The sequence below is a fragment of the Euleptes europaea genome, chromosome 19 (assembly GCF_029931775.1).
Source record: "Euleptes europaea isolate rEulEur1 chromosome 19, rEulEur1.hap1, whole genome shotgun sequence".
In the NCBI taxonomy this organism is placed as follows: domain Eukaryota; kingdom Metazoa; phylum Chordata; class Lepidosauria; order Squamata; family Sphaerodactylidae; genus Euleptes; species Euleptes europaea.
This window is the reverse complement of record NC_079330.1, coordinates 4,196,340-4,267,532: the sequence shown is the minus strand read 5'-3', so window position 1 is coordinate 4,267,532 and position 71,193 is coordinate 4,196,340. Positions and strand designations below refer to the sequence as shown.

At 47.5% G+C, this 71,193-nt stretch overlaps 2 protein-coding genes across 2 annotated transcripts; both read right to left on the bottom strand.

The window, feature by feature from the left end:
- Positions 1-15,445: 15,445 nt before the first annotated feature.
- Positions 15,446-28,114, bottom strand: LOC130491716 (solute carrier family 2, facilitated glucose transporter member 5-like). Its single transcript, XM_056865504.1, has 11 exons — positions 28,022-28,114; positions 27,729-27,889; positions 24,087-24,211; positions 22,852-23,004; positions 22,643-22,768; positions 20,532-20,719; positions 19,363-19,473; positions 18,273-18,374; positions 16,700-16,775; positions 16,465-16,592; positions 15,446-15,619 (listed from the first exon to the last, which is right to left on the bottom strand). The coding sequence occupies exons 2-11, from the start codon at positions 27,884-27,886 to the stop codon at positions 15,446-15,448; spliced, it is 1,341 nt and encodes a 446-aa protein (XP_056721482.1). The 5' UTR covers positions 27,887-27,889; positions 28,022-28,114.
- Positions 28,115-33,875: 5,761 nt separating this feature from the next.
- Positions 33,876-43,805, bottom strand: GPR157 (G protein-coupled receptor 157). The gene is made up of 4 exons (XM_056865503.1): positions 43,426-43,805; positions 36,257-36,470; positions 35,087-35,281; positions 33,876-34,144 (listed from the first exon to the last, which is right to left on the bottom strand). The coding sequence occupies exons 1-4, from the start codon at positions 43,803-43,805 to the stop codon at positions 33,920-33,922; spliced, it is 1,014 nt and encodes a 337-aa protein (XP_056721481.1). The 3' UTR covers positions 33,876-33,919.
- Positions 43,806-71,193: the final 27,388 nt, after the last annotated feature.

Genomic DNA, 71,193 nt, shown 5'->3' with positions numbered 1-71,193 from the left:
CACATGGACAGAAATTAATTGGGGAGGGGCCGTGGCTCAGTGGTAGAGCATCTGCTTGGCATGCAGAAGGTCCCAGGTTCAATCCCTGGCACCTCCAGTTAAAGGGACCAGGCAAGTAAGGTGATGTGAAAGACCTCTCTGCCTGAGACCCTGGAGAGTCGCTGCCGGTCTGAGTAGACAATACTGACTTTGATGGACCAAGGGTCTGATTCAGTATAAAGCAGCTTCATGTGTTCATGTGTCATTGGCCGTGGTCTGGATTTACCACAATAAAAAAAAAAAAGTCTCAGGAATTTTAAAGAATTTTAATAAGGGACCTGAATGTTCTTATTATAAAACAAGCCGCATTTTATAGCAACATTTACTGCTGGGTTAGGAATTTATTAAAGGTAATGTTAAGAAAGCAGTCAGTGTTCACGTGCATTCATTTACATGTCTATGTGTGTCTGTCTCACATTTAAAGACGTAACTTTCCAGAGAGAGAAGAAATGTGGAGAACACTTGCTCTGGTAAAAGGCATCCCCCAAAAGGCAAAAGAGAAAAAAGCAGGAACCTTGAATTACTGGGTATGGATACCAGAAATGACAGACTACCCTCGAAAAACAGGTAATGGGTATTCGGCAGGCAGGCAGTAAGCTGATTAATTTTGATACACAGATCCATTTCATACCTTGTTCCAACTGAACCTGATCATTGTAGGAGGGACCTGGTTAGTAGGAGTTAAAGCACTTAAAGTACGGAGTTAAAGCACTTAAAGTACGGTGTCCTCAGATGACACCCCTCTGCCTTAACATAAATGCTTAAAGCTCATTTCTGCCTTCTGTATGCAGGGTTGCCCACTTCTGCAGCAAGACTTGATGTTGTGCCTTTAACTGGGGCATGACTGCAGTGCAGAGAGACATCTTACTCTCTGCTTCTTGCCACTGTTCATGCCACCACTAAGAGGCACAGCTACAAAAGATAGATGGACAGTTGGCAACCCTATCTTGATCTCAGCTAGCATGGCTTTTCTTAGTAACCTCTCTAAGCTTCCAACATTCCCTGGAACTCAGTTTGAAAACTGTTAGCCGAGAGGAAGTTCTGCTGACTGCCGCCCCCACCAGGAAATGGCTCCCCCCTCTCTTGCCCGTTTTTACTGTGGGGCTTCATGGGACATTACACAACAGATTCCCCCACCCCTTTCCCACTCCTCCATCTTTTTCTCTTGCCCCAGGTCATTCATAGCAAAGAAGTTGCTAGGTTACAATCCTGGAGAAGCGTGGGAAGCCAGCTAGCCTCAGATTAGTCCCCCAGGTGTTTATATGCTGGGAGTGCGTGCATTTAAATGCGTTTGCTATGAGGCCACTTCATGGTTTAAGCCTAAGCAAACACAGAAGAGTTTCAGAAAACAGCTGCCATGTGTATTTTTAACACACATATCTTCCCCTGAGGAGTCCACCACAACTCTCTAGGACAAAGCGACACAATTGCTGAATAGAACCTCCATGTTCCGAGGCAGTATACCACGGAGTGCCAGTTGCGGGGTGGCAACAACTAGTGGAGGCTTTGGTCTCTGTGTTCCTGTGGGATGCAGGAATAGATTGACAGTTTGCCTGTCCATGCATGATTAGTCTCGTAGCTCCCCCCCCACCATTTTATTCTCACAACAACCCTGTGAGGTAGGTTTAGTGAGAGCAACTAGCCCACGGTCAAGCATTGTGCTTCACAGTAGACCAAACCCCTACTAAAAAGCACTTCTATGGCACCCTGATTCAAAAGCTGGCAACCCTGAAACAGAAAAAGCAAGGGATATCTGAGGAAAGCAATCTCCAAAACTGAGATTTTTCAGACTGATTCACTGAGCGTTTAAGCACTAGAATTGGGTGCCATGAAGAACAACAACAAAATATGTAGAAGACATTGCCTGCCGGCAGAGGCGGATCTACTGTGAAACTAATGAAGCTTAAGCTTCAGGGCCCCTAGTCCCGGAGGGGCCCCCAGAAGCAACTTTTTTTTTAATGAGTGAATTTCTCAACAAAATCGATGGAGTTTTTTTTTTAGTGATAGAATCATAAGCCAGTGGGTTGAAGTCCTTAATATTGACCTTAGAATATGCTCTAATGCCCATTTCATGTGGCCTCAAAATGTCCCTGTAATTAGTCAAATTTCAAAATATTCTTGGGGGCTTGCAGCGCCTGAACCCCCAGCTGTAAGGGGCTCTCTGAGCTCACCAGAATCTATTCATAGCCTACATTTTGGCAGCTGGATCCTCAAATGCTTTGCTGGTGTAGGGCTTAATAGTTCTATAGTTTTATTCCATCGCTGTATGGCCCATTTTCAAGGACTCCACCCCACCACCCTGTTCTCTGCCATTTGGGCCTCAAGGTCCTTGCAAGGGCAGCAAGGCCCTTTGGACCTTGTTGGATGTTGCTGGTTGTGAAGGGGCCCCCATAACAGTTCAAGCTTCAGGGCCCCAAAAATGTAGGTCCGCCACTGCCTGCCAGCTACTTGTCAAAGGCTTTTTGGCCTAGCACAGGGGTTAGCGCACTTGTATTCCCACTGATGTATTAAGAGTTTGAAAACGTTATAAAAAATACTGTTTGCACTTTGTTTGGCCCCTTTAGCTGTGAAGACGTCTTCCAACCAGTTATAAGCCGTGGTATCCAAAAACCCTTAAGGCGATGTTTTTTACAACATTTTCAAACTCTTAATACATCGCTGGGAATACAAAATGCGGTAACCTCCTAATCAGGAAGACAAAACTACCCTAGTGACATGCAAATTACAAAGAGGCCAATAAATTCCTTTCTTTTTTCAGCTTCTCCTTCCTTCTAGACTTAATTACTTTCCATAATGGTTCACAGCTTTCTAAGGCAGAATCCTTAAGCTGCCCAAACTCATGGGCATTGTCTTCATGGTAATGAAGCTGTTTCTACCTCCTGCAGATAATGCCATTTAGAGATCCAAGGTCTACCACTGTCCCGTTCAGTGTCTCCCCCCCCCCTCAAATACACGCCCTTGCCCTCATGTATATATACACTGTCCATTTATCAGAATTGTCTAGGCAGACAAAAGTCCAAATGCAGCTGGGTATTTCAGCATAGTGTTACGGTGAAGCCTGCATCAGTTGGCTTTAGGGTTGCCAGGTCCCGCTTCGCTATCGGCGGGAGATTTTGGGGGGCGGAACTTGAGGAGGGTGAGGTTTGGGAGGGGAGGGACTTAAATGCCATAAAGTCCAATTGCCAAAGTGGCCTTTTTCTCCAGGTGGCAACCCTAGCTACTGGGGAGAAAGGAAAACAGCTGCAGTTGCCGAGCAACCATTGTAATGCCCAGATATAAGGGCTGGTTTAGAACACTATGTATTCATAAGCACACACACGGAAGCTTTGGGGAAGTTGGCATCCGGGAGCCATGAACCAACAAATCATGCTCTCTGTGCCTGGTACGGCCTCTCACCAGTAGAGAGCTCTGAATTACGTTCATCTTCAGGAATGTGGTTTCTGGTTACCGAGCTCACAAGATCAGGCACTCACTAAGTGACGCCTTCGGCCAATATCTATGGCTATGCTACTTAGAGTGAAGTAGACACTTAATGTGCATTGGTGCTTTTGTGTATCAATCTCTAAGCTAAATAAAGAATTGTTGCTCTTTTTAACCTCCTCCTAGTTGTCTTCATTGGACTCTATAAGACAACCAGGGCCCTTCACCATCACCAGGCCCATGGTTCTGTGTGGCCTCTAGGCCCCTTCCTTTACCCTTTATTCGGAAGAAACTGCCAGACTTACCTTCCCCTGTCCCCATGTGACCATCCAAAGGAGTCAGATGCTTGGCATGCTGATGAATGAAGATTGCCACCTCTCTGCCTCTCTCACCTGAGCGGGTTTTTCCTTTCTTTTTTTGCTTAGCACAGCTGTTTGGCAGTAGTCACTAGCAGTTCCCGGTTTAATGAGGGCAATACATCACTCCCCGATAGATTAGATGGAAATCCAATCCATGCCTGCAGCCATGTTCTGAGAGCCCCGGCTTATGACTAGGGCACGTGCCCATAACCTTCGCTCCCTCGTGTAATGCCATGTGGATGCCCGGCCCAATCAGCTGGGCAATTGCCTAAAATGGCAAAATCCAAAAGGTGCTTTGCCTGAGCCTAGGGTTGCCAACCTCCAGGTGGGACCAGGACAGAGTTGCCAGCTCAAGGTTGGGAAATACCTGGAGATTTTAGGGTTGGAGTCTGAGGAGGGCGGGGTTTAGGAAGGGGTGGACTTCAGTGGGGTATAATGCCATAGAGTCCACCTTTCAAAGCAGCCATTATATCCAGGTGAACTAGTTGTAATCCCATATCTCCAGACACCACCTGGAGGCTGGCAACCCTAGACCTGGAGATCTTCCAAAATTACAACTGATATCCAGACCACAAATATCAGTTCCCCTGGAGAAAATAGTTTCAGAGAGCAGCACATTATTTAAACAAGGCTACCTTTCTTTTGCACGTTTCCTTTTTTTAAATGTTCAGTATTGCTGAAGTGGATTAGTTTCATTTTCAGCTCTTAATACAGAGTTACCTGGCCTACTGTTGACTGAACGTCCCTTTCCCGCCAATTCAAGCCAAGTTCTTATGTAACACGGTCATGTGACAGTACATGGAAACAGGGCATTATAAATATTCTCTCCTACGCACACAAAAGAAAGCTAAGTAAATACGTAAAAGCAACAAGCAAGGTAGAGCTGTGCGTATTTTGCAGTAGCATACCACAGAGGTGGGCACTGCATGCAGAATTCAGCACCTTGTGACTCCTATTTCATTCAAAATTAGAAAGAAGTTTCTAGTCCTATGGAGACACTTTAAAGCATACCACAGTGTCCCTGGGGCAAGACTTCAGTGCCCTACATAACCTTTTACCCATTCCCTTGACTTAAAAACAAATTACACAGAACAAAGCTAACTTGCATAATTAACACAGGGTGCAAAAATACAGCCTCTTTCAACAGAAATCCGCAGAATCAGCACAAAATTGCACTCAGAAGGGAATAATTGCATATATCTAAGAGAGACAGGGCCCTGACCTGGATGGCCCCGGCTAGTCTGATCTCAGAAGCTAAACGGAGTCAGCCCTGGTTAGCACTTGGGAGACCTCCAAAGAACACCAGAAGCTAGACGCATAGGTAAGCAATGGCAAACTCTGAACGTCTCCTGCCTTGAAAACCCTACATGGTTGCCTTAGTTGTAGGGCTGCCAGCTGTGGGTTGGGAAATACCTGATTTTGGGAGGTGGAGCCTGAGGAGGGCGGGGTTTGGAGAGGGGAGGGACTTTGATGCCATAGAGTCCAATTGCCGAAGCAGCCATTTTCTCCAGGGGAATTGATCTCCATCACCTGGAGATCAGTTGTAATAGCGGGAGATCTCCAGCTACCACCTGGAGGCTGGCAACACTACTAAGTCGGCTGTGACTTGCTAGCACTTTACACACACACAAGAGGGGAAGGAGTTAAACGCTGCCTACTTTTGCCTGCCCCTACAATGTTTGTCGCCCCACAATAAGGCATAAGTTTAGGGAGGGCCTTATTACCTCCTTATTTACTGTCAATATCTGTTCATGTACATATGCATGTGTAGCGCATAGAAAATACATGTGATGTGGTAGCGTAAGTAGAGGGCAGATGGGTAGTTAAGGCAATGGAACAGCTCTGACTCACCAAATGAGCAAAGGATCCTTTGTGAGCTTTTGTGTCCTTTTCCTGATCTGAATAATGAAGACACTTGTGTAACCCAGCAGACCCCCGGCTACATATATCCCTCTTCTAAAAGTCCGCTGTTCTTAACCACTACACCATACTGGCTCAATATCTCTGTACTTTTCTAATTTGTCTGTTTATCTCATTTCATCCTGCAGTTGGCTTTACATTTTTCTTATCCAACAACCATTGGCAGTGCCTCGCGCTCATGGGGAGTGAACTGTTTGCCCTTTGGAGCGGGTCTTGATTTGAACAGCCCTCTCTTTGTAACTCTATGGCACTATACCCCATTGAGGTCTCTCCCCTCCCCAAACCCCACCCTCCTCAGGATCTACCCCCAAAACCTCCAGCTATCTTCCCGTCCAGAGCTGGCAACCCTAAAGGAAGTCCAGGGTTGCCACAAAGAAGAATGCAATGGCAAACCACCTCTGAACATCTCTTGCCTTGAAACCCCTAAGGGGTCGCCAGAAGTCAGTTGCGACTTGATAGCAAAAAAACAAAAACTGCTTGCAACATCAGAGTGGTTGCCAGGTCCCTCTTCACCACCAGTGGGAGGTTGCCAGGGGAGGGGAGGGACTTCAATGCCATAGAGTCCAATTACCAAAGTGGCCATTTTCGCCAGGTGAACTGATCTCTGTCGGCTGGAAATCAGTTGTAATAGCAGGAGATCTCCAGCTAGTACCTGGAGGTTGGCAACCCTAGCGACACCCCTCCAGTTCCCCATTTTTTGAAACCCTCTATTAATTATGTTTCTACTTAAACTGAGAGAGCCATCCTGATTTCTTTGGACTCTAACTTGTGATTACTTTAAAAATATAAATACAACGAGAGCTGTTGATATGGGAGATTAGAAGCGTGCACAATCACGAGTTCTTGCAAAGCAAACAAGCTATTGGCCGAGAACAAGAAAAAAGAACTTTGAAAGGCTGCCCATTACAACACTGCTCCGTTTATCCTTGGGGAGTGTAGCAAATAATCAGAGGGGGACTTTAAACTGATACTAGGAAGGAAGGAAAGGATGCTGTTTTATGGCAGACCCTTGTGGACTGCCTGTCAAAGGTCAGGCAGGGCCTTTCTTACACTGCCACAAACCACAGCGCGGCTGCCCAACGCCCAAGAACCGTCCTGTTGCATAACACTGGTTGCTTAGATGGAACAGGTGTGCCTGAGATTTGTATAGGGGTTTCCTAATGCAGCGCTTTTCCGTTTGCTTCGTTCCAGGAACCCATGCTGAATGGTCTGCTTGAGGTAGGCCTACTTTTTGCAGTAGGTTCTGCAACATATTTGTCTACCTTCTAAGCAGCCAATTATAGGAACTGATCTTGGCCATCTGGGGATCAATTGTAATAGGAGATCTCCAGGTGCCACCTGGAGATTGGCAACCTTGCTGCCCAAACCCAAGCAAGTCCTCAGAGTGGTGTATGTGAGTTCTCCTTATTTTATGCTCACAAGAGCCCTTTGAGGTAGGTTAAGACAGTAAGAGTAACTGATTTAAGGTCACTCGGTGTTTTACAAGGACGAGTAGGGGTTTGAACCGGAGCCTCCCAGATCCTCGTCCGACAGGCTAACTACTACACCACACTGCCACGCTTTACTTTATCTCCGCCTGGTAGGCCATAACTAATGAGGTGACAGGCAGGAATATGGCCATGCCTGGGGTGAAGCACATCATAAACAGGGTTGCCAGCTCCAGGTTGGGAAATGCCTGGAGATTTTTGAGGCGGAGTCTGAGGAGGGCGGAGTCTGGGGAGGGGCGTGACTTCAATGATATAGAGTCCAATTGCCAAAGTGGCCATTTTCTCCAGGTGAACTGATCTCCATCAGCTGGAGATCAGTTATAATAGCAGAATATCTCCAGCTAGTACCTGGAGGTTGAGGAAACCAGCACAGGAGAAAAGTGTATACAAAGTGCACAAATTTATAAAGCTACTAAACTTAACATACAATGTATCTAAGCACACTATATACACGCATCCGCCCGATATTAGTACAGTGGTGCCTATTTCTCCCCCAGTACCTGGAGGTTGGCAACCCTATTCATAAAATGCCTCTTATGCGAAGGAAACCAGAGGGTCTTGTTCCCCCGTTGTGTTGCTGAACGCGTGATTTAATTGGGTGTTGGGTGACGTAACATGTTCGCTTCCTACCTGATGCTGCTGGAGCAAAATTACTACCGATTACTCCGACTCCAGGCCTAGAACCTGCCTTCTTCGCCCTGTATGCAGCACCTCACGTTGCGAAGCAATTAAAAATGAATTGCCGGCTGTAAATTAGAGTTAATGGAAGCACGGGGTGGTTTCGGAGGAAAAACTCACCAGGTTAACAGAATCCTTAATTAACCCAATATCTCGAGGCCAAAGGGTGCTTATTCCATTGTCACCACGGGTCCAAAGAATACCACATGCTGTGCCGGACGACAGCCATTTTGTCCCTCAGCGGTTGGTTCCCCTCAAGAGGCGGCAAACAGAGCAAATTAAGTCCTTGAAGATATTTTTACTCTACAACATTCGATGCCCAATTCTGCCACCAAAAACTTTCCTGCTGTCTTAGATGGCTCCATCCAAGGCTGCCCTATAACAAATGGGGGTTAGGGTAGGGTTGCCAGCTCCGGTTTGGGAAATACCTGGAGTTTTTTTGGGGCGGAGCCTGAAGAGGACGGGGTTTGGGGAGGGGTGGGACTTCAATGCCATAGAGTCCAATGGCCAAAGCGGCCATTTTCTCCAGGTGACAGACAGACAACCTTTATTTGGTATATAACCAGCAAAGTTACAAAAAGTCCCTGATCCTAATACACTGGTAAATCTAATCCGCCATCCAAATACAATGGATTCTCCAGGTGAACTGATCTCTGTTGGCTGAAGATCAGTTGTAATAGTGGGAGATCTCCAGCCAGTACCTGGAGGTTAGCAAACAGTTTATAGCTGTTTCTTCTTAGAATATTTTGTATAGATATTTGTATAAATGATTTTAAGCATAAGGATACACAACTATTCAATATAAGAAAAAATGTAGATGTTAAGGTTTTGATTTTTTACAGAAGCAACTGCATATGAAATTCAAGACGAATGACTGAAGAAGCTGCTATCGTGGCAGCGAAAACGCGAGGGTCATCCGGGCCGCATTCGCGTCTTGCGCTCACTCTCGAGATAATTTATGTATTTGTTCAAGTCAATTTTGACTGATTACAACACTTCTGTGATAATTTTTGTAGAACATTGAGCAGCCTTTTGGAGCTGTATTGTATCTGTATGTGTTGTTGTTCCGTTTGTAAGAGTTTGCACTTTCACTTATTGCACAGTTTTGTATAATAGATGTTTGTTTGCATTGCAAGAGCCTAGTACTATTTATGTCCTAATTTCCTCAGTACCTGGAGGTTGGCAACCCTACTAGGAGAAGGTGCCTCTGGCACCATAATTTAATGCTTATTAAGAGGCAAGGAGGGGAGAGAGGGGCTGAGGAAAAGTGAGCCCAGAAAGGGAAGCAGACAAAGACGGGGTGGGGGAAGCAGACATGCCGGTTTTGCAAAAAGTTCATGGTCTGCAAAGAATGAAGAATTATGGACTCAGATGGACCTACCTCACCGGGTGCTTATCAAGTGCGTTTTTATACTGCTAAGAAGGGCCACATGAAGACTAAAAATGGTGTTTGGGAGGTGTGCCCTGTCTTTGTTTGGAGCTTGATGGCATCTGCTGGAGAGCCGGTCTTGAGGGGGGGGGCAGTTTTGAGTGGGAGGCAAATCACCTCCCCGCCCTCTTCGCTGAAGGAAGGCGGCAACAGATGTGCAGCAAAGGACGAAAATAGGGACTGAAACGCGGCCAGTGACCGCTTGTTAATAATCTAAGCGAGAAGATGTCTCGCTGGCCAGAAGGAGCTCAAAAAATGCAGTCAAAGTTGAGAGGCTGAGGGAAGCGCTGGAACCAGAAACCAACACAACTTGAAGTGAGATTTTTATATGGCTTGTTTCCTGGTGCTGCTGTCACAGTGATGTCTGTCAGGAAAGGAGTAAAGGCAACGAAGCCAGAGTTTATTGAGCTTACCAAAGATTTGCATCATCAGTCTGTGAGCTGAATTCTGGTTAAACTAACCCAAGAAACAATAGTTTTGTGTGCTATCTGAGCCAAGCCAAGAATGCTCGTATTCACACACACACCAGTTCCCAGCATACCATCACACTGCGACGTGACCAAGGAACAGATCCAAAGAGGGGGAATGCAAATGAAATGGTGTGGCTATGAAGATAGGAGCAGGCCCAATTCACAAGGGTTGGTCTCTCCCAGGAGCAGGTTTAGCTCATGTTCAAACGGCGAAGCAAATGCTCCTGTTTCCTTTTTCCCATGAAGGGTGAATAGGAGGCCAATCACTCTAAGGCCATTTTTGCATGGTCAATTTTGATGCTCGCTCAAAGCTCTTTTTAAAATGCGACTTTAAAAATGCCTTTTCACGGTCCCGACGCAAAGGGAGAAGTTCCACTCCCCCCACTCGCCTGCTCCTTTGTTCCTGTTTGCATAGCTATTAGCATATGCATAGCTAATGCGCCTCTGTTGTTTTGCATTGTTGCTTGAGGGGGGATTCTTCAAGGCAAACACCAAAGGTCACTTTAAATGGGCTCTTTAGTAATGCGAAGCAGATCTGCGCCAGCTTCGCAGTCACTTCCAGAATGGCGGTTCAGCGTGCAAAATTCAAAAAAATATGCGGGGCAACTCAGCCTGGAACGTGGTGCTCATTACCATGCAAAAATGGCCTATGAGAAAAAGGAAACGGCCGAGCTGCAGATGGGGATGCCTGTTGCAGAAAGCATATCACTGGCTCTTCACAGTAAGGGCTGGCCGGTCCGGGCTTCACTATGCTCCCTCAGCAGGAGGGTGTGCGATACATTGCACATCCCGCACCAAGTCACATTGCAACATGGAAATTCTGTTGCCACACATGCTGCCTGTCATCACGAGGACATCATCTTAGGACATCATAGTCACTAAGGTCGCTTATGTATGGGAGTTTCACCTGAGGTTCGTTGCTCGCTGGACCCACATCTTCCTGTTGGGAATGTATGCACCAGCAGTCTCCAAGCTCAAATCAAGCCCTGTCCCTTTAAACTCTGCTTTGGAATTGGCTTACTTTGTAGTGCTTACTGTGAGAGACCCCCCCCCAAAAAAAACCAATTGCTGCATAAAAAAGCATTTTAAGAACAGTCTTAACAGGATGGCTAACTGAACCACTACTCATAAAAGGAACAATTCTACTGAAGTTGGACAGAGAACAGAGCCAAATGCAGTAACAAGAAAATCTCAGGAATGGAACTCAGCTAGACTGAAACAACACTGGCAGGTTGATATCTCAGCCTCAGTTGTTAAACTCCATAATGGGCATAACCGATGACCGCATGCTCAGACAAACCCTCTAAAAATAATTATTTCGAGGACACGTTGCATCACAATAGACTTATATAAATTGCAATGCAATCCTGCTCATTCTTGATGCAAGCCCAAGTTCCTTTCTGGGGCCAGATGTTGCCACTGGGTCTTGTACAGATGTGCACTGTGAGCCAAGCTCCCCCCCCCCCCGGTTAGCATTGTGACAATCATTGCAAAGTAACTTTGGCATCCTTTGCTCACAAATCCCCCCGGGTGCTTGAAATATACTACGGGGCTCCTCTTGCCACACCACATCTCCAAGTGGAACACTTATTTTTAAACCACCCAATAAGAGGGGAAAGAAGAAGCCCCTGCCTCCACCACTCACCCCTTCCTTGGCCACAGAGGTCAGCGTATTCTCAGAGCCCTTCTCCATGGTCACGTGGAAGGATGGAGAGCCGTGGTCAAGTTTTCGTGCTGCGAGAAAGACAACTTTACAATGAAAGAGAGGGCAGAGGGGGCCTTGGTGCAGGATCCCGGTTGCTCGGAAAGAAGATTCTGCCCTCTTGGACTCTGGCAGAGTCTTCTCAGGATCACCCTCAGGAGACAGGGATGTACTTTTGTTCTGAGCTAAATATTCCACGCCTGCGTCTCAGCTGACTTGGAAAGCATGGGTGGGTGCCTGGCTTGGCAGCCGGAGCGCGGTTGGCTGATTTCCGTAGCTCCCTCTCAGGCTCCTGATGGGAGATCAGATGTTCTCCAAGGTTGTGGGCAGGCAAGAAAGAGGCTGTGACCTGAACACACCCCGCTTGGCAAGGGTTTTCTTGGCCACCTCAACAGTGACTCGGAACCACCAAGGAAACCTGGCTCCTCCTCTGGCTCAAAGCCTGCTTGGCTAGTTCCTTTTGACTACAACCAGCAAGAGGGAGACTGCAAAAAACCACTCGGATGGGTAGGAGCCAGAGGGCACTGCAAACAATGCTCATAAGCTCCTGGAATTGGGAAAACAGGAGGTGGGCACACTCCGCCACCCACACAGATGTTTACCTGAACTGCTCTAGAATCACAGAGGCACAAAACTCTCCTTTATTGTGTTCAGTATATTTTAATCCCACACTTCCTCCATAGGAGCTCGAAGCAGTGTTCATGGCTCTCCTGTTCTCCTTTTAGTCTCACAATATCCCTGCGAGAGGGGCTGTGGCTCAGTGGTAGAGCATCTGCTTGGCATGCAGAGGGTCCCAGGTTCAATCCCCGGCATCTCCAGTTAAAGGGTCTAGGCGAGTAGGTGATGGGAAAGACCTCTGCCCGAGACCCTGGAGAGCCGCTGCCGGTCTGAGTAGACAATACTGACTTTGATGGACCGAGGGTCTGATTCAGTATAAGGCAGCTTCATGTGTTCTGTGGCAGGAAGAGTTCACATGGTTTCATGGCAAGGTGAGGATTTGAACCCGGGCCCCTCTGATTCTATCCTGACATTCTAACCACTCCACCAACCCAGCTTTCAGAGTTAGAATCACTTGGCTAAAGAAAGCCTCCTGCAGATCTAACAATATGAAATGTTTTTAAGAGAGTTCAGAAGTAGGTACAGTTACCCATTTTCCTGTTGCACATAAACGCTACAGATTTTGTATCTCACACCCAACACTGCAGTTGAGCTGATATTTGGGGAGATCCCCCCCCCCCCGGATGCAGAAATTCCAGCCCAGTCTGAAGGTGATTCTGTTTTGCTACTTTCCTGAGAGACCCTCAACCCCGTAATTCAATCTTAGAAGCAATGCTTAAAAAGAATTGCATATACTGAATGTTGGCCCAAGGATGGGAGGCAGGGAAACTGCAGGAAACTAGCCAAAATATTAATAAGCAACAGTGGTAATGCTAGAGTTTAATCCCAGACTCTGTTCTTAAAGCCCAGGTCTTGGGACATAACCGATCGCAGAGGCAAAGACTTGATGGTCTGGTTTGACTCTTCTTCTCTGCCACCAACTCTCTCGGTGACCTTAGGCAAAAATATTCCCCCCTCCATCTGGAACGAGAAGATAATACCAACCTACTTTACAGGCTGAGGTAAGAACTGCTACAAGATAATGTATTTGTGGAAACTATATAAATGCCTAGTACTATCATGATATGAAGTCAGACTAGTGAGCCCCTGAGACTTTGCTGCATAGTTGGGTTATTCATCCAAACATGTTTAAGATTAGCACACGGGTCTTGTGCTGTGGAAAACCGGCTGCCATTCTGGTGCTACACACAACAGTTGAGAATGCAGCCACGGAATTAATTTCATAGAGATGATGCGGGCCTCTCTTCACCCTTTGCGAGACATTTTAGCCAAGTAGTAGAGAGGTTTTTTCACAGTCTCTGGCTCCCTCTGCCGGCACTCTGTGTCAGTAACAGCTGCAGGATTTTTCAACTAGATGTAGATCGATCATTGAGGCCGACCAAGTGTAGAATCTTTAAACAGACTCAGCTCAAAAAGATTCTCCTTTTACGGAGCGATACGATTGCATCAGATTTTGGATGCAGGAGACTCTGTTTTAAGCCCTTGTTTTATCACAGCACTCCGTGGGAGGCCTAAGCCAATCTCTCTCTCTCTCTGCTAACTTGCAAGGCTGTTGGGAGGTTGAAAGAGCCAGAGTGGTGTAGTGGTTTAGAGCAGTGGACTCTAATCTGGAGAACCAGGTTTGATACCCCACTCCTCCACATGAGCGGCGGACTAATCTGGTGAACCGGGTTGGTTTCCCCACTCTTACACATGAAGCCTGCTGGGTGACCTTGGGCCAGTCACAGTTCTCTCTGAACTCTCTCAGCCCCACCTACCTCACAAGGTGTCTGTTGTGGGGAGAGGAAGGGGAGCCAATTGTAAACTGGTTTGAGACTCCTTAAAGGTAGAGAAAATCGGGGTATAAAAACCAACTCTTCTTCAATAAGATACTAAAGCATTTCACAGCTTTAAGAAAAGCCAGGATAGGATATAGCAACACTAGTTCTGAATCAGATCCAAATCCCCTGATATCTGCGGTCTGACCCACCTCTTCAGATCTTTCCATGCTGAGCTGTGGGGGGGGGGTCATGGGTTGCTACATCTAAATCCACGTCTGGGGTCTTCCCTTGCAGTGCTAGGAATAAGTAACATTTTAACCCGAAATTTGAAGATAATGCCAGCCAAGAGACAATGGGGATCCGGGTAATAATAAACAGGTCCCGTGGTTAACTGTGAACCCACAAAGAGGTCAAGAATAAGAAATCCCAGCCAGAGCATGTTTTGCATATGAAAAGTTGCAGGTTCAGCTATTTCCATGTAAATCATCACAGGGCCAAACTAAATGTTCCGTTTTCCTCATGCCCTCTCCGGGTCCTACTGATCAGCCTTCTGTAATTTATCTTGCCCCTAACCAAGAGTTTAATTCTCAAAATACAGTTTGGCATAATACATTTGTTGTTCTGTATACTTCCCCCACCCCACTTCCTTTGTTTACAGCCTAATTATTACCTGTGGCCATGAAATTCCTGCATCCAATGGCATTCACCCATTTTTATGCCTGGGAAGGCACTGGTAGGGGTTAAGTTAAGCTTTTCACTTTGCAGTCAAATTGATTGCTCATTATTTCTCCTTTTTTGTACTGCAGTTTTGCAACATCCAAATTGTCAAAAATAAAACTGAAAAGAAATAAGAAGTGGATTTAGCTGCAAAGTGAGCAGCAATACAGAATCCCTTCCCCAACACCCCCCCAAACTCCCAAGAACTGATAATTAACTGCTTATTCAGGAATACTCTGGCCAGTAGAAGATTACAAGTAGCAACTGATTAACCTGGAAGCTAAAAGGGGAAAAAAAGAGGAAAATGTAAAGGATAGTATCTCTGATAAACCTTAATAGTACATTAACTGTTCACACTGGCACTTCAGTTGCATTTGATGTTTTAAAAAGCAGCCACAAATCAGAAAAAGAGAGAGGAGGAAGAGGCAGAAAAAAGCTGGAATACAACAGGCTGCCCCCATGACATCAGTATCCTTTGTTAAAGGATAGCCATTCCAGACTAAACAGCCAAGGTGAAAGCAGACATGATCAGTCTAGACGTATCCAATGTAAGGCAGCTTGATATGGTCAAGAACCTTTATACAAGCAAAACAGTGATCACCAATATTCACAAAGTGTGCTCCCAGAAGCTGAAGGCTAACAAGATGTGAATCTCTGGATTTCTTGACAGCCCCCTCTTTCCTAGCAGGTCAGCACAAACAAATGAAAAGACAACCAGGAGCAGAAGAGCAACTACTATCACCAATGCATGTCGAAACAGTTGGGAGTATCCCATTCCAGTTTCTCTTGCCCTCTTCTTTATCCTGTTCCTGTCTCTGAAGGAGGCCGAGAATTCCTCCTGAGTTGCTATTCCTCTGCCGGCTTCTTCTCCTGGCTGCTCTGAGCCTCAGGATTGTCCAGAAGCTTCCTGATCTCCACAAAGCTCATTTTCTTGGTCTCTGGGACCATCTTGAAGATATAAGCGTAGGTGGATGTGCAGATGAAGAAGAAGATGATGAAGGTGTAAGGCTGGAGACCAACCTACACATATAGAAGAGAGAGAAAGATAAAAGACACACAAGGACACTGTGGACATTCATTGATCAGGTGTTATTATCTGATACGTCCTCCAAGGAGTTCAGCTTAACTGAACAAGACCTATTGCGTCAATATCTGGCATTTATCATGTACAGGGCTGCCAGCTCTGGGTTGGGAATACCTGGAGATTTTGGGGGTGGAGCCTGAGGAGGGTGGAGTTTGGAGAGTGGAGGCATAGAGTCCCATTGCCAAAGCGGCCATTTTCTCCAGGGGAACTGATCCCTATGAGTTGGAGATCAGTTGAAACAGCAGGCGATCTCCAGCCACAATTACCAGGCAGGGTCTCTGTCTTCATAACTGTGTTAACCAATCAGAAGAAGAGGAAGAGGAGGAGGAGGAAGAGGAAGAGTTGTTTTTTATATGCCGACTTTCTCTACCACTTAAGGAAGAATCAAACTGGCTTACAATCACCTTCCCCTCCCCACAACAGACACCCTGTGAGGTAGGTGAGGCTGAGAGAGCTGTGACTAGCCCAAGGTTACCCAGCTGGCTTCATGTGTAGGAGTGGGGAAACCAACCCGGTTCACCAGATTAGCCTCCGCCGCTCATGTGGAGGAGCGGGGAACCAAACCCGGTTCTCCAGATCAGAGTCCACCGCTCCAAACCACCGCTCTTAACCATTACACCACGCAAATCAAGCTCCTAGAATTTATACCAGGCCTGGCCAACCCAGAGGCTTCACGCTGCCTGCCAGTTGGAAGATCCAGTGCTGCAAACTGCAGTTCGCTTCTGAGCAGGAGGAAGGGTAACGGAGGCACACCCAAAGCCACCTGCCAAAAGCCACCAACCTTAATGTGAAGAAACAGCATGTCCAAAAAGAAGTGGGCGACCCAGTGGACGGTTTCCCCAACCATGAAAGCAGAAGCTCGGGACGACTGGAGGAACATCTCCGCGATCATCACTCTGGGAACGGGACCTGGGGGGAGACCAAGGATTCAAGGGATCTTCACGGCACGCGCCACAGCTGGTCTACCGGCCCTGTGCTTCTTCTGCACGCTCCCTAGAGCACTTAGGATGACTTACTGGGCCCGAGGGAGTGTCCGATCACGTAGATAATGACGAAGGCAGTGCTGAAGCAGGACATCCAAGCCACAGTGTTCTGTTGGGAGAAAGTGGGTCATGATTCCATCACAGGTGAAGAAGAGGGTTTTTACAGGCCAACTTTCTCTACCTTTTAAGGAGAATGGTGCCGAGTTGTTTTCTGTTGCCCCAGAAGGTCGGACCAGAACCAACAGGTCGAAATTAAATCAAAAGAGTTTCCGTCTAGACATTAGGAAGCACTTTCTTAGAGCGGTTCCTCAGCGGAACAGGCTTCCTCGGGAGATGGTAAGCTCTCCTTTCCTGGAGGTTTTTAAGCTAGATGGCCATCTGTCAGCAATGCTGATTCTATGACCTTGGGAAAGACCTTTCTCTGCCTGGGGTCCTGCTGCTGGTCAGAGTAGACAGTAATGGGCTAGTGGGACTAGTGGTCTGACTTGGCATAAGGCATCTATTCCTATGTTTCCCCTTTGCTATTGGGATTTCCACATTCCCTGCTGTCACGGGCGCGAGAGAGGCCACAGGTCGTCAGGAAGCCAAAACCACAACACCCACAGTGAAATTTGCAAGGAGGGTGCCCCCATCACTCCTCTTTGTGCAAAATCCCAAGTGAATGTAAAATTCCAAAGTGACTTCCTCTCTTTGATATTCTTTGGAAGGTGAATGATCAAAAGGGATACTCCTCTCTTTGATATTCTTCTGAAGAGATACTCCACCATTTTAAACATGACTATTCCAAAACATCTTTTCAGAAGGTAGCCGTGTTCGTCCGCAGTAGAACAGCTAGACTCAGGTTCAGTAGCACCGTGGAGAACAAGAAGATTTTAGGGCTATAAGCTTTTCAGAGTCAAAGCTCCCTTCTTCATTTGACAAAGGGAGATTTGACTCTCAAAATCTTATACCTTGAAAATCTTGTTGGTCTCTAAAGTGCTCCTGGGAGAAGCCGTGGCTCAGTGGTAGAGCCTCTTTTGCATGCAGAAGGTCCCAGGTTCAATCCTTGGCATTTCCAGTTAAAGGGACCAGGCAAGGAGGTGATGCGAAAGACCTCTCTGCCTGAGACCCTGGAGAGCAGCTGCTGGTCTGAGTGGACAATACTGACTTTGATGGACCGAGGGTCTGGTTCAGTATAAGGCAGCTTCATGAGTGTTCAAATCTAGATATTCCAAAACATCTCTCTCTCGCTTTAAAAAAAATGTGATCTAACTTTCCAGCTGCCCCGACCTGGATGGCCCAGGCTAGCCTCATCTCGTCAGATCTCAGAAGCTAAGCAGGGTCAGTCCTGGTTAGCATTTGGATGGGAGACTACCAAGGAATACCAGGGCTGCTATGCAGAGGAAGGCACTGGCAAACCACCTCTGTTAGTCTCTTGCCATGAAAACCCCATACGGGGACCCCATAAGGGGTCGGCTGCGACTTGACGGCACTTTACACACACACACACACACACACACAACTTTCCAGTCGCCTCCAGGAGTCCTGTTAGGCTTGAAACGGGGCAGAGGCAGAAGAAAGCCTCACCTCGAGGCTAGAACCAAGCTTGATATCCTGAATTACAGACCTGAAGTTCCAGGGTCATGGCTAACAGAAGGCAGCTGACGCTGCAGATCCCAAAGCCGGTGAGAAGAAGCATCCTTCGCCCCGAGGAATCGACAACAAAGATCTAGAACACACAAAGGCAGGGAGGTGCTGGAAAGAGGCCATCATGAGACAGCGAACTGCAGAACTTAGGCTGGGGAGTCCCGAGTTCGATTCCTTGCTTGTCCAGAAAGCTGGTTGGCTGGCTTTGGACCAATGACCTTCTCTCACCCTAATCTACCCTCATGGGATTCTTACATGAATAAAATGGTGTGTGGCAAGGCAGATGTACCGTAGCTCCTTGGAGGCAGAGCAGGGTAAAGGCTGATTGGTTGGAACTAACGGCACATGGAAAATTATTTTAAAAGTGTATGTATGCTAATAAGGAGTCCTTAAATTCTATTTACATAAACAATACATACTGCATTTGTGTGACCTGTACCGATGTCAAGAGCTCAACGCTCTTAAACACTTGAAGCGTGAAGCTGAGACTAAGGACATGTTAAGAGTACCAACCTCCAGGTAGTGGTGGGAATTCTTCTGCTCTCTGGTGCAGACCTCCTGATGCTTTATTCCAGGCAGCGGGAAGAAACCACGTGTTGCAGGAGACCTGACGTCATGTCCGGTTATAAACTCAGAAGTGATGTTGCAGTCACCCTGTGGCACTCTAGGGATTCCACAAATCTCTATGGTCTTTACCATAGAGTTCCAAGGAATTCCTAGAATGCTGGAGGTGACTGATGTCACTTCTGGGTTTTTGCCAGAAGTGACCTCATGATGCATGCTACACTAGGTTTTCAAGGGTTCCGCCCTTCGAAAGCTCCTACTTTGGAGGGGCCAAGCTGGCACCTCTAGGGCATATCTATACCATAGACAAACTGATAGTCATTCCCTTTCCCCCAGGGAACTCTGGGAATTATGGTTCTGCTGGAGGGGGGGTTGGGAAGTCTCTAACAAAGGATTCCCAGCATCAAATAATAATTCCTAGGATATTTTAAGGGAAGCCCGGGTAGCCACATGGGCCTTGAGAGAGATTTAAAATGGGAGAGGAAAGAGAGATGGAAGAGGTCTACCGTTATTGTGGTGATGAAGATGACGGTTGCGCTTATCATCACAGTGATGTGCCTTACGTAGTCCTCTTGTATCCCCGTAGACAAGTAGATTACCTCTGCATAATACTGCACCTGAAATCAGACCATGGGAAGGGAAATTCTTAGCGGCATGTGACCAAGGGCTGCTGGGAAAGGGGAGCAAAAAACATTTTGTCAAAAGCCCCTCATCTTTACTGCCTGGAAGATGAAGCTGTTCATCCCAGCTTCATTCTGCAATAATCCAATCCTGAATTTAGAATTTGAGCTTCGGAGCTGCCATTTTACTCCCCCACCCCCTCCATGCAAGGCCTCGCTTTGGCAATTCACAGAAATAGAGAATCTGGGGGCTCAAAGGCCACCTGCTCCTGTAGTTTTTTCTTCTAGCAAAAATCTTCCTCGCGGAAGCAACCAGCAGTCCTCAGAGAACAATCTTGAATTCACATGCACGTCATGTATGTTGACAAATTGGAGTGAATCCAAAACAGAAACAAATTATAAGTGGTGTCCACTTGGGGAAGGGCCGTGGCTCAGTGGTACAGCATCTGCTTGGCATGCAGAAGGTCCCAGGTTCAATCCCCAGCATCTCCAGTTAAAGGGACCAGGCAAGTAGGTGATGTGAAAGACCTCTGCCTGAGACCCTGGAGAGCCGCTGCCGGTCTGAGTAGACAATACTGACTTTGATGGACCCAGAGTCTGATTCAGTATAAGGCAGCTTCACGTGTTCATGTGTTCAGTTAACAGACAGTAGTTAGGGGAGGTGCCGTGGCTCAGTGGTAGAGCATCTGCTTGGCTTGCAGAAGGTCCCAGGTTCAATCCCCAGCATCTCCAGTTGAAAGGGACCAGGCAAGGAGGTGATGTGAAAAACCTTTGCCTGAGACCCTGGAGAGCCATAGGGAGGGGCCGTGGCTCAGTGGTAGAGCATCTGCTTGGCTTGCAGAAGGTCCTAGGTTCAATCCCTGGCATCGCCACTTGAAAGGGACTAGGCAAGTAGGTGATGTGAAAAACCTTTGCCTGAGACCCTGGAGAGCTGCTGCCGGTCCGAGTAGACAATACTGACTTTGATGGACTGAGGATCTGATTCAGTATAAGGCAGCTTCATGTATTCATGTGTGTTCACTGCTACCAACCTCTTGGGACATCACTTTACTTACTGTGTAGAGACCACAAAGATGCTGGCCAAGCGTCAGGATGACGATGGAAATGAGTTGCCGCTGCTGGGTTGTGCAAAGCACAAGCTTACACATGGACATCTGTTTCTCTGGCTTCTCAAAGTCGTCCTCCATTCTAATCTCTTTGATCTCATCCTCCACATCATCCTGCTCTCTCAGCTTCTGCAAGGCTGGGTAGGAGGAGAGAATAAACAGATTTGAGAGGGAGAAGGAGGGATCGGGATAAGGGAGGAGATATGAGGACACTGCACACAAACAGAAAGGTGGACCACTATCAGCTCCACGGTTTTCAGGATACCCAGAGACAGAACCCTCATTGGTCTTCATCCCCCTGGACTGAGAACCCTCCTTTTATTTAAAAATGAATGTAATTCTGCCTTCCTGCTTGAAACAGGACCCTGAGTGGGCCATGATGTATAAACAAAACAGTGGGAGAGGAAAACAAATCCGAAGGGGAGCTGCCTGGTCGGCCACTGTGTGAACAGACTGCTGGACTTGATGAGCATTGGTCTGATCCAGCATGGCCATTCTTATGTTCTTATATCCTTAACCACAACACCACACTAGCTATCACTTGTTTCTCCCAAGAGCTCAGCTCTTGGATGAGAGCTTGGACAAGGTGGTCTCTCATAGCTGAGAGGATGGCAAGTTTGTGTGGAAAGAGTAGGTTGGAGCTTTGGGAAGATATAGATAGACAGAGACCCAGGATAATGCTGATCGCCACTTTGAGGCCGGGAAGCAATTTTCCTCCAGGCCAGATTGGATCCTGGAGGTTTTTTGCCATCTTCTGGGCATGGAGTAGGGTCACTGGAGGCATGGGTGTGTGTGGAGGTAGTTGTGAATTTCCTGCATTGTGCAGTGGGTTGGACTAGATGACCCTAGTGGTCCCGTCCAACTCTATGATTCTGCGATTCATTGACCAAGTAAATAAGTTGTAGTGGTTAGTGTCAGACTGGGATCTGGGAGACCCAGGTTCAAATCTCTACTCTACCAAGAATCTCCTTGGGTCAGGCATGTACCTTCAGCCTAACCTACCTCACTGGGTTGGTTGGGAGGATAACATGGGGCCCCAGCAGTTGCCCCTTTACACCTACTCCTGATGTCAGCCCCTCTACTGCTTTGGGACAGGTACCTACCTTTATTTATTTATTCATTGTTTCCACTTACTACCCCGCTCTCCCCAGCCAAAGACTGGGCTCAGAGCGGCTTACAAGAATATAAATCAATAAATCAGCAAAAACATTAAAACAACATTTAAAATAACCCTATAAAATCGTATAAACATTACCCTAAGATTACCGAAGGCGCCTCTAGAGCGTAAAACAACAAAACACAGAACTTCAACTAGGTGAGTAGGTGGAAAATCCCAGACTGAATAAGGGAAATTGAACCACAGTGGGGGGTTAGGAAGGCCAGCATTTATATATACCGTATAGGGAACCGTTGCTGAACTCAACTATAAGCCCGGTGAAATAGCTCTGTCTTACAGGCCCTGTGAAACACTCTGTGAGGTCCCAAAGGGCCCTGGTCTCACTACAGAGGCTATTCCACCAGGCAGGGGCCAGGCCAGAAAAAGCCCCCTTAAGCGCCATGTGGATTCCTCAGAACTATATCAAACTGCAATATGACAACCCTCTTGCCATGTCGACGGAGGAGGAGGAGAACAAGAACAAGAACAAGAAGAGTTGGTTTTTATATGCCGACTTTCTCTGCCACTTAAGGAAGAATCAAACAGCCTTACAATCCCTTCCCTTCCCCTTCCCACAACAGACTCCCTGTGAGGTAGGTGGGGCTGAGAGAGAGTGACTAGCCCAAGGTCACCCAGTTGGCTTCATGTGGACGAGTGGGGAAACCAACCCGGTTCACCAGATTAGCCTCCGCCGCTCATGTGGAGGAGCGGGGAACCAAACCTGGTTCTCCAGATCAGAGTCCACTGCTCCAAACCACCGCTCTTAACCACTACACCAAGCTGGCTCTCTTCAGCACAATATGGAGAGTTATCTGCTGCAGCTCTCTTCAGCGTGAATGGCTTGTGTGAATACTTGTTGTACCCACACCCAAAGGCCTCTGGGCCGGTCCAGGTCTATTTGTACCTTGCCTTGCTTCCGCTTCATTCCTCTTCTGTATCAGTAGATACCTGGGACTCTCAGGGAAACGGGGCAAGAGGAAGAACTGAAGTAATGCTGGGATGCCAGTGATGGACAACAGGACTGGCCAACCTATGGAAGAAGAGACAAGGTATAAACGGTGGGAACGCGCGTGATCCATAATGGGCAAAACACACCCCTGAAATCCCGTATACCTTTCCTGGTTCCGAGGACGACGTGGAGACTGAGCACCCGAGCCACCAAGACGCCAAAGGCGATGAACAAATGCGCCACCACGATGACGGCTCCTCTCAGGTTGTGAGGGGATATCTCTGCAAGGTACATGGGGACCACGCTGCAAGCTATGCCTGGTTAATCAAAGGATAATTCACAATACGTTTACGGGATAAGGTATGCTCAGAAATATCTCGGAGTATCTTCGGAGGAGGTTCTTCCCAATGTTTAGGTGGAATCGCTTTTCTATTAGTTTAAATCCATTACTCCGTGTCCTAGTCTCTGGAGCAACAGAGAACAAGCTAGTTCCCTCATCAACAGGACATCCCTTCAAATATTTAAACATGGCTATCATGTGTCCCCTCAACCTTCTCTTCTCCAAACTAAACAAACCCAACTCCCTAAGTCTCTCCTCACAGGGCATGGATTCCAGACCTCTGACCATTCTGGTCGCCCTCCTCTGGACTAAATCCTAAATAGGCACCATACAGGTGGCAACCCTTCACTCTATATTATTCCCATTCAAGGGAGGGAAGGGGGGGAGACATATATGTGTGTGTGTGTAACTTTTTGTTTTCCTTTGCCTTAACTCTTGCTGGAGAGCAATGGCTTAGAGGAAGGGAGAAATGCTTGGTGAGTTCACTCCACCAAAGAGCTGCCCGTTTTGAAAACAGCTCGCCTCTTTGGTTGCGGGGAAGGCAGTGGCGAAAACTTCGGAATAATGTGCTCGCAATACAGTCCTCCATTGGATGTGTGTATTGCTTCTTTGGGTTACGAGCCCTGTTTCAGTGCCCCTGCTCAGGGCTGGAAGAAGAGAGAATTATTGATTTTTTATACCCTGCCTTTCCTGCCTATAAGGAGTCTCAAAGCTGCTTACAACTGCCTTCCCTCCCCCTCCCCACAACAGACACCCTGTGAGGTAGGTGGGGCTGCAGAGCTGTGGCTAGCCCAAGGACACCCAGCAGGCTTCACGTGGAGGAGCGGGGAAACCAACCTGGTTCACCAGATTAGAGTCCGCCGCTCATGTGGAGGAGTGGGGGAATGAAACCCGGTTCTCCAGATCAGAGTCCACCGCTCTCAACCACCACACCACGCTGGGGCTCTCCACTGGAAGATGTGAGCAAGAAAAAAAAAGAGTGCACCTGAGTACGTGTAGATCTCTCCACCGTCCACCCGTCTTGGATTATGAGACCAGGCTCCCAGGGCCCCAACTCACCTGCACATATTCCAATGACCAGGCGTGAGAAGATAATGATTTCGTAGCAATGCACTGCTCTGGAGCAACAGCAGAGGATGGCTGCGACCACGGAAAAGAAGTTATTTACCACCAAGATGTCTCTCCTGAAACGACAGCAAAAAGTAAGCAACAGGAATGTAAAGGTAGCAAGCACCGGGTCATTCCTGACCCATGGGGTGACGTCACATCCTGATGTTTCTAGGCAGACTATGTTTACAGGGTGGTTTGCCAGTGCCTTCCCCAGTCATCTTCCCTTTACCCCCAGCAAGCTGTGTGTGTGTGTGTGTGTGTGTGTGTGTGTGTGTGTGTTAAGTGCCATCAAGTCGCTTCCAACTCATGGCAACCCTATGAATGAAAGTCCTCCAAAATGTCCTATCTTTGACAGCCTTGCTCAGATCTTGCAAATTGAGGGCTGTGGCTTCCTTTATTGAGTCCATCCATCTCTTGTTGGGTCTTCCTCTTTTCCTGCTGCCCTCAACTTTTCCTACCATTACTGTCTTTTCCAGTGACTCTTGTCGTCTCATGATGTGACCAAAATACGATAGCCTCAGTTTAGTCATTTTAGCTTCTAGGGTCAATTCAGGCTTGATTTGATCTATAACCCACTGATATGTTTTTTTGGAAGTCCACGGTATCCGTAACACTCTCCTCCAACACCACATTTCAAAGGAATCTACTTTCTCCCTATCAGCTTGCTTCAATGTCCAGCTTTCATACCCATACAAAGTAATAGGAAATACAATGGCACGAATTAACTTAATCTTGGTGGCCAGTGACACATCCTTACACTTCAAAATATTTTCTAGCTCCTTCATGGCTGCCCTTCCCAATCTCCTTCTGATTTCTTGGCTGCATTCTCCCTTTTGGTTGATGGTGGAGCCAAGGAATAGAAAGTCTTGAACAATTTCAATTTCCTCATTGTCAACCTTAAAGTTGTGCAAATGACCTGGGTGCTCATTTCACCGACCTCAGAAAGCTGGAAGGCTGAGTCAACCGTGAGCCGCCTACCTGAAAACGACTTCCGTCGGGATCGAACTCAGGTCGTGAGCAGAGCTTTGACTGCAGTACCGCAGCTGACCACTCTGTGCCATGTACAGCAGGAATGTACGGCAGCACAAAACGAGCAGGTGCGGGACAGCGTGGGAGGAGAAATGATGGAGCAGCTCAGGGAAGGACTTCTAGCCTCCGCTGCCAGCCAAGGGTCACTGGGAGATTGTACCCATTCCCCTCCAGGAAGATCAGCCTGATCCCACTGATTATTTGTTCCAACTACAAGTCACACAAGCCTTCTTCTTCTTTGAACAAAAGGGGGCGGGGAGAAGAGGAAAGGCATCAGACAGTCCTGGTTTGCAACCTGTAGCCACTGACAAATGGTCAGTTGGGAAGCTGTTTGCAAAGTAAAGTGGTTCATGCACATCCAGCGCAAAGGATCACAAACTTGCACCTCCAAGGAATACTGGAACGAAAGAGGCAACGGCCGCTGCCCCTTGGAAAAACTAAAGGCCAGCAGTTATTCAAACCCGCCTCTCCCCTGCTAATCAGAACCTCTGTAATCTTTCTTCCTTCAAAAATCCAATGGACCCACCGGTCTTGGACAGAACCAGTCTCACAAATACCACCCTCAGTTTCCATCCCCACTTAGAAGCCACTTGCCACAGCCAAAGTAATACCATGGAGGGGCTGTGGCTCAGTGGTAGAGCATCCGCTTGGCATGCAGAAGGTCCCAGGTTCAATCCCCTGACAATACTGACATTGATGGACCAAGGGTCTGGTTCAGTACAAGGCAGCTTCAAGTGTTCATGGCAACCTTAATATCACTCATAACCTCTTAGAGCGAGATCAGAAGGGAGGAGGAAGGGAAGCAACAACCCTCTCTTAAGGGTAGAGGCTGTGGTTCAGAGGTAGTGTCTGCTTGGCATGCAGAAGGTCCCAGGTTCAGTCCCCGGCATCTCCAGTTAAAGGGACTAGGCAGGTAGGTGATGTGAAAGACCTCTGCCTGAGACCCTGGAGGGCCATAGGGAGGGGCCGTGGCTCAGTGGTAGAGCCTCTGCTTGGCATGCCAAAGGTCCCAGGTTCAATCCCCGGCATCTCCAGTTAAAGTGACTAGGCAAGTAGGTGATGTGAAAGACCTCTGCTTGAGACCCTGGAGAGCCACTGACGGTCTGAGTAGACAATACTCTTTGATGGACCGAGGGTCTGATTCAGTACAAGGCAGATTCGTGTGTTCATGTGACCAGGATCCGCTATAATGGCAACAAGGGAAACCTTGGAAACTTTCATCGGCTGTCTCCACAGGTTTCTCAAAGGGGGTAATCAGAACTCAGGAGGCCCTGCAGAAGGAAAATTTTAAAAACCTGGTCTATTAGAAAAGATGAAGCTCAAGGATGGAGCTGATTTAAATGCAACATGAAGAACTCGACTGTGTGATACTGCACACACCCCATTGCCTTATTTAAATGGGCTCCTGAGCAGTGAGGTGTGTGCGACAGAGATCTACACAGCTCAAGAGTGCCTTCATGTTCACAATGCACATGCTGAGGTTGAGGTCCCAGTTTAAGTAAGACAACATAAGAACATAAGAAAGGCCCTGCTGGATCAGACCAAGGCCCATATAGTCCAGCAGTCTGTTCACACCGAGGCCAACCAGGTGCTTCTAGGAAGCCCACAAACAAGACGACTGCAGCAGCAGCATTATCCTGCCTGTGTTAAGAACATAAGAAAGGCCCTGCTGGATCAGACCAAGGTCCATCCAGTTCAGCAGTCTGTTCACACACTGGCCAACCAGGGGCCTTTAGGAAACCCACAAAGAATACGACTGCAGCAGCATTGTCCTGCCTGTGCTCCACAGCACCTAATATAACAGGCCTGCTCCTCCGATCCTGGAGAGAATAGGTAGGCATCATGACTAGTCTCCATTTTGACTAGTAGCCATGAATAGCCCTCTCCTCCATGAACATGTCCACTCCCCTCTTCAAGCCTTTCAAGTTGGCAGCCATCACCACATCCTGAAGCAGGGAGTTCCACAGTTTAACAATGGGAGCATACATTGCATCGGGAAGTTCTTCTTGCCTGCCAGTCATAGTTAAATAAGATCTTAGACAACACACTAAGTAGACAATCTGTACAAGCCCAATTGGGCCATAATGGGGGAAAGGACATCTCTCCCTCCCTTGACAAAGCCCCATCATTCCATTGGTAGACAATTATCTTCCTTTAGTCAAGCGTGAGGCCTGGAATTACAAGAAGAGTTGGTTTTTAGATGCCAACTTTCTCTACCACTTAAGGGAGACTCAAACCGGCTGACAATCACCTTCCCTTCCCCTCCCCACAACAGACATCCTGTGAGGTAGGTGGGGCTGAGAGAGATCTAAGAGAGATGTGACTAGCCCAAGGTCACCCAGCTGGGTTCACGTGGAGGAGTGGGGAATCAAACCCAGTTCTCCAGATCAGAGTCCGCCGCTCCAAACCACCACCCTTAACCACTACACCATGCTGGTTTGTTTGCTAGATGTTACCATAGAGACACGAGTTAGCCACAGCCATTGCCCTCCTCCCAATAGTGTCTAACGCGGCTCTTGGGGTTGGAGTCGGCACCCATCGCCACAAGGATTATCCCAGTACCTGCCACAATGATCCGCCAAGGGCCGAGCCAAAAGGGTCCCAACCAGGCCTCCGATTGGGAAGAACGTAATCGTGAGTCCCCACAGGAACATGAGCAAGCCCCTGTCTATGCTGATATTGTTCCTCTTGTGATAGGTCTGGTTGTAAAAATCTTGCATCAACTAGGAGAGAAAAAACATCACTTTGGGGAGTCGGGGCCTTTCCACGCACTCGAGGTGACAAACCCCAGGGTCGAACCCAACATACGCAGGACAGCAGGAAATCCTGGCCCCTGCTCCTCAGGGCCAGCTTACCTGAGCTGGGTAGTTGAGCACAACGAGGTTGTAGCCATACTGGAAGGAAGATCCAAAGGCTGAGATCAGCGTGACCTGGGCGAGCACCTTTGTCAGCTCCTATGGGAAGGAGCAGCAGGCAGAGAGCTGAGTGTCTGGGGTGAGACCTTCACAAATATTTACAAGATACAGGCACGGTCCGAGCCACATTTGCTCTCTTCCCCAAATTTGCAGCTCCTTCACTGTTCTTTAGGAGTTGGTGTATCATACTGGCTGAGAGAACAAGCTGCTATCTGGAAGGCTAGCAGTTCAAATCTCGCCTCTGCCAGTTGGCGGCCATAGGCAGGCCGTTCCTGGCTTCTGGTTTACAGTAAGGCTAGCCTATCTTAAAGGGCCCAAGCTGAATGGTCCAGGCTAACGTAAGGTCTATTAAATCCAGCAGTCTGTTCACACAGTGGCCAACCAGGTGCCTCTAGGAAGCCCACAAACAAGACGACTGCAGCAGCATTATCCTGCCTGTGTCCTGCCTTCATGTGGAGGAGTGGGGAAACCAACCTGGTTCACCAGATTAGCGTCCTCCGCTTGCGTGGAGTGGGGAATCAAACCCGGTTCTCCAGATTAAAGTCCAGCGTCATGTGTGCATGTCAATTTAAGATTGCCAACACCTCACAGGCATGGCGGAATAAATGGCCAAGCCCCCCAAACTCACCGGCTCCTTGGGGATGTCTTCTGCCATGTACCTGTTTCCAGGGGTGGCTCAGCAGTCAAAAACCAGGACACAACGGTGGGGCAGCAAGAAAAGGGCCTGGTCCGAAGGCAGCTGACTCTGCTTCCTTAAGAACAGAGGGACTGATCACCGGATCAGAACAAGGTCCATTTATTCCAGACGCCGACAACGAGCTGCCCCTGGGAACATTCACAAGCAGAACGTGAAGGTGGCGACCTGCCCCTGGCACCTAGTATTTGGAGGCATACTGCCTCTGAATATGGAAGTTCCATTTAGCTACCATGGTTAATGGCCATCAGTAGATGGACAGACTCCGTATATTGGTGTAATCCTTTCTAAAAAGCCGTTCTGATAGCTGTAGGTAACATTCAAGGGAGGGGACCGCTTTAAATTTCCAATTTGCCCTCTTGAACTTTTAAAAAAAACAAGAGGCTGGGGAAAGAACAGGGCTAAAAGGACATAGAAACAGGGTCAGAAGCCGGTGGCCAGGGAGTCTCCCTGTCGTCACCTACCCTACTTGTGTTTTAGAAGACGGCTTCTGAGACGAACAGGCAGAACGCACCCAAACTGTACTGATGAGTAAACAATCCAAACCACATTCTTTTTTCCCTTTGAAGAAAATCCCTTAGAAGATTCTTGGCATTCCGTCAGCCAATCAGATGAAGGAGGTCAGAAGATTCCGGGGGAAGCTGTTGACCGTTAAGGGGCCACGCCGCCCCTTGATTTTCTCATCCCTGCCGAGACTTGGAAATTACCTGGTTTTGGTCAATCGAGGGGAGGAGCTTGCTACATTGTGGTACAGGATCGGTAGAAGTTCGTTTTTTTAAAACACCCTGGCTCAACTAATTTGTTAAACAAAATGTGTGTGTGTGTTAAGTGCCGTTAAGTCGCTTCCGACTCATGGCGACCCTGTGAATCAAAGTCCTCCAGAATGTCCTATCTTTGACAGCCTTGCTCAGATCTTGCAAACTGAAGGCCGTGGCTTCCTTTATTGAGTCCATCCATCTCTTGTTGGGTCTTCCTCTTTTCCTGCTGCCCTCAACTTTTCCCAGCATGACGGTCTTTTCCAGTGACTCTTGTCGTCTCATGATGCGACCAAAATACGACAGCCTCGGTTTAGTCATTTTAGCTTCTAGGGTCAGTTCAGGCTTGATTTGATCTAGAACCCACTGATTTGTTTTTTTTGGCAGTACACGGTATCTGTAACCCTCTCCTCCAACACCACGTTTCAAAGGAATCTACTTTCTTCCTATCAGCTTGCTTCAATGTCCAGCTTTTACACCCATGCATAGTCATAGGGAATACGATGACTATACCCAATGTTAATCATGAGACGCATACAAAAACAAGATCAGTAACTGGATGTACACATTAGTATCGTTAGCAACCCTTTACATTGTTCAGTAGTATTTGCATTTCCCTGACCATCTGGGATGGGCTGCCTTCTTCAGTATAGAGCTTGTCCGCTTGACCAAAGACATCATCCAAAGGTCCTGCTCCGAACGTCCCTGACTTTGGTGATCAGGTGGTTAGTTACTAAGGACAGGACCTTCTTAGTGATGGCACCCGGACCACACAATAGCCTCTGAACAGACACCTGCTTGGTACCCGCTCGTTGGTTTTTGTGACATCAATGCCCTTCTCTTTCAAGGAGTGCAAAGAAACACAGGCACACGTTTGATCACCAAAATGATAGCAGTTTTATTATTTCTGTAAAAAACAAATAAACCCCGAGAAACAGCAACAATACAAACTTGTAAGGGTGAGTCAAAATTAGCCTCATCTTCCTGATTTTGAAATATATAATATATATATATATATATCACATGCACACAAATAGTTTGGAGAGTTCTAACATTTTCACAGCATTCCTTCCTCATTTCTGCGGAACGATACATTGGTAAACCTCAGAACGGAATCCCAGGCCGCCTTTCCAATTTACCACGTCTCTCATCCGAATAACTGAGGTGGTACAGGCATCCAATATGAGGGCTGTACCACCTCATTAACTCGCACTGTATTCAGGCCTGTGGGCGACATCATCTGCCCTTTTTCAAGAGAGCTTCATTAGAGGATCTTCTGAATAAACCAACGGCAGTAGACAAAAAAATTACTACGTGTTAAAAAAAACACTCAAAACAATGCCGTTTCAGAGCTGCTGAATCCCTTATAGACCTTCAACTAAAATGCATACTCGCCTTCCCATCTGATCCTAAAATGCCCTTCCCAAAAGTATAACTCCTTTATCCCAAGTTTCTTTTAAAAAACAAAAAAGCAACAACCCAAACCTTTTAAATTAAAATTGGAAGCCAGAACCTGTACGGTAATCCTCTTCCAAGAAGCCTGAGAAATCGAAAGCAAGCTGACTGACTGGATTTCCCAGAAGGAAGTTTTCATCACAATACCACCATTATTGCCCGTGAAGGGTCTGAAGGCGTGCTGCTTTTTCGGAGGTAGCTAGCTTCCAATGTGGGCATGCCCGCGGCGCTTCTGGTACCTGCCTAAAACAAAAGACAAACACTGAGCCAGTGAAAAGAACACTTTTCCTGTGCAAAATGCTGGAAATTCAAGATCTTTTACACAGAACTTTTCTTCAGGCAGAGGTGTTCCAAAGCAGAGCCTCAAGGCTCTTAGGAAATTTGCACATTTGGTGTACCTAGGGTGTACAAGAAGCCTGATGACGAGTACATATAAAAGTGTGATATTTGACACCTTTCCCTCAAAAGCTCTCCAGTGCAGCTGAACAGACTGTGGTGTTTGAGAGTTCCAACACAGAAGAAGAAGAGTTGGTTTTTATATGCTGACTTTCTCTACCTTTTAAGGAGAATCTCCCCACAACAGGCACCTTGTGAGGTAGTTGAGGCTAAGAGAGTCCGAGAGAACTGTGACTAGCCCAAGGTCACCCAGATGGCTTCATGTGTAGGAGTGGGGAAGCCAACCCAGTTTTTCAGATTAGAGTCCACCGCTCATGTGGAGGAGTGGGGAATCAAACCTTGTTCTCCAGGTCAGAGTCCACTGCTCTTTACCACTATACCACGCTTGCTCTCTACTACACTATCGGAATGGAGGAATTTATATTGGCGGCCAGGAGCATGAACACTGAAATATAGAGTTGGAAGGGACCCAAAGGGTCATCTAGTCCAACTCCCTGCACAATGCAGGAAATTCACTGCTATGCCCCACCCCCACTGATCCCTGCTCTATGCCCAGAGGAAGTCAAGAAATCTCCAGGATTCTTGGCCAATCTGGCCTGGAGGAAAATTCCTTCCTGACCCCAAAGTGGCGACAGGTATTACCCTGGGCGAAAAACTGTAGTACGCTAGCACACCTGCCCAAAAAAATTAATTCAAGTTATTAGTGACCTATCACCAATGTGGTGATGGCAGCCAACTGATGGCTTTAAGAGGGGCGTGGACATGTTCATGGAGGAGAGGGGTATTCATGGCTACTAGTAAAAATGGATACTAGTCATGACGCATACCTATTCTCTCCAGGATCGGATGGGCATGCCTATTATATTAGGTGCTTTGGATCACAGGCAGGACAATGCTGCTGCAGTCGTCTTGTTTGTGGGCTTCCTGGAGGCAACTGGTTGGCCACTGTGTCAACAGACTGCTGGACTTGCTGGGCCTTGGTCTGATCCAGCATGGCCTTTCTTATGTTCTTATAAGCCCTGACCTGGATGGCCCAGGCTAGCCTGATCTCATCAGATCTCAGAAGCTAAGCAGGGTCAGCCCCAGTCAGTAATCGAATGGGAGACCACCAAGGAATGCCAGGGCTGTTGTGCAGAGGAAAGTAATGGTAAACCACCTCTGTCAGTCTTTGCTTTGAAAACCCTACAGGGTTGCTGTGTCAGCTGCGACGTGACAGCACTTTATACACACATCAACAGTGTGAAAGAAAACATAACCAGCTCTTCCCACTGACATAATCATCTATGTTGGGTCACCCAGACACCGATCTTGTTCGCCGTAGGTAAGTTAGCTACTGACAAGCTGGTGTATTTGATGCCTTTTATGGAGATCCATCAAGCTTCAGCCACCGAAGGAAACAGAATAGTTTCACGAGGCCTAGAACTTCAAAGAAAAGGGAACTGAAAGCGAACAGAACTTTATGTACGAAAGAAAGAAAAGTCGCTTTGCAAGAAGCATGAAGTTATTTCTGCTCTTCTGGGGAAAGCTGCAATGTATTGAATTTTCATTTCACTTCTGTTTTTCTTCTCGAATGCCCCTACGCTTTCCCTGAAAGGGAGAATTCAAAATGAATCACTGTCAGGAAGAAGAGTTGTTTTTTATGTCGACTTTCTCTACCACTTAAGGAAGAATCAAACCGGCTTACAACACCTTCTCCTTCCTACAACAGACACCCTGTGAGGCAGGTGGGGCTGAGAGAGCTCTAAGAGAGCTGTGACTAGCCCAAGGTCACCCAGCAGGCTTCATGTGTCGGAGTGGGGAAACCAACCTGGTTCACCAGATAAGCGTCCGCCGCTCATGTGGAGGAGTGTCTAGTTTGTGTTCTGCCATTATCTGATTCACTGCAATGTATCAAACATAGCTGTCCCCTCCAATCAATAAAATTCAACAGATATATTACCGTTAAAACTGATGCCTGTTTTTTTTTTTTGGGGGGGGGTCAACTGCATAAAAGGGCACATCATATAAAAACGGCACAAAAGAAGACAAATGAAAATAGGTAGGAAGACAAGAATTACCACGCCCTGGCAGGAAACCTAAAATGGAAGGAAGACCTATTTGTACAAACCTAGCTTGATTCCACACACTGATTACCAAATAACAGTTTTTCTAACAAGTTAGAGCGGTTCCTCAGTGGAATAGGCTTCCCCAGGAGGTGGTAAGCGCTCCTTCCCTGGAGGTTTTTAAGCAGAGGCTAGATGGCCATCTGTCAGCAATGCTGGTTCTGTGACCTTGGGCAGACCATGAGAGGGAGGGCATCTTGGCCATCTTCTGAGCAAGGAGTAGGGGTGTGTGTGTCGGAGGTAGTTGTGAAATTCCTGCATTGTGCAGGGGGTTGGACTAGATGGCCCTGGAGGTCCCTTCCAACTGTATGATTCTATAACCAAGCCTTTGTCTGAAGTTCCCTTGCTTTTAAAGACAAGAAAACTGAAGCACTCACAGTTAAATTCCCGACTGGGTAAGGCCACGTCCTTCTTCAAGATGAGGATGTTCTGAAGCTCAGGTACTTGACAGTTCTGCTCTGTCCCACTCGCTGTCTGGTGATTCCCAGTCCTTGGGGAACGCCACATGGTTCTGGCGGCAGTCCTCCGGGCTAGGAAGAGAAGGATCCAGGCCGCTGTCTCGCCGGCAGCACAGGCAAGAAAAGAGCTTGTTCCGGACCACCCGGGTGCAAAATACGAACATAATGCAGTTGGCGCCTCCTTGGAACGTGTTCCCGATGCCCTGGAAGAGAGGCAGACGGTTCTTGGAAGGCTCGCCTCTGCCCTCAGAAACAACCAGAAGCTGATCCATGCAGGCAGGGCCGTCTTAAACACATGGGCACCCTGGGCAGTCCATTTTATGTCTTTTCATGTGTGACAATATATCTTTTCATGTATGGGAATGTAATGACTTTCTCAAAACAATATTATACTGATTCTTATGGTAAACAATCTCTAGGTAAAGGTGTATATATATGTATATATGTTTATATATATATATATATATATATATATATATATATATATATATATACACACACACACACACACACACACACACACACACACACACACACACATCCAACATTGTAAGAAGTTGGAGATCCTTCTCAGGCATGCTTGGCTTGTATGCTGTCTGGATAAGACTCCCCAACATGACTCTCTAATGGTATGTATCTTTGAATTTTTATTGTGTACCTGTATCCAGATCTATAGTAATTTGCTAGAATCTGTTAGATTTTTTCATGTAATCTCTCATATATTATTGTGGTTTTTTATTTACATTTTACATTATTTTACTTTTTCATTTTTAATACTGAAGAATTTACAATAAAAAGGCTTTTTTAAATTCAAAGTTTGTATCATTGCTTGGAGTGGCTGGTCATGTAAGATAACGTACTTTCCAGTGAAATACAAGATCTAGAAATTTAGCCACTTATCACAGCAACTGACCACTTCAGTTGGAGGTGAGGCACAGGGAACAGGATGAACGTGCGAATAAATGCAGTTATGTGTATCCCGAGTTTTGTTTCAGTTGGGGGACGGGAAGAAGGCCAGATCAACTCACTGTCCTTATCAGAAGTCTTTTAGAGGCTTATCAAATGGGGTATTCAAGACCCAGATCCTTTCCCACACCCTCTCTCCCCACCCCAAATAACTGTAGCTTCATGACTTCGGGACTCACATGAAGGACCACTAGAACTGGGTTCTGAACTGAAGGGGAACCGCAGAGGGTCAGCACGAATCGGACGGTGCTCCAGATGCGGAGAAAGATGAAGATCACCGGGATCAGGATCAATTTCTTGTCTGCTATTGAGGTTCTTGGCTGGAAAGCCGGGGTCCTCGACAAAATGGGGCGGTATTCGGAGAGCGCTGCGTGCTTCGGAATGGGGAAAGAAATGCCATTAGGAAAATGGGGAGGAGGGTGTTAATAAGAACTCTTAACACTTACATTGTGCTTTCCACACACAGCAGCCTCCGAAACAGTTTTAAAACTGGCTCAGAGACATCTGCAGTGGACACGTTTTTAAACCAACTCCAAAAAGCAAGAAGGAATGAAATGTCTGGCATGGAATGTAATGGGTGGGGGAGAGGAGAGATCTGGTTCCTGGCCTGCCCCATGCCGACAGCTGCTCACACGCAGAAATCCTGTCTCATTTATAGACCAGCAACACGGCAGCTGACAGACCCCAAACCTCCCTAGGGATGAGGTGCTTTACAAAAGAGCCTATCTGCTTCCTTGCCTGGAGGAAATGCAGGTATACTGCTAGGCCACCGAGAATCCCGTCCCTATCTGGCAAAGGAAGAGGTGTGGCTCAGTGGTAGAGCATCTGCTTGGCATGCAGAAGGTCCCAGGTTCAGTCTCTGGGTTGAAATTAAATCAAGAGTTTCCATCTAGACATTAGGAAGAATTTTCTAACAGTTAGAGCAGTTCCTCAGTGGAACAGGCTTCCTCGGGAGGTGGTCAGCTCTCCTTCCCTGGAGGTTTTTAAGCAGAGGCTAGGTGGCCATCTGTCAGCAATCCTGATTTTGTGACCTTGGGCAGAGCATGAGAGGGAGGGCATCTTGGCCATCTTCTGGGCGTGGAGTTGGGGTCGCTGGGTGTGTGTGTGGGAGGTAGTTGTGAATTTCCTGCATTGTGCAGGGGGTTGGACTAGATGACCCTGGAGGTCCCTTCCAACTCTATGATTCTATCTCCAGTTAAAGGGACTAGGCAAGTAGGTGGTGTGAAAGACCTCTGCCTGAGACCCTGGAGAGCCGCTGCCAGTCTGAGTAGACAATGCTGACTTCGATGGATCAAGGGTCTGATTCAGTATAAGGCAGCTTCATGCCTTCATGTGTTCAAAATACCAACCGCTCGGCTGATGTGCTTTCTTATAAGGATGTAGAAGATGGGCAAGGTAAAGTAGGCCAGGATCTCCCACAGCTTTCCTGCCAACAGCATCCAAAGGACCCGATCCTCCGCCTCGATGTCGATCCAGCACCAGCCAACAGAGACATCGGAGGCATCATACCCAATCTTCTTCAGGGCAACGGCCGCCACCGTGATACCAAGAGGAACTCCCCAACTGAGAACAGAGAAATGGATGAGAAATGGTTAAGAAAGGAGAAGGGACCACCAAACACCCCCCATCCGACCACAGACTATTTTGGCACTTCACACAATGCATAGTTAAATTGTGGAACTCCCTGCCCCAGGATGTGGTGATGGCTGCCAGCTTGGAAGGCTTACAGAGGGGAGTGGACATGTTCATGGAGGAGATGGCTATCCATGGCTACTAGTCAAAGTCACCCTATAAAGGACTTGGGAAAGCGCTCAAAACTTCTCACCTCTCCTTTACAGGCCTGAGTATTTTCAGAGTTAGACGAGAGGTTATCAGAGGACAGCCCTGCGCAGACAGTCCCCTAAGGGCAACAAGACAGCCGCAGCGAGACGCAAACACCCGTACCAGCTTCTTATCGCTCAGCTGGCTGGAGATTCCCGAGCCTGAGGTGGAGGCATTAAATTTTGGCCCCAAGACATGAAAAACAGGCTTGGCTAAGGTGTCTGTTGACACTAACGCTACCGGCTGAGACCAGCTTCACACTGCTTTGAGCTGTCTCTGAGCTTCCTTCAAAGAATCCTTGGGAGCTATAAGGCTGCCGAGGCTGCTGAGAACGGTTTTTGTTAGTGGTCACCTCCGTAACCTACCACTCCCAAAGTTCCCCCAGTTGAACTCAACGCCACCTAAAAGGTTGGGAAATGAGTTACGTCTCAAGGGTAGGCAGGCGAATCAACCCAAAGGCAGACCGACCAGTTTCCAGCCGCTGGTGAACGACCCCCCTACCATGCTGTCTTCTGGGTAACCTCTCCCTTGGAATGGTTAAAGATTCTGAAGTGCAGCTAGTTTTGCTCAACTAGAGCCAGTGTGGTGTAGTGGTTAAGAGTGGTGGTTTGGAGCAGTGGACTGTGATCTGGAGAACCGGGTTTGATTTCCCACTCCTCCACATGAGCGGCAGAGGCTAATCTGGAGAACTGGATTTGTTTCCCCGCTCCTACACACGAAGCCAGCTGGGTGACCTTGGGCAAGTTACAGCTCAGAGCTCTCTCAGCCCCACCTACATCACTGGGTGTCTGTAGCGGGGAGGGGAAGGCGACTGTAAGCCAGTTTGAGTCTCCCTTAAGTGGTAGAGAAAGTCAGCATATAAAAACCAACTCTTCTTCTTCTTCAACTTCCCCATGGAGCTATGAATAGAACCCGGTCACAAGAAAGGAGGCTGACCGCTTTCTAACGCCACACTGCAGGTGACCGGTAGTATCATCTTTCGCTCCACGTCTGTCTGCCAGCCTCAGGAGTTTCACGGCCGCATCTCTGTTTGAGGAGGCAGCCCCAGTCAATGGCCGAGCTCCCTCCTTTAGGCACTCAAAAACTCTCCGGATCTGCAGAAGCATCCGAAGCAGTCAGAAGAAAGTGGAGCAAGGCAGCTGAAGCCGTTTGTTTTCTGTTATTGAGCTAGACGTCTTCCTCTAACAACTGGCGGTGAATCAGCGCTCTATATATTCTGTGATTGCACCATACAAACACGTCACTACTGGATGCAAACATTTTTTTCCCACGCTTTCATTTCAGTTTTTTTTTAAATTAAGTCTTTATTTTCCAAACTACAGACATGAAAGTGTGTGGGCAATTATCAGATCCCCACTCAGCACAGAAACTCACTGGGTGACCCTGGGCCAATCACCTTCCGTAAACCTAACCTACCTCGCAGGGTTGTTAGGAAGATACGACGGTGAAGTGGAAAACCATAAGCTGAGCTCTTCAAACGAAGGGCAAAATAAAAGTGTTACAAAGAGATGGTGTGGGGGAGAGCAATAAAGATGTTTCAGGACACACTGGTATAACATTTCCAACTTCCAGGACACTGCTTACCTAAATGTCACACTTTTTTCAAACAAAAGGAGCTTTAAAAGGAGATTCCAGTGCAAAACTGCTGAATTCACTGAGAAATCAGATTGCATTTCCTGAGGCCTGAACAACGACCAGGCGTTTCTCCCGAGCTGGAAAGACCTGGACCCTGTGTTTATCGTGAACACATCTGAATGCCAATGTCACACTCCGTACTTCTCAAGTTTCATGACTTTGCAACCCTGCTATTTACAACCCCCAACCCTCAACTTGGTGTAAATATATCTGCCAATGAGATCATAACATCGTGCAACCGATGAAACAGACTCTAGTTCACAAAAAGTTCTGCCACAGTTAGCTCCGAGGCGCCACATGACTCCTGCTTGGTTTCTGTAGTGACTGTTTGGCCCTGTGGCACCGGGCAACTGGGCACGCCAGAGGCAGAATGTGGGACCTTCTGCATGCAGAGCAGGAACTCTTAACACTAAGATAAATGGAGCACCCCCCCCAAAAAAAAACAGCCAGAGTCTGCATTCGGCCATCCACCTCTGTTCTGTGACTAGTTGAGAGGTGATATGATAAGTACTTGTCATATAGAGGAGCGTGCCAAGTTGTTTTCTTTTGCCCCAGAAGGTCGGACCAGAACCAACCGGTTGAAACTAAATCAAATGAGTTTCTGTCTAGACATTAGGAAGAATTTTCTAACAGTTAGAGCGGTTCCTCGGTGGAACAGGCTTCCTCGGGAGGTGGTGAGCTCTCCTTCCCTGGAGGTTTTTAAGCAGAGGCTAGATGGCCACCTGTCAGCAAGGCTGATTCTATGACCGTAGGCAGATCATGAGAGGGAAGGCATCTTGGCCATCTTCTGGGCATGGAGTAGGGGGTCACTGATTGTAAGCCGGTTTGATTCTTCCTTGTGGTAGAGAAAGTCGTCGTATAAAAGCCAACTCTTCTTCTTGTGCTCGTTCCCCCGTTCTGGTCTTGCCTCAGTAGTTTTTGGAAACGCACCGTAATTCCACTCTGCCACATGGGCCGAGCTACGTTGCAGCTTCCAGTGGTACAAAACAATGCTGTGGATCAGCGACGGCAAACATGCTCTTGGCAAAATCCTGCCTGCTTGTAAGTTCAAACCTGGGTCTCCCAGATCCTAGCCCGACGCTTTAACCACTACGCCATGCGGGCCCTATGGACATGTCAGCACCATCCAGCTATCAGAGCTACGCTGCCATTACTCACTGAGGCTCTGCTTGGTCCATTGCGGTGAACCCTCCAACGACAGACCTAGGAATAACACCATACGACCCCTTGGCGGAAAACAATAATACATTTCCTCCCTTCCTACAGAAGCCCCCGCAAGTTTCACTAATCCTCTTTTTAAAATCTTCTTAATCTACTCGCCATTACCCTCACGCTGTGCTAATGAAATCCACACGTTAATTACTAAGCTACTTCAGCATTGCAAATAAATTATTAGCTCATTCTCTCGCTTCCCCCCCCCCTTTTTTTTTTTTACAAACATGCCTGCCTACATATAGCTGTTATTCAATTATGGGTTCACCTACTACAAGAATCAACTTCTCTAAAGCTTCTTATCAGGACACCTGCAAACGGTTCTTAAACGCCACAGGCAACTAAGAAAACGGCTTTTTGCAACTCTGTACTGCTCCATTCTGATGATGCAAATCTGGACGCTTTTCTTCCAGATTCCGTACTTGGTGGCCATCACTTTGGGCGAAAACGCACGGGAGGTTTTGCCTTGGATTTGCCGCTCTCTAGATGCACATTTCCCCCATCTGAATTCTCAAAACTCTGCATGGGGGCTCATTTTTGAGTTCTGAGAATTTGGCTGGGGAAAACATGCATTTAGAGAGCGGCAAACCCAAGGCAAAAACCTCCCGTGCGTTTTCGCCCTTAGTTCCCAGCTGTGAAACGGGAAGAAGGGCAATCTAAATGTTCCCCAAAGCACAAGCAAAAATAACTTCATAAACAGAGAGAAAGAAAATGAGAAGTGGTGTTATGAAAATCCCCTCCGCAGTTTGGCTTAACTGGATTGTTTTTCTAACCTAATTTGTTATCCTTGCCTGGCAGCCCAAAGCACCCCTCTGTGGGGGGGCCGGCATGTGATGGTACCATCTCACACGACATAATGAAAGCTTTTCTTTCCCTTGAGCTACAAAATCGGCTCCCTTGCCAGAAAAGCCACCAGCAAGCCAACTGTACTGTGGATGCCTGCCTGGCTCCCAAATCTTGTCAGTTGGGTACGGAATCACTCTCCCACCCCACCCTGCCCCAAGGAGCTTCCAATCTAATCTCAGATCTCTGAAGAGTCAACAAGAGGAGGAGAAGGATGGAAGGAGAGGATAGCTGTGCAAATGCAGTTAGGGCCACTTGATTGAAATGTCAGTCTATCGACTGTACGAGTTTAGTCAATATAATATTATAAATGTGGCACAGGACCTCTGAAGGGGAGAAAAAGATGCAACCTCTCTTGATTTTTCCATGCTGCATGCACATTGCAGTGGAGGTAGGGTCTTAGAAGCAGCGTTCCTTCCTATGTGCGAGAGACGATGGAATGCTTCCTCGGGAGGTGGTAAGCTCTCCTTCCCTGGAGGCTTTTAAGCAGAGGCTAGATGGCCATCTGTCAGCAATGCTGATTCTATGACCTTAGTCAGATCATGAGAGGGAGGGCATCTTGGCCATCTTCTGGGCATGGAGTAGGGGTCACTGGGGGTGGGGTGGGGAGGCCATTGTGAAATTCCTGCATTGTGCAGGGGGTTGGACTAGATGCCCCTGGTGGTCTCTTCCAACTCTATGCTTCTATGAAAACAACACTTACAACTCTTAGAAGTATTTGTATTTTTAAAAAAACAAGAGTTAATTTCTTTTTTAGAAAGAGAAACCTGTTGCCCATTACCGGCACCTTCTGCGTCTATCAAGAGGTTTTAGAACTAGTAAGTCCAACCGATTACAACCACGGCAAATGCCCTGATACTGGTGTTTTGTTTTGCTTGCCAGCAAGGTCTCAGGGTTTGTTCATGGGGTTGGTTTTAAGCAGGGATTCAAACAGAGAAACAGGGCACCGAGCTCATGCTCTTTTAGCCTTGGAGAACTTGACCAGTAAGCAGGCAACGGTTGTGCCAGATGTGGGGGAAAGCCAAGAGGGTGTATTCTGTGGTCCGGTGGTGGAGGAAAGTGCCGTCCACTAGCAGCTTACTTATGGCGACCCCAGTGTATTTTCAAGGAAAGAGACATTCAGAAGACGTTTGGTACTGCCTGCCTCTGCGTAGCAATCCTAGACTTCCTTGGTGGCCTCCCACCCAAGTACTAAACAGGGCTGATTCTACTTGGCTTCTGAGATCTGACATCATCCAGAATTGCCTTGGCCATCCAGGTCAGGGCAAATAATTGTGTACCCTCAAGTGGCAATTGACTGATGGCAACCCCTTGCAGGGTTTTCGAGGCAAGAAAGGAGCAGAGGTGGTTTGCCATTGTCTGCAACCCTGGACTTCCTTGGTGGTCTCCGCTCCAGATACTAACAAGGACCGGCCCTGCTTACATTGTGAAATCTGACCAGATCCAGCTCAGGCTAAATAAACAGGGGTGGTTTGCCACTGCCTACCTCTGCGTAGCAACTCTGGACTTCCTTCGGGGTCTCCCATGCAAATATTAACTGTGGCCGGCCCTGCTTCGTTTGTGAGATCTGATGATAGGGCTAGCCTGGGCCATCCAGGCCAGATGAACAGGTGAGGTTTGCAGTTGCGTGCCTCTGTGTAGCAACCCTGGACTTCCTTGGGGGTCTCCCATCCAGGTACTAACCAGGACCCATCCTGCTTAACTTGGGGAGGGTCTGACCAGATGGGGCCAGCCTGGGCCATACAGGTCAGGGCCCCCTTTGGTCTACATGAGAAAGGCCCTGCTGGATCAGACCCAGGCCCATCAAGTCCAGCAGTGTGTTCACACAGCGGCCAACCAGGTGCCTCTAGGAAGCCCCCAAACAAGACGACTGCAGCAGCATTGTCCTGCCTGTGTTCCCCAGAAGCTAATACAGCAAGCATGTGCCTCTGACCCTGGAGAGATTAGGCACGCATCATGACTAGTCTCCATTTTGACTAGTAGCCATGGGTAGCCCTCTCCTCCATGAACACGTCCACTCCCCTCTTCAAGCCTTCCCAGTTGGCAGCCATCACCACATCCTGGGGCAGGGAGTTCCACACTTTCACTATGTGTTGTGTGAAGAAATACTACAAGGATTAATATTATTAAAAGTTCTATTGAACCAGACAGACTTCGTCACGAGAACATAAGAAAGGCCCTGCTGGATCAGACCCAGGCCCATCAAGTCCAGAAGTCAGTTCACACAGTGGCCAACCAGGGGCCTCTAGGAAGCTCCCAAACAAGACGAGTGCAGCAGCACCATCCTGCCTGTCTTCCACAGCACCCAATATAATAGGCACACTCCTCTGATCCTGGAGAGACTAGGTGTGCATCATGACTCGTATCCATTTTGACTAGTAGCTATTAATACCCCTCTCCTCCATGAACACGCCCACTCCCCTCTTCAAGCCTTCCGAGCTGGCGGCCCTCCCCGCATCCTGGGGCAGGGAGTTCCACACTTTCACTATGCGTTGTGTGAAGAAATACTACAAGGATTAATATTATTAAAAGTTCTATTGAACCAGACAGACTTCATCATGATAACATAAGAAAGGCCCTGCTGGATCAGACCCAGGCCCATCAAGTCCAGCAGTCTGTTCACACAGTGGCCCAACCAGGGGCCTCTAGGAAGCCCCCAAACAAGACGAGTGCAGCAGCACCATCCTGCCTGTGTTCCCCAGCACCCAATATAATAGGCACACTCCTCTGATCCTGGAGAGACTAGGTATGCACCATGAGTAGTCTCTATTTTGACTAGTAGCCATGGGTAGCCCTCTCCTCCATGAACACGCCCACTCCCCTCTTCCAGCCTTCCGAGCGGGCAGCCCTCCCCGCATCCTGGGGCAGGGAGTTCCCCCACTGACCCGCGCGTCGAGCTCCCTCCGCAACGCCACCGCCAAGGCAGGCGGAGGCGCTTGCTGGCTTTGGCCCGGGAGAGGACCCCCCCCAGCGCAGCTCGGGGCCGGCCCCCCACCTCCCCACCCACCTGACGGCGTGGAAGAGGGCGAGGAGGGCGGCGCCGGCGGGGGCGGCGCGGACGATGGCGAGGTAGAGGTAGAGGGCGACGGCCAGGGTCCAGAAGAAGGAGCTGGTGTTGGCGAAGGCGGAGAGCGCGCCCTGCGCCACGCAGCCCCCCGAGGGTCCCTCGAAGGCCTCCAGCGCGCCGTAGAAGTAGGCGGCGGCCGAGAGCAGGTCGGCCAGCGACAGGTAGAGCAGCAGCTGGCGCGGGCGGGTGCGCAGCTCGGGCCACCGGGCGTGCGTCCCCACCAGCAGCCCCGAGCCCGCCGCCGACAGCGCGCACGACGCCAGCACCGCCGCGCGCTCCCAGGGGAACACCTCCGTGGCCCCAGCGCGGGACGGCGGCATCGCCCCCAGTGGGGGGGGGGGAGCCGAGCCGGGGGGAGCCAACCCCCAAGCGGGCCGCCGGGGAGGGCGCAAGGCTCGCCCTGCACGGGCCACGCGCCGCCGGCCGGGAGGCGCAGGAGCGCGGCGCCTGCAAGCCCGGCGCGGCGCTCCTCGGGCGAGTGGCCGCTCCCCGGGGCCCCGGCCGGCCGGCCAGCCCGGCCTCCTCCCCCTCCTCCTCTTCCTCTTCCTCCTCCCCCCCCCCGGCTCCGCCTCCCGGCCCCCCCGGCTCCTCCCTGCCCGGCCTCCGCGCATCGCTTTGGCTGGCGGGCAAGCGAGTGGCGCTCGGCCCGGCGAAACGGAGCCCCGGGAATCGGAGCGCGCCCTGGCCCCCGCCACCCTCGCTTTTCCGAGCTGCGCCTAGGATCCTAGAGTCGGAAGGGTCCCACAGGGGTCATCTAGTCCAACCCCCTGCGCAAGGCAGGGAACTCACAACGACCTCCCCGCTGCACCCCCAGGGACCCCCGCTCCATACCCACAAGAGGGCCACGGTGCCCTCCCTCTCAGCATCTTCGTAAGGTCATAGATAATTCACAGTGGGTCGCCGTGTGAGTCTGTCTGCAGAAGTAGAAAAGGGCAAGAGTCCAGGAGCACCTTAAAGACTGATAAAAATATTTTCTGGTAGGGTATGAGCTTTCATGAGCCACAGCTCCCTTCTTCAGATATCTGAAGAAGTGAGCTGTGGCTCACGAAAGCTCATACCCTACCAGAAAATATTTTTGTTAGTCTTTAAGGTGCTACTGGACTCTTGCCCTTTTCTACTACTTAAGGTCATAGAATCAGGCTTGCAGACAGATGGCCACCTAGCCTCTGCTTAAAAACCTCCAGGGAAGGACCCAGGGTCCAGCTAACATCCCCACCCCCTGTCATAAGAGTAGCGGTATATGTTGTCTGGCTTGTGCCGTATCAATAAACATTCATTCATTCATTCGCCCCCCCTGTTGTGGAAGGTCGCTGGGTGACATCCTTTCAGCCTAACCCACCTCACAGGGTTGTTGTGAGGAGAAATTAGGGCCTTTCCCCAAGACATGGCTGCTTTTCCCTCGGTCTCTCAGCATGTTAAGTGTAAGAGGCATGTTGTGCTCAGCACTCCTCAGATCCATCTGCACAAGATACAATCCGGGTGGGTGTGACCTTCCTGGCCTATTCATCACGGGTGGCGGGGCGTAGTCCACACCCACACATATTTGGATCTTTTATGGCTGGCTCTTGTTCTCATGTTGCTCTGCAGAGTCATGGGACGCACACCCAGTTCTTGTGTCACACCTTGCTGGCCTCAGGTTGTATCTTCCTTCCCCCACCCCGCCTGAGGAGGGCGGGGTTTGGGGAGGGGAGGGACTTCAATGGGGTATAATGCCATAGAGTCCACTTGCCAAAGTGGCCATTTTCTCCAGGCGACTTGACCTCTGTCGCCCGGAGATCAGTTGTAATAGCGGGAGATCTCCAGCCACCACCTGGAGGTTGGCGACCCGACTGCAGGGTCCAAAAGGTCGGGCACCTTTGAATTAGGCAGGCACGTTTTATGCTTAAGCTGAAAACAACAGAAAGCCTGCACTTGGTTAGATTAGATCTGATCTTATGAGACTTGTACTTTGCCTATCAACAGTCGGGAGTGGATTGTTTACTCTTTTGACTGGATCTGGTCTCTGTGCAACCTGGCCCTCCTCCCTGCCTTTCTGTTGTTAATGCAAATGCTTCAGCGTAATGGGTATGCGCTTGAGCTCTGCCTCACAAAATCTTGCGCTGGAGTAAATGTTGTTGGTCTTTAAGGTGGTCTTTGGGGAGGGGCCGTGGCTCAGTGGCAGAGCATCTGCATGTAGAAGGCCCCAGGTTCAACCCCCAGCATCTCCAGTTAAAGGGACTAGGCAGGTAGGTGATGTGAAAGACCTCAGCCTGAGACCCTGGAGAGCCGCTGCCGGTCTGAGTAGACAACACTGACTTCGATGGACCACGAGTCTGATTCAGTAGAAGGCAGCTTCATGTGTTCATGTGTTCAAGGTCCCAGGTTCAATCCCCGGCATCTCCAGTTAAAGGGACCAGGCAAGTAGGGGATGGGAAAGACCTCTGCCTGAGACCCTGGAGAGCTGCTGCCGGTCTGAGTAGACAATACTGATGCTGCTGGACCGAGGGTCTGGTTCAGTATAAGGCAGCTTCATGTGTTCAAGGTGCCACTGGACTCCTGTTTTAAGCTGTTTCTGGCCTACCAAAACAATTGCACCTTGGCCTTTGTCTGACAGCCAGCGTGGTGTAGTGGTTAGTGCCAGACCCAGGTTCGAATCCTCACTCTACCATGGAACCCTGCTGGGCGACCTTGAGCGACTCGTGTACTCTCAGCCTAGCCTACCCCACAGGGTTGGTGTGAGGATAAAACAGAGGAGGGGAGAATGATGTAATTCTCATTGGGTCCCCATTGAGGAGAAAGGCAGGGTGCAAAAGAAATAAAATAAACAATGTGTTGGCTTGCCTGCAACAAAGTAACCACGGCCACACCCCTCCTGAATCCAGATCCTCCCTTTGATGTGTTGATATTAATGTGTCAATCATCTCCCAAAGGCCCACCCCCTCCTCCAGGGTTCTGAATCAATCCTTGTGATTAGAGCCTAAGGCAAAGTGACGTGATTGTCAGCCAATCAGAGCCCACGGAACGCCACTGGATGGGAGGGCAGGAGTAAGCCTCAGTTTAAAAAGGGAGGGGGGAAATGTTATCTCCTCAGGGGTTTGGAGACTCTGGATAAGACTAATAGATTAGCGGGGATTTTTATTTGGCTGTCAAAGATAGGGCATTTTGGAGGACATTGATTCATAGGGTCGCCTTGAGTCGGAAGCAACGTGCTGGCACTTAACACACAACACACATTTTAAAGATAGGACGGGTAGGCTTAGGGAAGAAAACTTATTTTTAGGTGACAAACAAGCACCCTCTCAAAAAGCCAGGAACGCCAAAATCTACCTAGGCAGTTTCTGAGACCCAGGGTCTATGGAGGTGAAAAGAGAAACCTACCCTTTTGAGGGAACCTGTGTTTTAATAACCAGGCCCAATAAACCTCCTGACCTGCGGTGAACTTTATGAGGAAAGGAAGCAAAAAAATCTCCTCGGTGTTTGTTCAGTTTGCTCCAGTTACATTCAATCTCACGGGACAAAGGTTGCAGTGGGGAGTCCCTTTTCACGTATGAGCGGAAACATTCTATACCTAACATTTAACTCCATTGAATAGCTTTCCCCACCCTGTGAAATAAAAGCTGTCCCTTTATCCTTCACCTGTTATCAGTCCAGTTGAATATATAGCAAAAAAGGGGGACAAAATTTACCTTGTAAATACATCCAATATCAATATAACAGTGTCTGAAGAAGAGACCTGTGGGAGCATGCAGTTTGCACGCTACCAACAGTTCACATAAATGTGTCACCCATTCTCATGATTGTGATGACCGAAAGATAAAGAGAGGCTAGTGTAAGTGAGTGAAATGTGGTGTTGGAAGAGTGTTTTACGGATACTGTGGGCCGCCAAAAAGGAATAGAGAATAAGACTGCTGATATCATACTGCCCTTGTACAAATCTGTGGTGAGGCCACACTTGGAATACTGTGTACAGTTCTGGTCACCAAACCTAAAAAAGGATATTGCAGAGGTTGTGAAGGTGCAGAAAAGAGCAACCAAAATGATCAGGGGGCTAAAGTAACTGCCCTATGAGGAGCGGTTAAAACGCTTAGGGCTGTTTAGCTTGGAAAGAGGGCGGTTAAGGGGAGACATGATAGAGGTCTATAAAATTATGCATGGTTTGGAGAGAGTGGATAGGGAGAAGCTTTTCTCCCTCTCTCATAATACTAGATCACGGGGTCATCTGCTGAAGCTGGAGGGCGAGAGATTCAAAACTGATAAAAGGAAGTATTTCTTCACGCAACGCATAGTTAAATTGTGGAACTCCCTGCTCCAGGATGTGGCGATGGCCGCCAACTTGGAAGGCTTGAAGAGGGGAGTGGACATGTTCATGGAGGAGAGGGGGCATTAATGGATAGTAGTTAAAATGGATGCTAGTCATGATGCATACCTATTATCTCTAGGATCAGAGGAGCATGCCAAATATATTAGGTGCTGTGAAACACAGGCAGGGTAAATGCTGCTGCAGTTGTCTTGTTTGGGGGCTTCCTAGAGGCACCTGGTTGGCCCGTGTGAACAGACTGCTGGACTTGATGGGCCTTGGTCTGATCCAGCATGGCTTTTCTTATGTTCCTATATTTACTTGGAATAAGTCACTGCATTCAGTTAGTCTCTGAGGAATTCAGCACAGGACTGCAGCTGGAGTGGTTCTTTCAGAGATATATCATGATTGTTCATACTCTGTATTGGACCCCAGTTTGGCTAACTTAGCCAGCCTTTGACTTTCAAAGCTTCTCCTGTTTATTTTGGAGATGCAGTAAAAGCAATGCCTTTGAGTTATACATTGGCCCTTTCAAATTATATGTTGGCCCAAGTGCCCCTTGAAAAATAAAATAAATTATCTGTGGAACTGCAAGCAGTCATCTACAGAGGAGGCTGCCCGTTGAATCTCTGGATGCCATACCATACAGGTCCTGCCACCTGCCAATCAATCGCTGAGGGGTGGGCCATGATGAAGTTCACCTGCATTGGGTGTGTGGCTATGTAATTCAATCACGCCTAATGCCGCTTCACAATAGAATTATCCCCGCCCAGGGAAGGCTGCTTGTTACATCCCAGCATGAGTCACTGTTCTGAACTGGCTTCTTTCTAATCCAAAGGTTTCTTGATGATGTGGACTCCTCTGACGGGCTGGTCATTCTCTAAAAGTAACAGCAAAGAACCTCGCCAGATTTAATACAGAAAAAAGTGCAGCTTTCCTGAAGTTTTGTAAAACCACTGATTTAGACCATGCAGTCCCCTCTTTGGGCTCTAGATGTCAGTGTCATTCCAGATCAAACGCTCATCAACCCCTAAAAATGTGCTCAGGCAGCCCTTCCCTTAACAACAGATCAATATCTATCCCCTCCTCTCCGTGATAAACTTTTGCCTATCTAATATATTTCCCCCTTTGTCTGTCCAGTCCCATTATCTCCATCAGACAGTTCTTTCTGGACCGTCAAAACGTTTGGGATAAAGACAAGATGTCAGATGTTTCTGCTATCAAGGTTTGAAAGAAGAGAAGCCTGGGTTTCTAGTAAGTGATTTTATTTGGGAGATAAGTGGAGGCTCTTAACTCCTTACCTAAGTGTAACCTCCAGGTTGAGAGCAGTCTACCTCTGATACAAGCTGCTGAGAGGCAAACAAGAGGAGCTATTGCTTTCAACCTTTGCTGGTGAGCATCCTGTTAGCACTTAGGTGGCCACTGTTGGAAACAGGATACTGCGTTACAAGCACATTTGGTCTGATCTAGCAGGGTTCTTCTGTTCTTGAAAAACTTTGCCCGCTACAGAATATTCTGCTGTTTAAGACACAGAAGTAGGCATGGTTAGTTGGAAACCTGCTTTAAGAGTCATCAGGAGTTGAAAGTGCCTCTTGTGCAGGAATGCTTCAAAATATTTTTTAACTTGCTCAGAAACTCCTGACAATGCTTGAGAAGTCTCAAAGCTAGAGGGAGATTGAGCTGGTTTGCCATTGGCCACGAGATGCAGCACTTTCCTAAATGGTACCTCCAGTCTATATCTCAATGCCGAATGCTGGGATGGGAGGGGGAACACAGCCCAGGAACACTGGAACCTCTGCATGTGTGCTTATGAGTTCCCCCGAAGTACCTGCCTTGCCTCTCCAAGTGCCAGGATAATGGGAGAGGGAGGGTTTGTGGGGCAACAAATGCAGCTTTCAGTTGGGCCAAGCCCTTGTGTTTAAAAGTTATTCTGTGTATATTCCAATTTTCAGACAATTCCCTCCCAACCAGCTCCTGCCTGCAGGTTTAAAAAGGTAAAGGTCCCCTGTGCAAGCACCAGGTCATTCCTGACCCATGGGGTGACGTCACATCCTGATGTTTCCAAGGCAGACTTTGCGGGGTGGTTTGCCAGTGCCTTCCCCAGTCATCTTCCCTTTACCCCCAGCAAGCTGGGTACTCATTTGACCAACCTCAGAAGGATGGAAGGCTGAGTCAACCTCGAGCCAGCTACCTGAAACCGACTTCCGTCAGGATCGAACTCAGATTGTGAGCAGAGCTTTTGACTTCAGTACTGCAGCTTAACACTCTGCGCCACAGGGCTCCTACAGGTTTACAAAGCCTGCAGGTTTACAAACTCAAAAATTCAGATGGGAAAATAAGGGAAGATTGGTTGGACAGCATCAAAACCAAGGTTGATTGTCGTTCGGGACATCTTTCTTTGCCGATTGATGCCCTTGCTTGTATTGGGTTGCTGCAATTCTCCTGCAGCCCTTAGTCCTCCAGAAAGTGGCAAAAGTCAGATGATCCCTCCCCCTCCTTTTTCCTTCCCTAGGCAGCAGGTGGTTGGAGCAGAGTCCGTGAGGTCAGTAAAAGGGAGAAGCATGATTTACTGCTTCTCTGGCAGCTTGCTGCTCTTCTCTTTGCCAGTCAGCTGGGGGACGTCATCCCTCCTTTTGCATTAATCTGCCTGTGTCAGAGGCCCTCCTTCGGCAGCCTCCGCAGGTGGGAATCAAAGATAGGGCCTTTGACGTGGTGGCGCCCCATCTCTGTAACGCCTCTCCCAGAATGGGCCAAATGATAACCATCTCCCTGTGAAAACTCATTCTCATGAACCTTAGATCAACTTTTAAGTTTCCCCCCCCCTTAGATTGCATTCATTTTAAGGTTTTGAGTAAGCTGCCTTGAATGGAAACAGGAGGATTAAAAATCCTACCCACTTAAAGTATATCATAGGAGCTGATCACTCGATACTGCAGTATTTGTATTCTCATGTAAGCCACCTTGAGCCCAGCGAGGCTGGGGGAAGTAAGGTAAAGGTAAAGGTCCCCTGTGCAAGCACCAGGTCATTCCTGACCCATGGGGTGATGTCACATCCTGACGTTTCCAAGGCAACTTTGTTTATGGGGTGGTTTGCCAGTGCCTTCTCCAGTCATCTTCCCTTTACCCCTAGCAAGCTGGGTACTCATTTTACCGACCTCGGGAGGATGGAAGGCTGAGTCAACCTTGAGCCAGCTACCTGAAACCAACTTCCGTTGGGATCGAACTCAGGTCGTGAGCACAGCTTGGGCTGCAGTACTCCAGCTTACCTCTCTGCGCCATGGGGCCCTGGGGGAGGGTGGGATGTCATCATTATCTTTAGGCCCAAGAAGATTTGGAGGGAATCCGGAACGGCGGCTTTAGCCACAGAGCTATGCAAACCGTTCTTTACTTGACTCTCAGCAGGTCAAGATCACTCTCGAGTTTGGGGAGGAGCAGGTGTGAAGGGTGCAAGTTTGAGAAGAAACACATTGCAGAATCAGCCTTAAAAAATAAACCACCAAAACCTCTTTATTGCTTTTGTTTCCAAACATTCAGCAATACAAAAGAACTAAACCAAATCAAATAACTGGAGCAAAAGAGAGAACAGCTATCAATTTAATCCAATTAGACCAAAGAATGGTGTGGATTGAGAGAGGACTTTGTGTCTGCATTCTGATCAAATTCTAATTGAGAGTAATAAATTATGGTGGACAAAGAGGGATAAAAGTCGGGACAGCAAGGAGTCATGGAGGGAATAAATAATTGGGAAATACGCCCTAGATCGAAATCTCCCCATCCAGGATACTATGAACTCTTAGGGGCCTGACCCCACTAATTTCCCAAGTTTTCCTCTATTTACTTTTAATGGATGCAATCTAAAATGCAGTTTATTTTATTAAGGAAAAATCCAGGGTAAAAAGTTACCATTGTACTTAACCATTTTATCCTTACAAAAAACCTTGTAAAGTTGGTGAGGCTGAGGGAGAGCAACTGACTCAAGACCAGTTGGCAAGCTTACTGGCTGAGTTGATATTTGAACCCTGGTCCCCTAAAATGATGACACTGTCTAGCCCTAAGCAGAACACTCATGTTAGTTACATGCACCCCTTGCTAAAATGTCTGCTCCTCTGGCATCTGTGAAAAGCACATGAACTCAATCAGTGGGGAAAGGTGGGCAATGCAGCTTACGATCCAGCTGACAGAATTCTGGACCTCTTCTTCTCCCCTTGTCCCCAAATTTGTGTGTATGTTGTGTGTTAAGTGCCGTCAAGTTGTTTCCAACTCATGGCGACCCTATGAATCAATGTCCTCCAAAATGTCCTATCTTTGACATCCTTGCTCAGATCTTGCAAATTGAGGGCTGTAGCTTCCTTTATTGAGTCAATCCATCTCTTGTTGGGTCTTCCTCTTTTCCTGCTGCCCTCAACTTTTCCTAGCATGACTGTCTTTTCCAGTGACTCTTGTCTTCTCATAATGTGACCAAAATATATTAGCCTCAGTTTAGTCATTTTAGCTTCTCAGGTTAGTTCAGGCTTGATTTGATCTATAACCCACTGATTTGTTTCTTTGGCAGTCCACGGTATCCGTAACACTCTCCTCCAACACCACATTTCAAAGGAATCTATTTATACATAATCTGTATCCTCCCCTCCATATGTACATACACACCCCTGTTTGGGACAGATTAACGCCATTGTAGTGTTAAGGGATGCATGCTGTATTTAATAATCGGAGGGTTAACTAGGTAAAAGGTTTGCAACCTTATTAAGCTATTTAACCAATTGACTTACTAAACTAATTAAAAGGCATAGTCGTACTATGTCAATACAAGCAATATCTTGAATGTATTTAATGAAGATAAGCGAGTCTCTCCACTAAATGCTGCAGGTTAACTATTGATAGCTATGAAAAGCCACTTTACATGCATAGCCTGAGTTTGCAGGCTTACAAGTTTGTTGCATACAAACTTACAATGAGTCCAATATGGCCCTCTCTAGGAGGGTTCAAGTGTAAATTTTGGAAACACAATGCGGATTGAAGGATGCCCGCCTGCAGGTTGCTCCTCATTCTTTTGCTTCTAACACTTATCTATGGACAAAATGCTCTGCACATGCTCAGGAGTACTCGACACAGCTGAGCCCAAGCAGTGAGCACTACTGTGAGGTGTGGCCCCTACAAAGCTAGTGCTGGGAACTGCGGTCATTAAGTCAGTAGGAATTATAAAGGGGGGAATCTCTTCTTAAGAGTTTATGCAGCAGATGCTGGCTCTGAACATGTCCAGACACCTTCACCACTGAGAGTAGAGACATTCAGGAAGAGTCCTTGGCTTCAGCCAGACAATCTGGCTGATTTCCTTCTTCCCCGCTCAGCCCCTTTGCAATGAGTAAGTATGAAATGGGGAGCGAAAGCAGCTGAAAAGGTGTCTTGTTCTGAGCCAAGGCAAAATAAGGCTGAGGAGCTGGGCTTGGCCAAGATCGGGGATTCCATTTCCACCCTTTCCCAGTCCCCAAAATTCCTCTCCTTCCCTACCTTTAACAGCTTCCCAAGAGGCCAAACCTTAGTAGCAGTCGCTTTCCCCAGTACAGAATACAGTGCCAAAAAGCATCCAGTCTCAGCACACTCTTACTCTCTTCAAACTTGAGTTCTTTTCTGTAGCTGGGTGCTCCAGTCCTTCCAGATTCCTAGAAGATGTCAGTGCGGGATGAACAGAGCCATGACCATGAAATCGCTGGTTCTTGTTTGCTCCTCGCTCCAGAGATGAGACTCCCAATGGGCCCGATAACGTGCAGCACTTCTGGGGCAGTATTCTTGCTGATTGCTTCCTTGATCTCTGGGCACAACAACCAGCTAAGACACTGCCAGAGAAACACTCACAGAAACGGCATATGCGACGCCCGCCAAGGGGAGATGATCCTTCCCCCATCTTGCTTCCTCTCTTGCCAATTAATGGACACAAAAGTCCTGGGAATAAGGGGAAGAACAACAGACACAGCACAACAAACCTTGCTTAGAAAAACAACAACACCTAATTCAAGTGCCAGCTTGGTACCCTTTTGGACAAATCTATACAACAGATTTAAATACATGTAACATACATTCCCTACGAGGGAACTCTGGGAAATGTAGTTCTGGGCGATGTTGCTAATGTCTCCGATAGAGAGTTATCTGCAAACTTGGACTACAATCCCCCCCATTCAGTTGAGAGGAGCTATGACAGTTAAACAGGTAAAAAACCAGTACAAAGTTATAGCTGAAAGATACCTTTGAGCTGTCTCAGGTGGGAGGGAGAGCCAAAGAGCAACCCATGGAGAGCAGAGGTGGGTGAGAGATTCCAACTGAGGAATCTTTCCAATGTTGTCCTACCTTGTCTGGGTGCCTGGATGGCAGCCGTGTTGGGGCAGAAGCAGGTACTACGGAGCCAGGCCCCTACACACCCTCTCTGTCCGCAGAGCAGGGAGCCAGGAATGGCTAAAGGCATCCCTGCAAGCCCTTAGAGACTTCCCAAGCTTGTTGTAACAGCCAGACTGAGGACTTTAATCCTGGACCAGCTCGGAATGATCCAGCCAGGCCCTGCCCCCCTAGGGCGAGGACAGTGCCTAAAAGGGCTCGCCCTTACACGTGGCATCTTGCACTCCTGTTGCCCTCTGTGACCTCTTGGCAGGTCTTTCGGCATCTCCAAATGAGAGATAATGGTGATCTTGGAGGCTGCTGGGGGAAGGAAGGTCAGCTCTAGTAGGTTTTCCAGCTCTGAGTTGGGAAATGCCTGGAGATTTAGGGGCAGAACCTAGGGAGGATGGGGTTTGGGGAGAGGAGAGACATCAGCAGGGTATCATGCCAAAGCAACCTTTTTTTTTTTTAGGGGAACTGATCTCCGCAATGTGGAGATCAGTTGTAATTCCAGGAGATCTCCAGGTCCCAGTCAGAGGCTGGCAATCCTAAACACTAGCTGCATTCTTGGAGGTCTGGCCTACTGCCTTAGGGATTCAGATCTAGGGTTGCTGTTTCCCCCAGTCTTTCTTCCCTCCACTGCTACTCCTCCCTCCCCATTAGTATCTGGGCACGTGTCTCGGGTGGCCTTGGAAGTTTCTCATCCAAGTTATTGTGTGATTCTCCGGGCAAGCACATGACTCCAGAGAGGGCTGGTCCTATCATTAGGTCAGGATGAGTTGGCCAGGAAGTAAGATAACACAGATAATTTTGCCTTGGCCAAACCCCACACAAAAGCCACAGGCCATTTTTGCATGGTAATTAGCAGCGCGCTCCAGGCTGAATTGCCCCACAGATTATTTTTTTAATTTTGCACGCTGAACCGTCATTCCGGAAGTGACTGCGAAGCCGGCGCAGACCTGCTTCGCATTACAAAAGAGCCCACTTAACGCGACCTTTTGTGTTTGGTCCGCTGCTGCGAAGAAGAATAACCAGAGGGAACCATGCAAAACAACAGCTGCGCGTTAGCTATGCACATGCTAACGGCTATGCAACCGAACGAAGGAGCAGGCAAGTGGGGGGTGGGTGGAATTTCTCCTTTTACGTGGGGACCATGAATAGGCATTTTTAAAGTCGCATTTTTAAAAAGCGCTTTGAGCGAGCATCAAAATTGACCATGCATAAATAGCCACAGTCAAGCAGGAATGAGTCAGTACAGCCATTCATATTTTCTTTCGATTACAAATGCTGTTGCCATTGTCGATTTTGGGTTGCCCCGTTTCTATTGGTGTCATTGCTAAGTCCATTGTGGATTTAAATATTTATTTAAAATATTTGTTAGCAGCCTTTCTTTCTACAGAGTTTAAGGCGGCTTACAATATTAATAAAATGCATAAAATCATTTTAAAAACATTAAACCAACAGTTTAAAACTGCAATTTAGGATTGCTTTAATTAAATGCTGTCCTAAAACTAAATTTTCTGTACCACTGGACACAAAATGGATGTGAAACTAATGTAGAAAAATCAGATTTTTACAGGAAAATTTCTGTCTGATAGGACAGAAATTGGCACAGTAATGAAGATTCATCCCTCACAAAGGAGAAGCAAAATCAAAATGAGGACACTTGCATCGAATCAGCAGTCTTGTGAAATTTGGCACCATCCCTATAGTGAAGACAGGGGATTGAACTCTTGGCAAACCCTTTAATGGATCTGGGTAGTTCCCAGTTTGGCTTGAGAATAGTGCCAGCCACGTTGGCGCTTGAGGATCTATTGCGATGCCCTCAGAGGGTAAGACCTTACAAATCCACCCTGTTTTCTCCTAAAAGAGCAAGTTCCAGAAGAAACCCAAGTGGGATAAGGGAGGGTGACTCATCACCCACCCATCAGATGGCTCTTGAGTCAGGACAACTGTTGCATTAACAGGAGAGATAAACAATACCAGGCTCAGAGGAGGAAGGCCATATAGGGGCATGGAAGGAAGGTAGTCATTCATGTCAGGAAAGACAGAATTTGGAGCAAGCTGCATTCATTTAGTCCCACCCTTCCCCTAAGGAGCTCAGGGTGGTTTACATGGTTCTCCCAACCTCCATTGTATCCTCACAACAACTCTGCAAGGTAGATCAGGCCTAAGAGATGGCTCAAGGTCACCTAGCCGGCAGCATGACAGAGCTAACATTTTAACCCAGGGACCCCCAATTCTAGTTTCTAACCATTATATTACACTGATTTTTTTTTTGCACACTGAATTGTATGTTCTATACCAAGTGTATATGGAATGACAAGTAAAAGGTACATTCTAGGGTTTTTTTAAAAAAGCACTCATGTACCTACCAATTTCTGGTCCTCAAGGTTTCAAAAACAGGCTAGAAAACTGTAAGGGAACACCTGTTCACATCTCAGCAGCCAGAATGAGGCCGGAAGGAATTTCAATAACCACAGTACCCTTCGTTAACTCCTCGTCCTTCTTGGTGCCTAGCAGAATCCAAACACATCATGCAAGGTGAGAAAATGGTGCCAATTAGTCACATAATTCATTCAGCTTGCAGAAATAATTCATGGACCAGAACTGGGGATACCTCCGCCCAGACTTTTATTTATTTTTATACTTTAAAAATACAGATAGAGAAAGCTTTCTTAAGTAATAAATGGTTTCAGCTGCCTCCGTTTTAATTGTTAACATTCCTAGAAGAAAGGAGAAAAGGTAAAAAAACATCAGAAATTTAAAAATACAGGATTTTTCTACCATTTAATGCTTTCCCCCAACCCCTCAGATTAGAAGACGCAAGAACTTGTGAAAGAGAAAATCTACCTGCTCCATAAACCTCTCCAGACAAGCATCGTCTCTCCCAGGCGGACAGCAGGGAGATTTCCCAGCCTGCAAAAGAAACTCTCTCTGGCAGCCAGCTGCTGCTTTTGGGTGGGGCCCCACAGTCAGCACTTTAACCTGGTGTTGACAGACGCACACCTCCTGCCAAAGGCTGGCCTTGCCCTTCTGCACTAAGGCATCCTGAAGATCTCCCTCACCTTGCCACACCTGAACGGACGCCTGCTCACTTGCAAAGGAAGGGGGGCAGGTAAGATGCCTTCGCGGCAAAAGTGCCTGGACTACTGAAAACGAGAGAAGACAGAAGTGGGGTCGCCAGATCCCTCTTCGCTACCGGCGGGGGTTTTTTGGAGCAGGGCCGGAGGAGGGTGGGTTTGGGGAGGGGAGGGACTTCAATGCCATAGAGTCCAATTGCCAAAGCGGTCATAATAGCAGGAGATCTCCAGCTAGTACCTGGAGGTTGGGGGAGAAAAAGGCACCACTGTACTAATATCAAGGAGATAAGGAATTCAGTACAGAGGCAACATTGTATGCAAAAGTGAAAATAGTATTATTGTAGTGATAACTTATACAATTGAAATACAAAATGACTATACAAAAAGGATGGTATTCCAATAATTGCAAAGTTCATAAAATAGTTGTAAATCTCGTAAGAGTAAAGCCAGTCTTCAATTGCAACAAGTCCAAGAGCGAAAATGACAAGGGGGAAAATGACACCCAAAATTGAAAATGATGTGAAAATAAAAACTGAGATATTCAATCTGCAGAAGGGAGAAATGAAATGAAAATAGGGATTTGGGGTTCCACTTCGTGGGCCTCCAAAATCTGATAGTGTCCTTAGTTGAAAAGTGGTATATAGTTCAACCCTGTGATGTAAGAAGGCGTGTGACTGGCCCAAGGTCACCTAGGAGGGGCAGAGTGAATATCTGAAGCTGCCTCACTCCAGCCATTAGACCACGCTGTCTCTCACCCAACCCACCGAAACCTCTTTGCTGCCGGCTACCTTCTACACACAGAGCCCATCCCTGCTTCTGAGAAGATTGGTTTAATCCTTTCACCGGCTCAACCAGGTGGGCCAGCTTTTGCAGATTTCAGCATGCAGAGAAGTTACTAGAGAAGGAGGAGGTGCAAACGCTCTGGGACGGACCAAAGGCCAACTCACACCCTAAAAGCACACAGAGTTCCAAGACTGAGTCACAAATACAGGCCCAACTTACTGGGTTGGCTGTGACATACAAAAGACAATGAGATTGTGCAGTTCTTCTCAAAGGCTACCTATTAGCTTAGTCATTATCAGGGCTACGCTAGCAGGCAAGGAGGGAACCTGCTAATGTCTTGTCATTTTCTTTCTAAAACTGAAGCTGCCTTATACTGAATCAGACCATTGGTCCATCAAGGTCAGTATGGTCTACTCAGACTGGCGTCAGCTCTCCAGGGTCTTGGGTGGAGGTCTTGGGTGAAGGTGCTGGGGATTGAACCTGGGATGTTCTGCATAATAAGTAGATGCTCTGTCACTGAGCCACAGCCCCTCACAACAACAACAACAATAATAATACACTTGCAGCCCATTCCTGAGCCTCAAGGACATTGGTGAAAATAGTGTTGCTGCACCAGCTTTTTGCTGGCACAGCCTCACTGTTTTCAATGGGGCGAAATGACCTGTTTTAAAAAATTAAAAGCCCGGTACCCAGGGAATGCCTTTAAAGCCTTCCGGCATCTCGGCCATGCCGTCCCTGGCCGCCAAAGGCTCAGGAATGGGCTGCAATTTAGTAAAGATTCATGTGAGCCCAAAGGACCCATCTACTGAAGAGGCTTCCCAACGCATCCCTTCAGTTCTGGTTTCTCCTTCCATTTGGCCCTTTCCTGGGTACTTGGCAATTCCGAGGCATCTCTGTATGAGGTGTATTTAGATCATCCTGTCACTCCTAGAAGAAGAAAGGCAGCAAAGTTATTGGCCCTCGGAGGAGGCTGCCTGATATGTCTCTGTACTTTCTGCCTTGCGATCCAAAGGTCTGTTTAGAAGAGTGACTGTTGTGGAAATACAGTGAGTGGGATGCTCAGTGGGTAATTCTTCCTCCTAGAGATGCCATAAACAGAAATCCTTTTTGTATATCAAAGTGTGTCTCTCATTTTAATGCAGGGAAGAAAATGTATGACTCATATATTTAGGAAACACAGTAATAGGACCAAGCTGGGACAAGGGGGCACATGTATCATGAACAACTTACACAACCCTACCCTTACACAATACCCACCCCCCACCCACCCCGAACAGTTTGCAAAACATGATAAAGCTATTTGCCCACAGCAAGGGCAGGAAGGGCCTTCAACTGGATCTGGCTGCATAACATCCTCATGTAGGCAAAATCTGATCGGCTGCGTGGTCCTGTGATGTTATGACGCTGAGGGGCCGTGGCTCAGTGGTAGAGCATTTGCATGGCATACAGAAGGTCCTAGGCTCAATCCCCGGCATCTTCAGTTAAAGGGACTAGGCAAGTAGGTGATGTGAAAGATCTCAGCCTGAGACCCTGGAGAGCCATAGGGAGGGGCTGTGGCTCAGTGGTAGAGCATCTGCATGGCATGCAGAAGGTCCCAGGTTCAATCCCCGGCATCTTCAGTTAAAGGTACTAAGCAAGTAGGTGATGTGAAAGACCTCAGCCTGAGACCCTGGAGAGCCGCTACGGTCTGAGTAGACAGTACTGACTGATGGACCAAGGGTCTAATTCAGTATAAGGCAGCTTCATGTGAGTATGTGGTCCCTTGCTGGCTAGATCAGGTAGCTAGCAAGAACTACTTAAAAAAACAGTTTAAAAGACTCAGTGCCAAAACAAAAAGATTTTGAAGGTTCTTTAGAGAACATCTGGGGCCCCGAAACTCCTTTATGTGCCAAACATGTTCATGCACAAAAACTGAGCTCAGTCCTAAACTGCTCCACTCTCTGTTTCTAGATTGAGATGTTCAGAGGGGACTCAAATGGATGTTGAAATCAGGTTTCCTGAGAAGCAGGTTTAATGTACAGCGCTAACAAGCACATGCGACTCTCCCAAGCTGGACAAGAACTACAAGACCTCAGTTCAAATCTCAGCTCAGTCTTGAACTCACATCTGTGGTAAAACGAAAGTATTGTAGTCATTGGCTTTAGGCTAACATTTATGATACTGATTCTCTTTCCACTGTATTAAAAGCAATTTGTGCAAACCACATTGGCCAACCTCACTGGGTCACTGTGGGGATGACAGCAGAAGAAAAGCCCACTTTGTCCCACTTGGGTCTGACACACAGTCTGGGCTAGAATAAAATGAAAAAATTCAGACTAACACAGCACTCCCAAGATCTATGTAGCAAGAACATCCTTATTTGTTTACATTTCATATATAGAGAGACAGCGTGGTATAGTGGTTAAGAATGGCGGACTCTAATCTGGTGAACCGGGTTTGATTCCCCACTCTTCCACATGAGCGGAGGACTCTAATCAGGTGAACCAGGTTGGTTTCCCCATTCGTACACAATAAGCCAGCTGGGTGTCCTTGGGCTGGTCACAGCTCTGTTAGAGCTCTCTCAGCCCCACCTATCTCACAAGGTGTCTGTTGTGGGGAGAGGAAGGGATGGAGTTTGTAAGTTTATATGCGGACTTTCTCCTTAAAAGGTAGAGAAAGTCAGCATACAAAAACCAAATCTTCTTCATACATACATATGTGTGTGTGTTTGTGGTGTCCATTCAGCCACAATATTTTAGCCAAATGATCATTTTGAATTCATTGTTGGAACACTTTAAATGCCAAGTTATGGAGCCAATTCTCTGCCAAAATGTTTTCAGGATGTGGAATAGTTGTTCGTGAGAGAAGTTAGAAGCATTTCACCATCACATATTACAAAATTTGAACATATAAGATAGTTCTCCATAGTATTCGTCATGATTAGCAACTGGCTGACCTTGGGCAAAATCGGAACTTTTATTGGCCCCTTGAGATGAGCCGGATGATCAGGTCTTGGTAGCAAGCTGACAGGTCTTGACCCTTCCCATTCCCTTCTCAAAACCAGTTGCTGAATGGAGGTTTAAGAATGAATGAGTAACATGTGACAATTACATATGTGTGTGTAAAGTGCCTTCAAGTCGCAGCCGACTTATGGCGACTCCTTTTGGGGTTTTCATGGCAAGAGACTAACAGAGGTGGTTTGCCAGTGCCTTCCTCTGCATAGCAACCCTGATATACCCCTTTTAAAAAGGGGGCAGGTTTATTTAAAACCTGCCCAAGAATTGTATTTCAGAGTGAGAATACATGCAACAGTTCACAGAGCAGAGATCACACCCTCATAGTAAAATATTTCTCCTTTATACAATATATACCCAAGACTCCTTATTATAACAATATTTAAAATGTGACAGAAAAACGAAAACAGAACACATCCCCATACTCAATTTGATGGATCACAATTTCAGTATTCAAGAGAGAAAAGATACTGATCTCTCTCTCTGTCACACACACACACACATGCTTTCTAAGCTTTGGGGAAAATCTGCTGTCATTTCATAGAATCATAGAGTTGGAAGGGACCATCAGGGTCATCTAGTTTAACCCCCTGCACAATGCAGGAAACTCACAACTACCTCCCCCCACACACACACAGTGCCCAGAAGATGGCCAAGATGCCCCCCCTTTCTTTGGAGAAGGTAGACCCTCTCCCCATCCAAAGCAGCTCTCTCAATTTTCTTTTTAAATTTTCTACCTTCAACAAATCTTTTCCTTGTTAAGCAAAGAAACCCCTGCACATCTGCAATGGAGACCCTGACATCCCAAAATCTCCAGGAATTTCCCAACCCAGGATTGGCAAACCTATGCAGTAACCCAGCATCATCACCAAGAAATGGCTTCAAGATTGTGAGTGCCTTTGGGCAGGGCCTGGCTTCACTGGCGAGGTACTGAAAGGTGCAGGATGTACAAACCCACAGAGTGGTCTAACTTATGCACATACACACCCATTCCACACAAGCATTTAGTCAGCCCTTGTTCTCTTCCCACGTTCACCTGGTGCCAGGTGAAAAGAAGCAAGACAGACCTTGCCCTCTCTCCTCACTCTCAATGTTGTGATCTTTCCAGGAGCTCAACACAAATGCAAAATGGGGGTGCCCTCAGATAGTTGGGCCTTCCTCAGGGCTCCAGGCCCTGCTGTTTTACCTACCCAACCAAAATCCAGTGCCAGTTCCATAGACAGAACAAATTTGTATACGTTAGGTGATAGAGTTGCCAACACTGGTTTGGAAAATTCCTGGAGATTTGAGGGTGTTGCCCGGGAAGGCAGAGTTTGGGGAGGGGAGGGGGCTCGGCAGCAATGTGATGTCCACCCTCCAAAGCTGCCATTTCCTCCAGGGGAACTGATCTCTGAAGTCTGGAGATTAGTTTTAATTCCAGGAGAACACCAGGGCCCCTGTGGAGGTGGGAGGTGGTACTCAGGTAGGAAGTATGCAAGCCTTCTTCCCCATCCCACCCACCTCCAAACATGGCACCCACTGAGTGTCACTATGGCGAACATGTTTCATTTCTCTACAATGTTCTTACTCTGCATTAGCACACATACAAAGATCCTGCATTCCATGGCATGCACCAACTCTAAAGACTGGCAAAATCTATGAACCCTCGCTGCAAAAGACACAGAAAGTTGGCTTACCTTCTAGAAAAGGGAAACAGTGAGGCTTGGACGATGGAGTTCCAAAACGTTGACCCATCAAGACAGTGCTGGTAAAGCTGTGATCCCAGCCAGCCTCGGTCTTTCCCCGGCTCTCTCAAGTGTGGGGACTGAACAAGCCCAGACAAGTCCAGGCAAAATCATTTTCTAAGACTTCCCTGTCAGCTCCCCTCCCCAGACTGGCTGCAAGCAGGCGAGCGACGGCAGGACTGAGATAGCCCTCAAAGGGAGACGGCAGCAGCTCATCTGGCTGGAGCCAAATCCGACTGGCGTGCATTATGAGTTACACAGCATTCTTCCTAGGGAGAAAGAGAGGAAAGAAAAAAAGCCACGTCGTTTTTAATATAATGAGCTCAAGCCTCCACCTTGGATGGAAATAGATGTGCATAAAGCTGCTTTCTACTGATTCAGACATTTGGTTCCCTCAAGTCTACAACTGTCTACTCTGACTGGTAGCTGTTCTCTGGGGTCTTGGGCAGAGAAAGATCTGAGATGCTTTTAACTGGAGATGCTGAAGACTCAACCAGGGACTTCCTGTCCACAAAGTGCATGCTCTTCCACAGAGGCACAGCTCGTTCTCGAGAAGGATTCAAACGCTATTACAGCGTTAGCAAACCAGAAAGAACATCTCACGTTGCACCGAACCGTGGACTGCATACTATGGATTTAGGTCACCCCACCTCTCCAATGCTGCAATATGGGACTAATAACACACACCTACCTTACAACATGTAGTAAGGATGAGGGGATCTAATGGCCTGATCCAACTCTACGTGCAGGCGGCTAGTTACACCTAACTGGTGAATGGAAAGAAGCCATGGGCGTCAGAAAAACTCATCCAGCCAGTTCAACAGAGCTCAGCACAACACAGATTAACCCAGACGTCTGCTCCCGTGGGCAGATCTCTTTGCTGGAGGAGAGAAAATGTACATTAAGTTGTCTTGAGTATGGTAATGCTTATTATTAAATGCAGAACTAAACTTGAACATTGGCTGTAGTTAACTTCAAAGCTTTGGGTGAACTTTAAAATTTTAAACTGGAGTTTCTGATCTGATTTAACGCTGCTGAGTTTTGAAATGTACTGTTTTCTTTTATCTGCCTGAGATATCTATGACCTGACCTGGATGGCCCAGGTTTAGCCCAATCTCATCAGATCTTAGAAGCGACTTGACGACACTTTCCACCACCACCAGATTTCTATAGGATAGAAAATCAGGATAACTATTTCTTAACCATGGATTAATGGATGTGTTTCAGAAATTATCAGTATCCTGAGTGGAAGCGATTTTTTGTTGAGGAAATCCAGAAGCAGACTTGTCTGAAATTGATAAAATATCTACCTGGTGTGTAATGTGTAGAAAATTAACAAACATTGGACCTAAGTTGAGCATGCAAGTTTTAAAAGGCTACAGAACGCATCCTCCGGCACACTGGAATGGGATCATTGGTCACCCAATTATCAGTGCTCATAAGAAATGCCATGCTGGATCAGACCAAGGCCCATCAAGTCCAGCAGTCTGTTCCCACAGTGGCCAACCAGGGGCCTCTCGGAAGCCCACAAACAAGAAAGCTGCAGCAGAATTATCCTGCCTGTGTTCCACAGCACCTAATATAATAGGCATGCCCATCAGATCCTGGAGAGAATAGGTATGCATCATGAATAGTATCCATTTTTACTAGTAGCCATGAATACTCCTCTCCTCCATGAACATGTGCACTCCCCTCTTCAACCTTCCAAGTTGGCAGCCATCACCACATCCTGGGGCAGGGAGTTCCGCAATTTAACTACGCGTTGTGTGAAGAAATACTTCCTTTTATCAGTTTTGAATCTCTCACCCTCCAGCTTCAGCAGATGACCCCGCGTTCTGGTATTATAAGAGAGGGAGAAAAGCTTCTCCCTGTCCATTCTCTCCATACCATGCATCATTTTATAGACTTCTATCATGCCTTCCCTTAACCACCTTCTTTCCAACCTAAACAGCCGAAAGCATTTTAACTGTTCCTCCTAGGGCAGTTGCTCTAGTCCCCTGATCATTTTGGTTGCTCTTTTCTGCACCTTCTTAAGCTCATCAGAAGCACAGAAATAACTCCCAAGATTCTAGGCACAGCATCCCACGGGAACATGAGTTGGTGCGCGCTTCCAAGTGCCAGCAGTAGTCCGCATGCGCAGTGTCTTTCTTGAGTTCCAGCGTGACTGGAGCACATACCTGTGGAAATGCAGCTATTTCACTGCAATTGTACCCCAGAATAATTGCTAGTGGGGGGGGAAAAGAATGACTCCAGGGCCCAAACTTGTGATGCTGGACTTCAGTGAATGATGCTCCACACTGCAAAAAAAGCAATTGTGTGGGGCAATCAGACCCACAGTCCTGGGGAAGTGGCAGATAATGCCACTCCATACTGTTTCCTTGAACATCCCCCCCACCCTGCTTTAGGGAAAAATTACAGTGAAACATATTGAATCTGTCTTTTCCTTGCTGGCACTTAAAAAGGTGGGGGGGATTTGTGATCAGTGAAACGATAAAGGGGAAGAGTTACTCCTCCCTCTGCAACACAGATCCAAAATGTCCCCCCTTCCCCCTTAAAAGCTGCTTTTCTGAGCACAATTATACATCTGGAATTGTACAGTCTGACCCTAGGTTGGTTTATAAAACTGAGAATGGCACAGAGACACAATTCTTTATTTACCCATAAAACTAATTTGCAAACTCAGGTTGAAACAACAAAGCTGATTGACCTGTCCTTGAACCTATTGTCAGATAAAGTTCTTCTTCATACATGATGCCAAGTTAACCTAAGTAATTTTCTGCTACAGGAAGCAGTGAGTGTGGTGTAGTGGTTAAGAGTGTTGAACTAGTATCTGGGAGATCTGGGTTTGAATCCCCATTTGTGCCGTAGAAGCTCGCTAGGTGACCTTGGGCCGTCACACTCTCAAAGCATAACCTACCACACAGGGTTGTTGTGAAGATAAAATGGAGGAGAGGAGAACAATGTAATCCGCTTTGGTTCCCCATTGGGGAGAAAGATGGGGTACAAATGAATTAAATAAATAAGTGGCAATGGGCCATTGGCTTAGATGACTTTTTTTTAAAGGGGTAAGGCAAATTCATGGAGGAGGGAGTTTGTCCACAGGTATTAGCCATCATGGTTGAATGGAGCCTCCATGTGCAGAGGCAGCCTACCTCTGAATAATCAGACTAACAAGCGAGGGTGGGTTCTTGCCTTCATGCCCTGCTTGGGAGCTTCTGAGAAGCATCCAGCCAACCACTGCTTGGAAACAAGATGCTGGGGTAGATGGACCCTAGGCCAGATTGCATGAGGACGTCTTCCTGTCTGATTGCCTAATGATTTCTTTTTGGGGGGGGTCTTCACAATCATTAAAGCCAAAGCAGCTACTTTGCTGTCCCTGGTTTGAAGAGACTTGAGTAATTCAGAAAAGCCTTACTGGCAACCAAGAGTAGCATACTGCAGCAATGACATCACAAACCACGAACCCCGGGCGGCCAGATTCAGCCCACAGCGGCTCCCTGGTCCATCTGCATGCCTTCAGATCCCTTTGTCCCCCCCCCCCCCCAATTCCTTTCTGGTCTGCCCTCTTACTAAAAATTTCTCAAGCTGCAATGGCAAGATGACACTTTCCAGCCACCCAAGTTTTGCTCAAGGGACAACACACAAGAAGAAAAGACCCCCAGAGATCCCGGCCACCCCCTCTTCTGTCCATTAGCCAAATCCCCTCAATTTCAGCCACCAATTATGTCCCTTGCAGAAATTTGGTGTAAGAAGGGTAGTGTCATCTCATATCTACCAACGCATTTCCCAAGTTCCGCTGTCTCCCAGGCCATTTCTCCTCATTAACACCCTCTACAGGCACAGATGCTGCCCGGCGCAGCGCTAAGCATTTACTAAGTTTACTCAGAAGTAAGGCCCGCTGAAGTCAACAGGTCTTATGTCTCTGCAGCAGTGCTTTAGAATGCAGTCTTACAGGGTTTTACAGCTAGGCAGAACTGCAGTTGAAATCGCTAGTATTTCCGTTGGGGTGCCGCTCTCACAATCTGCAGAAGGCTTTCCGAAAGCTGAAGCCGGGAGGCTTCCCTTCTCCAAAATGAAAGCCTATCCAAGCTGCTAGACCTCTTGCGCATGGTAAAACAGCTGGGGCACAGATCAGAAAAAGACCTCTGCTGCAGACGGCCTGCAAAAAGGTATCCTCTTCACTGCAACTGGCGGTAGGGGGTTAGCTTAAAATGTGGAGGGTTTTGCAATGTCAAGAGCTATACAACTCTAGAGATACCAAGGCGTGTGAAAATACCATTTGGCTCTATCAAGATGATTTTAAAAAATGGTTTTTTTCCCTTCCTGGAAGTCTTGAAACAGAAACAAAAAGCAGTGTCATCCAATGAGCTTTTAGTAAGTCATAAATAAAATCCTAATGGAGTTCCCGATGTCATCATAACTTATCCTGATACTAATTTTTCCCTGCAGTATTTAAACTCTGCTACGCCAAGTCCCACAGAGAAGAACCAGCAAGATGAGCCGTGACTTGCCAGGAGCAGAGGGGAAAAGGACGTTCAGAATTCAAATGTAAGAGCCAGGTAGCATGGACAATGAAAAATTTAAGTCGCATTGTATTCTTTCCCACCCCTAGCTCAAACATTCAGGAAATGGAATTTATATTTATAGCTACATAAATAATGCACTGAAGGAATGACAGCAAGGCATTGATTCCCTGGGCAGTGCATATTTACTCATAAGTAAATCCCACTGAGTTCAGTGTGACTTACTCCTTTGCAATAAGAGCCCGGAACCTTAAAATTGCTCGAGAATCATTTTGACATCAGAAATATTCTGATAGTCTACACAATATTTTTATCTCACGGCATCTGTAACATTCCTTGGTCTACGCATTACAGAATGTCATTAAGAACAGAAACAGGGTGGCATAGGCATGGAGAAAAGGAACAAAATTAGAATCAGTCTGATCTACAATCCAGTAATCCAAAATGGATTTTTTTTTTGCCCTAAACTGGCTCAAAACCCAGGGATCTGCAGCTTAAAATGGGGTCCTCACAAGTTCCATATGGAGGACTTGGATGGGATGCTTGGCTTTCAGACAGATGGTGGAAGAGGGGGGAAATCAGACTGCAAGAAGAGGTTTTTTGAAAAAGGGGGAATTGGGATGGATAACCTTCTCCACCTTTTCCCCACGGCGCACCTGGACAAAGGTAGCAACGGAGGATTACTTACTTGCTGCCTGGCTCGACGGAGATCCGACTGTGAACAGAGGATGCCGGCAGGGCTGGCTGGCTGTGCGTGTGGAAAGTTGACTGCAGTGTCTTCCCCTTAACACAATGACATTGTTCGGGATCTCTGGCAGAGCAAACTGCTCAGCTCAGCATACTTCCCCCCACAGTGCGGCAACCCGGGCTGCAGGAGTTCTGCATATCAGCATGTGCTGGCGGCTCTTAAAGGGGAACGCAACCTCGCTGAGGAGCCCAAAGCAGACACGAAAGGAGGAAGGGGGGGGGATGGAGAAGGAGCTGTTGGCGCTTGCAGCCTGAAGGGCGCATGGGAGCATTGCCAAGGTCATCTGGACACCCCCTCCCCCCTGTCCTAACCAGAGAGAGATACTTGATAAGGCATGGAGGAGAAACAGAATGCTCCGATTGCTATTGCAATACATGCGCTTCACCTGTGCAAGGCCCTGTCAAAATGCACGGGTGCCATGCGCAAGTGCGCGGCAGTGCTCCCACACAAGCCTCGTTCATTACAACAGAGGCCACGCGCAGACAACATTCTTCATCAGTATTATATTTTATCCATGCAACATTCTAAAATATTGTGCATTACTAATTAATGTTATTATAAAACCCCTCTCTGTTGTTTAAACCAGACTTCTTTATATCCTATGTGACTGCACAACAACCCTGCAAAGTAGGTCACTGCCAATCCTGGTTTTTCTTTTCTTTTTAGAAATGTATTTGTCAGCAACTGAGAATTAAAACACCAAGGCTGCCTTTCAATGTTACTATTCGGACTTGTGATTTCAGCCTAGCAACACATCTAACATCCTGACAATTTATAGAGGAACAAAGATGATAAATACTGCCTTGGGTTTTTCATCCAGAATTGCTTAATTCTATATCACTGAACCCCAAATGTGTGTTGGGAGAAGACTCAGAGCAAAATGGTGTCCAAACAGTGCATTTTTTCTGGACTGGGGCATCTGCACCAATCCTGCTAGCACCCAGTTTGCCTTTTACACCAAGGCCATTTATGCTTGGTAATTAGCAGCAGGTTCCAGGCTGAATTGTCCCCACATATTTTTTTTAATTTTTCACGCTGAATCGTCATTTCAGAAGTGACTGTGAAACCGGCGCATACCTGCTTCGCATTACTTAAGAGCCCCTTTAACACGACCTTTGGTGTTTGCTTCGCCAGCATCTCGAAAAATCCCCTGAAGGAACCATGCAAAATAACAGCGGCTCGTTGGCTATGCACATGCTAATGGCGTTGCAAACAGGAATGAAGGAGCAGGTGAGTGGGAGGGGTGGAATTTCTCCTTTTGCGTTGGGACCATGAATAGGCATTTTTAAAGTCACATTTAAAAAAAGAGCTTTGAGCGAGCATCAAAGTTGACCATGCATAAATGGCCTAACAGTTTGCGAGGGATATCTGGGAGACGTTTCCTTCTCCAACATAAAGATGTCTTTCCAGTTATGGGATGAACACAAACCACTTCCTACTCCCCTGAATCGCTGTCACCTGGGCGAGAAATATTACCTTTGGCTAACGGCAAGCCCCCACCCACCGACCCCAACTCAAGAAAGTAGGATCAGCATTTGTGGCCTATTTTTATTTCTTTTAAATTTTAGACATTCTTGCTGACGTAGGTTTGGATCCACCTGGTTTTTGTTCCTACCTTTGGTGATTCTGCTGCGGCTTTTTGAAATGCCATGGGCGAAATACATTTCCAATGAAATTCCTATACATTCTCTGAACTTTGCTGTTTTCTAGGACACTAGACGTGTGCTCTGAACACTTCCAGTTTTACAAGGTGCATGTGTGTGTGTGTGTGTGTGCGTGCAAAGTGCCGTCAAGTCACAGCTGACTCATGGTGACCTTGGTGGGGTTGTCAAAGCAAGAGACGTTTAGAAGTGGTTTGCTGTTTCCTGCCTCTGCATCAGGCCCCTGGTATTCCCTGGAGGTCTCCCATGCAAATACTTGCCAGGGTCGAGGCGGAGAGTTGTATGACTGGCCCAAGGTCACCCAGCAAGCTTCTAAGGCACAGTGGGGATTCAAACCGGGGTTTCTCGGATCCTAGTCAGACACCTTAACCATGCAGGTATCTGCTGCTTTTTCAGAATTCAATTATATGTTTTTCTATGATTCTATAAAATGATAACTATGGATTTGACGCTATTATTGGCTTCCTTGAGTATATTTTGGGAACCTGCTGTACTGTTTCAGTTCTTCCCCGTTTCGATTTTTCTTCTCACATGGGAGAAACAAATCGGCTTTATTTTTCCATCATTTTGTTTCCCTGCGCTGAGTTTTCCCCAAGCACATACATGCGTTTTTTTAATCATTGTGTAAAAACGTTACATACTTATAAATGGCATTTCAAAAAGCCGCAGCAGAATCACCAAAGGTAGGAACAAAAACCAGGTGGATCCAAACCTACGTCAGCAAGAATGTCTAAAATTTAAAAGAAATAAAAATAGGCCACAAATGCTGATCCTACTTTCTTGAGTTGGGGTGGGTGGGGGCTTGCCGTTAGCCAAAGGTAATATTTCTCCCCAGAGCACTTATCCCAGAACACAGCAAGGTTTTCCTGAGCGCTCCTAAACCTATAAATCCTAAAAACCTATTTTATTCAGATTATAGAGTGACACAAGGGGAAATGAATTAGATCTGAAGCACACTGCCTAAGGGATTGCCGTAGGGTTACCAGGTCCTTCTTTGCCACCGGCGGGAGGTTTTTGGGGCGGAGCCTGAGGAGGGCGGGGTTTGGGGAGGGGAGGGACTTCAATGCCATAGAGTCCAATGGCCGAAGCGGCCGTTTTCTTCAGGTGAACTGATCTCTATTGGCTGGAGATCAGTTGTAATAGCAGGAGATCTCCAGCTGGTACCTGGAAGTGGGCAACCCTAGATGGCCGCAACATACACTGAATGAAATCCATCCAATCAGCTCCAGTAAGCAAGTCAAGCTACATTATTTTTTCAAAAGAAAAACACATTTGAAATTAATTAGAAAGCAATATACATATTTCCTTGCATAAACAGAAAACCTGCACAAAGTCAGGTGTATTGTCTTTAGAGAAAATATTTTCAAAAAGAGGTAGGAACCGAATGGCAAAGAGAAAGTGAGGAGATACAGCGAAAGGCAGAAAACTTAAAAACAGTAAGGGCTAGAAACCTGATGTTAATATCAGGATGATCCAGCAGAATAGCTTCCTGTTAAACTAAAGCCTGTCAAGTCACTCTTGACTCCATACGGAAGCTATTTATAACATTTT

Coding starts and splice junctions, on each gene's coding strand:
- LOC130491716 (XM_056865504.1), bottom strand. CDS start 27,886: ATGCAAGATTTTTACAACCAGACCTATCACAAGAGGAACAATATCAGC. Junction 24,212..27,728: donor TTGGCGGATCATTGTGGCAG/GTACTGGGATAA, acceptor CTGTCGTTTCAG/GAGAGACATCTTGGTGGTAA. Junction 22,769..22,851: donor CGTCCTCGGAACCAGGAAAG/GTATACGGGATT, acceptor CTTCTTCCATAG/GTTGGCCAGTCCTGTTGTCC.
- GPR157 (XM_056865503.1), bottom strand. CDS start 43,805: ATGCCGCCGTCCCGCGCTGGGGCCACGGAGGTGTTCCCCTGGGAGCGC. Junction 35,282..36,256: donor GAAAGCACATCAGCCGAGCG/GTTGGTATTTTG, acceptor CCCATTCCGAAG/CACGCAGCGCTCTCCGAATA. Junction 34,145..35,086: donor CAGTTCTAGTGGTCCTTCAT/GTGAGTCCCGAA, acceptor CCTCTCTTCCAG/GGCATCGGGAACACGTTCCA.